Genomic DNA, 55243 nt, shown 5'->3' on the forward strand with positions numbered 1-55243 from the left:
AATGGGAGCTTACGATCCTAGTAAATATTCAATCGTCGATATAATGAAAGTCTGCTATATGATTACTGATCTCCTGCTCCTAAACGATGACACATCTATTATTGCGGGCCACATGGTGCTTGTTGATCTCCGAGGGTTGTCTTTATCAGCGCTATCCCAATTTAGTCCCACATTCATCAAGTAGGTTTTATTCAGCATTTGATCAGTTCAGTATCAACCATATGTGTCCCGTTCCTTTCAGAAAAATGACATCAGTAATAGAAGCGTTCCCAATCCGAACCAAAGGTATCCACTTTGTAAATCCATCGACTGGATTTGACACACTCTTCAAGATGTTCCACGGATTTTTAAGCAAAAAGATTCAAGAACGTATTGCGGTGCACGACACATTCGAGGCATTGCATAAGGTGATTCCGAAATCGTTCCTACCGGAAGAGTATGGAGGAAGTGGTGGAAAGATGGCGACAATTATCGCGGATTGCCGAGACAATTTGTTAAACAATCGTCAGATATTCCTTGAAGATGTCAAATACCGTAACGACGAACGCAAACGACCAGGCAAACCGAAAACCGCTAGCACGTTATTTGGCGTGGAAGGTTCTTTCAGAAGCTTGGAGTTTGATTGATGTTACTTTGGTTGTGATTGACAAAAGTTGTTGAAATACATGTTTTGGTTATGTTTTGCACTCTAATATTTTCATTGAATTACTTTTAACATTAAATACAAATAAAATTCACATAATAACAGACAGGCAGAGCCGTATAACTTTGAAGGACATTCGCCCTTCTTTTTGCCACAGTGAGCAAAGTAGAGTTCGAAATGCGTCTTTGTTCATATGTAGGCTGACTAACGGGTCCATTTAACGTTTTGCGAAACTCCAGATTGGAAAAAATCTGAAGATTCAATTTGAAGAAGTCCCATTGACCAGCCATTTTAGCCTAGCCAGTCATTGAAAGGGGACATAAAGACTTCATACAATGTCTTAAATAACTCCCTAAGATCGAACAGCATTTCTTACAAGCAATTACCAAATTTCTGCAGGCATCTCCCAAATATTCTCTTAAGAAATCTGACAGATATTTCTCCAGAAATTTGTCTAAGGATTTTTTAAGATTTTTTTCCAAGAACAGGTTTTAATTTCTCCTTCGGGTAAGTTGCATTCTATTTTTCTGTGGATTTCGTTACATATTTTTTTAAAGGTCAACTAACGATGCATCTGATTTCTCAACAGATGCCCTCTAATGTTTCCACTCATTTTTTTTTTTTTTTTTTCAGGAATAACACTCGGGTTTCCTTAAACGGTTGCTTATTAGAATCAACTCAAAGTTTTTTTACTCATGACATGAAAGAATTTCTTCTATGGCGACATCCACAAATTACATAACGCCCTTGGGGGAGGGGGGAGTAGGCTCAAGCGTTACGGCTCATACAAAAATTTGAAATGTTTAATACAAAAAGCGTAATGGAGGGGGGTGGGTGGTATGTGGTAAAAAATATTCCAATTTTAGCATTACGTATTAAATGGACGATGCTCATCATTTTTCTCCAGATTTCCTCAAGATATTTTTTTAAATTTTAATCCTGCTATTTTTGTTAGGACTCTGCCATAAATTTCAAGATTCTTCTTAATAAATCCATGCAAAGATTTTATCAAGAATCTTTAAAAAATCAATTTCCCACATAAATTCTTTAGACCTACTTTTCAGAATTTTATTATAATTACCACCAAAAACTAACTTCCTTAAAATAGTAACAATAAATTACTCAGGATCTCAGTGTTAATTGAAAGAATTCATGCAGAATTTCATCCAGACATTCTTCTCTGAATACTTCAGAAACTCCTTCAAGGAATTGTCTTTATTTTTATAAATACCTCTTACCAAAACTTGTAAAATCCAAGAAGTATTTCTTCAAATGGATTATTGATGTTTTTATAGCTATTCATAACTAAATGACAATAAAATCTGAAGGCAGCATAAGATCCTTAAGAAATGTCTGAAGGTCCTTAAGAAATGTCTGAAATATTTCCTAATGCATCTTTGAAAAAAGAGCATGTTCGAATATTTGGAAAAATTCTGACAAGGGAAGGTCACGATGGTGTTACACGGGGTTTTCAACCGGACAATTTTTGTTAGACTCTACTTGTCAAACTATGAAAAACCCCAAAGCCTTTCGGGTGATGGATCAGTGGTGTAGCCAGGAGGGGCTCTGAAAGGATCGATTTTGTACGAATATAATATTATTGAGTCAATTGAAAATTTGTCAAAAAGATTTCTCCCAGTATTTAGTAAGATAGTTATGAACAGAACGAACATTAATGTATGTTTATAATGTTTTTTTTATGCCATTGACGTTAATTACATGGAATATGAGCACCAAAACAAATTTGGTTTTATTAGAGTAGTATACCAATGAGAAACCCATTCCGATTGCGCCTATGGCATGGAAAAAAAATACATTTTAAACATACATTAATGTCAATTCTGTTCTCTACCATCACAAAAAATATTAAAAAATTTTTTTTGTCAAATTTCCAATTAGCTGAATAATGTAAGATACGTACAAAATTACCCCTTTAAGAGCCCCTCCTGGCTACACCACTGGTCCATCACCCGAAAGGCTTTGGGGTTTTTCATAATCCGACATGTAGAGTCTAACAAAAATAGTCCGGTTGAAAACCCCGTGTAACATCATCGTGACCTTCCCTTGTGAGAGAAAAATATTAAATTTTAACATAAAAAAAAATTATTCAAATTTTGATAATTTGAAACAAATTTCAAAAAAATCTATACATTTTTTTTAATATCATTGTAGAACTTCAAGTGAAAGTGCAATTAAGTTTCAGCGAAATCCAAGATATGTTTTCAGTATTTTTTTCATAGAGATCCTTAAGGTAAAAAAACAGAGTTTGTTACTAAAATATCCTTGAAATATGCTTGGAAATCGTGAGTTCAAGTCACGCCAACTACATAATCGTTTATCACAATGTTACCACAGGAACACTAAATATTGGCTAATATATCTCCGTCTGCTGATATTTAATACTTTCCTTAATTTTGGTTTCATATTGAATATTTTTTTATGGAGGGAGGCTGCAGGATTCTGGAGAAGGCTGCCACCTGCCGCCCCTTATTACTATGCCAATGGGTGCCCGACTAGACGGAAGAAACAAGATTGTAACAGAATGTGTTCCCTTGATATGATTTTTTTTATATCACCAGTTGTTATAAAACATGTACCGTTAGTAGTTAAAATAACAAAAATGCTAACAAAATTTGCATCAAATTAAACTAAAATATAACACACCATGTTTTAAATATAACAAAATTATTACACAATATGTTGCAAGTATGTTACAAAACAACAAAATTATTAACAACTACCGAAAAGCTAAACATTACATATAATTTGCAATTGGATTAGATGGACAAATTGATGTGAAGATTTGCGAAAAAGTTACACGTCTTCTCAGTGAGAATCGAACTCACGACTCCCCGATCTCTAGTTGGGGCGCGTTACCACTACGCCATGAGAGGACTCATGAACGCAGAAGTTAACCTGAATTTGATTTCAGCTCAATAATCACGTGGTCCTTTTTTCGCAAAGTGCACCTCTTTCGGAAGAATTAGATGCCCATCCAAACACAACGCTTTCTATATATATCCAATGCCTAGCCCGAGAGCGCATTGTTTTTTAGGTATAGGAATAGCACACTACACAAGCCAGCAACTGCGCTGGCTGAGGTATCTATTGTGTGGGCTTCCAATGGGTTGCGACGTTCTCAAACGACCGGTTACGGAACTTGAGTCCGTTGCTCGATAAATACTTGTTTTTAATTATGAATCGTGGTTTACGGCTAAGCATGAGTCCTCTCATGGCGTAGTGGTAACGCGCCCCAACTAGAGATCGGGGAGTCGTGAGTTCGATTCTCACTGAGAAGACGTGTAACTTTTTCGCAAATCTTCACATCAATTTGTCCATCTAATCCAATTGCAAATTATATGTAATGTTTAGCTTTTCGGTAGTTGTTAAACTTCTACTCGGCTGGTTAGCCGTAAACCACGATTCATAATTAAAAACAAGTAACAAAATTATTGCATAATGTGTTACTCTTTTTGACATCGGATGTTGTGTGCAACAAATTTATGAATGCGATGTCAAATTTATAACAAATGTTGTTATAAATGTGTTACTAATAATATAACAAGTTTAGAACAAAACCATATTGACAACAAAATTAAATCATCTTTTGTAATTTATAACTGCTCCTGATAGGTATGTGTTATAATCTTGTTATGTGGTTCTTTTTGGGTGACGGATCCGTAATATGGTATTATAGATGGATTGTGTTAAAGTGGTAGGAGCTAGAGACTTGTTCCCTAGCGCCAATGAAAAACCACCAGTTGGCTTGACCGGGCCCTAGATCCGGTTTTACCGGTTTCCAATCTGCCCAAGGGAAAGTTGTTTAGGACGTGGCGAGGGTTCAATGCATTGCAAAAACCCACAGGTCCGCAAGCACATCTCCGTACAAGCGACCCGTACTGCTTTCAATGTACTGTAGCCCATCACCAGGAGCGCCATCCGGCTCATTAGGATCCATGGACACGACTGCAGACCACGCATAGGAACCTCGCTACAGATCTGACAGCCGTGCTATTCTACACTCTAAGTAAGGATGGATGACACCTTCATGAAACGGCGAGTAGGTTAATGGTACGGTTGCTTCCGTCCCGTTAAAACCTTGGCAGGCCTCAGAGTACGTTCTAAAACCGCCACCTCAGCTGGTGGAAGTAGGCTCAGTGTAACCTTTCCTGACTTGCGCCGATCTGGCTCTGAACTTGGCATTCCATAAGGGGCCGAGTCATCCCTAGCATGGCGTCATTGCTTGCATCAATCATCATGGGACCACGAAGGCGATTACTACGACGAGGATAGCGGCTGAAAGGGGGGGGGGACTCACTAAAATGGTGAATTTCCATACAATGCCGATACAATGGAGCTCAATACAGCAGAAATCGAGGACGCGAACGTTCCAAAAAAAGCGGTAAGGCCGATCGCCGGTGCATACCATGGAGAATCTGCCGACGCATAGCAGTACCTCGAAGCAATGTCAAACACAAGAACAATAAGGAGGAAAGATGCACACACCAAAATCGAGCAACAACGCTGCTCAAGGTGGGCAACAACCTGTAAATTCGAGATTGACGGAGTTGAAGAATAAGGTTGATGAACTCATCCAGTTCGTCAAGGACCAGCATAATGTGTATACCGCGATCAAGAGCAAGCTGACGAGCATCAAATCCTATGTATACGCTGCCTTGAACGAGCAGAGAACGCTGAGGATGAGAGCAGAGCTTGCCGAAAAATCATTTAAAAGGTTACGGAGTAAACAGCGGCTGACAAGCCCGAAGGTACGAGTTGATAAACATACGAAGAAGCGAGAAAGATAGTCACCCGAAGAAGAGGAAGTCCCAAAAAAGCAACGCAACGAGCAAGAACAAGGTGTTCCGGAAAAAGACGGGAACGGTGACGGATGACAAACTGTCGTCAACGCCAAAGATGAAATAAAAGAAAGAGAAGGTGGGGAAGAAAAAGGACGGGACAAAGAAAGCGAAGAGACGCCCACAACGTGAGTGGTCGAAAGGGATATCTTTCGGAAAGATAAAGAACCGAACCTGAAGGACCTAGCAGAAAATGTGATTAGAACGCGGCGCACTTAGAAAAGGAAGAGGCTGTTTGAGCTGAAGAGCGACCCAGCGATCAAGAGCTCGGCCTATCAGGCCCAGTCACGAAATCCTTAGCAAACGAAGCGGACGTAAGAGCACTTACTCAGAAAGCAGATATCTGGACGAGATAAAAATCGTGGAAGAGGTGAGTGAGGAACTGCGTTACCAATGCAGCCTTGGAAAGGAAGCCATGGCAATCCGTCTGAGGAAGTCGTACGACGACACACTGCCAGCGACGATTCGGCTACCAGTTGACACGGCAAGATGAGAATTGGCGGGTCGATATGCTCGTCACACCAGCAGGTAGGCCACCGATGCGATGCTTCAAGTGCATGTACTTCAGACACCCGGCGGCGAACTGTAAATGTCCGGACAGAACCGAACTGTGCAGGAAATTTGGAGAAAGAGGCCACTTTGGAAAAGACTGCAAGAATCGACCAAGGTGCTCTGCTCACCTTAGGTTCATTCGACGGGCAGCAAATTAAGATTCAATTGACTGTAATTTCCTGAAAAATTCGCTATACAAAATTCGAATATTCGAAATTGAGACAAAACGGGATTGTTCCCGCAATGGGTACACACGTAGAATTCGAAAACAATTCGTGTCTCAGAACTGATATAAAGTTGCCTCAGATTTAAAAGCTCAGGTCGTTCAAGTGGGGGGGGGGGCGGTTCAGACAAGTGCGGTGGTTGGAAAGTTCAGCTCCCACCGAATGTCGAACGGAATCGGTAAACGATTCATCGATTGATTTTCTCGAATAAGAATAAGAATACCGTGATGCATCAATACCCGGACACTTAAGACGGAACAAATGTTTGCAGTCCATTTTGAATAAATTTCTCATGGAATTAAGCAAAATCTTTTTACATAACGAACAGTTTAATGTTTAATCTTAGTAAACATGATAAATTTTTCGAAGAAATTTGAGATTTTGCTGTAGAAATATTAAAAATATTGAAGCATATCTTGTCTTGACAACCAAAAGAAAATTGTGAACATTATCGAAACATGTTAAATAAAAGTGCAGAACAATGAGGTGCATCATTTTATGCAGAAAAAAATAAGCATCACGGTACTCCTTAACAGGGATTGAAGCCTGAGAAAATTGGAGAATCTCTCACGATCGCTCTCTGTAACTATCATAACATGCAGCACACTTTGAGAGTGTGTTTATCGTACACTGTCTCGGCATAAAAATTAACAAGGCAGGTTCTTTACTGAACATCGAATTTGGTTGTTAACATGTGACGTTACTCTATCGTATCATATACCATCCGGATCACTAGATCATTTTTTTTTTCACAAATTTGTTCGAGATGGATAGGAATGACGTCGTGAAGTAGCTGTCAGTTTTCGGAATATATCACCTTCTCAATATACACCGTTGTATACTGCTACAACTTTGATCCGATCTGGGGGATAGCAGTGCATGATAAAACCCCTCTAAACAACCCGGTCAACCAGTCAGTGATTTTCGTTAGCGATCGATATCGATTCGTTTTGAATCGTTGGCGATCGTCATCGCTGGACAAAGATCTATAAAGAAATTGTAACGCTGGTTGATCGGGAAGCTCCAAACCTGGGGACTCTATTGCTATCGGATGTTCGGGGATTTTTTTATCGTGCCAGTAAAGTAAAACACCTACCCTCAACGGCAAACAAGTGAGAAAAATGGATTTTATTCTTGGGGCTCTTGTTCGCTGCTCCTATTTATCAGACTTGTTACAACTTGCGATACATTGTCAATCATAGGCCGCCACAGATGGGATATTTTTCTTCGCTTGCTTTGATCGTGCTTCATAATCAAATGAGAGCTAATTCTGCAATGCCTTCTCCTCAACATCATGCCTCTTTGTGAGGAAATGATAAAATACCAAACAGAGAGGCAACGAAAAATGAGCGAGGAAGATGCGACACAAAACACAGGAAGGAAAATTCCATCAAAAAAGAGTGCCGCGAGTCCAGTTTTGTTCGGACGGGTCACTCAAGAGTTCTTTTGAAGTTTTAGAAAACCAAAAAAAACCTCGCATTTCGATGCCCTCTCACTCTAAGCATTTGAGGATTCGTGTTGTCAGTCATTTTTGCATCGTCGAGGAGTTTCTAACAAGTCTGCTTCCATCATAACATCTGGAGATCACTCAGGTAAACGGAATCACTAATCGACCACGTTTTAATCGAAGGTTGGCACTTCCCTGACATTATCGACGTCCGGATCTATTGTGGCGCTAACATTGAGCCGGTGCATATGCCAACGCTGCAGAAATCTCAAATTTTCATATGTCATGTTTGAGAGTTTTCACGCTTGAGTTGTAGCTCATGCAACTCAACAGCCTAACAATAATGCATGAGTTGGCTCATACAATTGACTTATTGGCATGTATTTACACATTTTCTTATGCAAAGCAAAAAAAATATAACATTTCACCACACGCGGCGCACTGTCATTTATTTTGACGTTTCATTCGATTTGCTTTGATTGCATCATAGTGTGCGTGAGCTTGTTAAAGTGATCAAGCGTAGCGATAGGTCGCAAGTGCGAAATATTGGTTTGTTCAAATCGCGAAGGAAAATATGTAGGGGAAGGGGTGGTAAAATGAACACCTTAAGGAAATCATCTTGTTTCTGATAGAAATACGAGGAATTTGTACAGTTCTTTCACACAATATCACAAATAGGGATGTAATCTATAGCAGCGACATGGATTCAAATTAAAATAGAAATATTTTCACATATTTTCATCGCTATCAAAAAGCGATGCAAATGTTCATTTTACCTGCACTATGTGGGTAAAATGAACAGCTGTGTGTGGTAAAATGAACACCATGCAAAAAACGTGAGCAAAATAAATATTTCAGAAAATTTTCATTGCCCCACCGAAAACGCATCCATTAAAGACCCATTTAATAAACCCATTCAAAAAGAATTCTAAAGGTATCAGATTTGACATCATATCATAACGATATTCACCTCACTGAAAAACCTCAAGTCTTTCGAGCTAAAAGTTACGTCAGTTCTAATTTTCAAAGGTGATTATCTAAAATCTTAGTTTTCGTTGATATTTTCACTTCAATTGACCTACGTATCAACTTGAACACTTATATTTATGCTCTAAATCGTCCGCGTGTGATAAAAAATCATCGAAATTTGTGTTTTCTCGGTAAAAGTCACGGTGTTCATTTTACCACCCCTGTTCATTTTACCACCACTTCCCCTATGAGAATCATTTTATCGCTTTTCCGTGATTACGAAAGGTAGTATTATTCAATTATCTGTAAAAAGTAACCGTTGTGTAATGGGTTCTATTATGCTGCTCTTCAGACTTGATGGAGAAGTTTGCCTTGGGAGGCTCTGCAGCTGTCGGGAAGTTGAAAATTTGCTCAGACTATTTCCATTCCTCTTCGTTTTGAGGCTATTTATTGCCGGACAAAGGATTTGTAGCTGAATCAATAAAGAAAGCAATTGGATTAAACCTAATTCTTCAAAACTGCAGGTTGAAAGATAATGCCATTCCATCAGTAGTTTACAGTCACGTAAATCCAACTAGTACACTAGATGAGCCGGTAAATATTCCGGACGATAAATAAAATATGAGAAGATAGAATAGTTTGATGAATCGATGGAATCCTTATATAACGACATAGAATATTTTGAGGATGTCGAAATGGAAGGTAATCGAACGGATGAATGACTCCTTTTATGGCTTCAATGAACTGGACCATTTATTATTTACATATTAAGGTTAAGATGAATCGAAGAAAAAGTTCAAATTTTCAAGAGCACGGAACTGGAGAAGCAAACATCCGTTTGAGCTGAAAATCTAATAGATTGGTCACCACCAGCTAGTGACCAATCGATTAGGTTTTCAGCTTAAACGGATGTTTGGTTCTCCAGATCCATGCTCTTGAAAATTTGAACTTTGGCTTCGATTCATCTTCACCTTAAGAAATGGAAATTTTGGATTACGAATCGTGTGAATATAAGTTTGAAGTCTCTGCGGAACAAAATTTGAGTGTCTCCGTATCAGATGGAGATACTGAGTGTTACAAAAACGACAATGATGCTTATCTTCTGTCGAATGATAACAGCGTAAAGACACTTGATCAGATCACCGATACAAAACTGACCATCATAATCACTGTATGAAAAGGAAAAGGAAACGAACATCCTGTTTCATAGCTCAACGGATAGCATGAAGCAAGCTCTCCGAAAAAGCAATCGTAAAAGCGCATGGAGGCTTAAATCGAATAAAGAGGAAGAAAAAGTGATTCGACGTAGGCAAACCTTGTGAGAGGGTGCTGGATTCCCTACATAACAGTCTACTTATCTTCATATGGAAACCTAAAGATCGCAGGTATTACGACGCAACTAAAAAAAATGCAATTGGGTCATACCTAGCAGGTCCGGCAACTTATCGCTTTATTCAACGATCAAGCATTTTACAACTTCCAAGAAAAATGACTCTAAATCAATAAAGTTCCGATATTTATATGAAAACCAGATTGAATACACCAATCTTGAATCAATTGTGCCTCAGTTTTAAGAATTGTTCAAAGGAAGAAAGGGTTGTTACCATTAGCATTGATGTAATGTCTGTGAAGTCAGCCAAGTGTGAAACTTTCGTTGGATTTCCTGATCACGGAAAGCATTCTAAATATGAGAACAACAATCCTTTGGTACTAGCTTCAGAATCGGTAGTTGTCATGGTTTCTGGAATCACACCTTAAAACAAGGAACATCCAAATACACGTGAAGATACTAAGCCGAAAAAAGAATAAGCGGTTCAAACGCGCAGCTCGAACGCGAGTACGACAGCTGCCCAAACCATGACGTCAAAATCATCATAGGAGATCTAAACGCTCAGGTTGGCCAGAAGGAGTAGTTCAAACCAACGATTGGAAAGTTCAGCGCCCACCGGCTGACGAACGAAAACGGTTTACGACTGTTGATTTCGCCGCCTCCATGAATATGGCCATTCGTAGCACCTATTTCCAGCACAGCCATCCATACCGATACACCTGGAGATAACAACAGCAGACAGAATCGCAAATCGACCACGTTCTGATTGATGGACAGCACTTCTCCGACATTATCGACGTCAGGACCTATCGTGGTGGTAACATCGGCTCTGACCACTATCTGGTGATAGTCAAACTGCGCCCAAAACTCTCCGTCGTAAACAACATATGGTACTGACGGCCACCCCGGTACGAACTAGAGCTGCTCAAGCAACCGGATGTTGCAGCGGCATACGCGCAGCACCTCGAGACTGCATTACCGGAAGAGGGTGAGCTTAATGAAGACTTTCTTGAGGAGTTGGAGAACAGTGAAGGCAGCCATCAACGATGCAGCTGAGAGCAACGTCGGGTACGTGGGACGGAGTCGACGAGGAATGTAGGCAGATTCTGGAGGAGAAAAACGCAGCACGGACGGTCATGCTGCAGAACGTGGAGCGTTATAGACGGAAACGGCAACAGCAGACCCTCCTCTTTCGGGAGAAAAAACACCACCTGGAGGAGACGGAGTGTGAGGAGATGGAACAGCTGTGCCGGTCTCAAGAAACACGTAAGTTCTTTCAGAAGCTCAACGCATCCCGCAACGGCTTCGTGCCGCGAGTCGAGATGTGCGGGAATAAGGATGGGAGCATTTTAACGGACGAGCGTGAGGGGATCGAAAGGTGGAAGCAGCACTTCGACGAACATCAGAATGGTGCTAAGAGCACAGGCAATGAAGGTCGGGACAACTAAGGAAATGCCTTTGTCAGTATTGCGGAGGATGGAAACCAACCAGCCCCCACTTTGAGGGAGGTTAAGGATGCCATTCACCAGCTCAAGAACAATAAAGCTGCTGGTAGGGATGGTATCGGAGCTGAACTCATAAAGATGGGCCCGGAGAGACTGGACATTTGTCTGCACCGGCTGATAGGCAGTGGTGGAAATCGCATCACGAAGCAGCTCACGAGTGTATACCATCGCATAACAAACATCACAGATTCGCGAACTGACAAGGTGTGAGTAAGTCCGCACCCGTCTGCTCAAGAGAACATGTCAAAAGAAGTAGCCACAAGCTCGGGAACTTTTACTCGCGAGTAACCGAGCAAGGTGTGATTTATTATGGTTTTGACAGACTAATTAATTGTATAACCATCAAATTGACAGTAAACTACTAGCTTGTAGTCAAAAACCTTTAGAAACCATAAATCTCGGAGGAGAAGCAGCTTTTTTCCCAAAAGTACAATATGACTCTGAACAGCTCCGAACACATTCACGAATCGCTTTTATCTTCGGTTACTCGGGATGGACCAGATCTTTACTGTACGGCAAATCCTCCAAAAATGTCGTGAAAACCAGGTCCAAACGCATCACCTTTTCATCGATTTCAAGGCGGCATACGATAGTATCGACGGCGTAGAGCTATGGAAAATCTTGGACGAGAACAGCTTTCCCGGGAAGCTCATGAGACTGATAAGAGCGACGATGGAATGTGTGCAAAATTGTGTGAAGGTTTCAGGCGAACATTCCAGTTCGTTTGGATCCCGCCGGGGACTACGACAAGGTAATGGACTCTCGTGCCTAATGTTCAATATTGCGCTAGAACAGTGGTTCTCAACCTTTTTGCAGCTGCGACCCCCTTTGAAGATCTACAAACATCGCGCGGACCCCTTAAATGGATGGTCTCGAAACGAAAGTTTATGAAAGCCTTCCAAAGATTTTTTATGAACCAGCAGCCTTGGCAGGCTCACCCAAAAGAAATTAATAAGAAATAGCTTTAAAACGAAGCAATTCACATAAATTCGTAAGTGGTACATTTTTAAACTGATGTATGAAAGTTGCCCCTTTCCATCCGTTACTTTGGGACTAACCCCTGACTCTCACACAAGATTGACACATCAATTGGCAACGTCATTACAAAAGCTGAGAAATATGCAAATGTGTTTAAGTGATCACCTGCTTAAGAGAGATTTAGAGAACTCTACAAATTTTCAGACATGTGTACAAACAGATAATGCAATACTTCTGCTAAAATCATCTGGAGTCCACTAATTTTACGAAGAATCTTGCCAAGAGTTTACTTAACATCTTTTTAAGAGTCCGATAATAAACTTCTGAGAAGGATATTTTTAAAATCAACAGAAAATCAGATAGTTGAGATTCTTGCAATAAAAGTTTGTGCTGGCTTGTTAAAAATGTTCACAAAAATATTCACGATGACGTTCTGTTCGAAATTCAAAAGATTACCACTAGATTTAAGTGATGTCTTCGGGTATTTCCAAGCTTTCCATCATAATCTTCGAAATCTTCACAAGGGAATATCCCAAAGGAAGGTTAGGTGTCCTCCATGCATGCTGCTTGGAATAATTTCATAAACTTGCAATAAGCTTTTAAGAAGCCTAACTAAAAACCGTTGCCAGGAGTTCGTTAAAATTACGCCAGAAATTCTTCAAAAGTCTTGTCAGACTAAGAATCTTTGCAGAAATCTTTATAAGATCACTACGGCAGATATTAGTCAAAAATCTCGCTAAAATTATAATAATAAATTCGAGAAGATTAGTTTAATTATTTAGAAACAGAGAATACTTTCAAATTTCTTCAATAGGGTAACGACTGTTTATTTCGTTCTTAAACGCTAACAGTTGGCGCCAGCGGCAAAATGTACGGGCAACAACCTTTCAAACATTCAGTTTCTCTTACCGGGCGCCGAGCGGCGACACTGATGTTTGTATTCTACTCACTGATCGCGCTACGCTGGATTCTCAAATTTCTCGAACTTTCAACACAAGCGCATGGAAGAATGGTAGTCGGCGAACTGTCAAAACGTATGGAAAACAATGAAAATCATAAATTGCTTGCAATTAGGAAACTGAATCAAAAAAGTAGTGATTAGAAATCAAGTGTAAAGTGAAGTTTTGAATATCGCCCTATTCCTTCAATAGTTCGCTAAGGAATTTTCCGGGTGTCTCACCAGGATGCTGGAAAAACCTGTAAATTACTAAGGCAAAATTATGCTACGAATTTCCTATGGAAACCTCTAGGAACGAGATAAGGTTCGTTGTCACACTTGATAAAAGTATATCATGCATAGGTTAAATTGGGATTGTAACCTCTAATTGGCAGAAAAACATTGCAAGTATTGTCCTGTCATTGTTTACATAAAAATTGAACATGTCCATTTTTCAATATTTGAAATATAAAAAATCTGAATCCCACTACCAATGCTCTATGCAAAACAAACGAAGTAGAGATTTCCTAAATTTATTTTTCAATAATGAAAAATTACACATTTACAATGGCTTCGCGGACCCCCTGAGAAGTCGTCACGGCCCCCTAGGGGTCAGCGGACCACCTGTTGAGAAACCCTGCGCTACAAGGTGTTATGCGGAGAGCCGGGCTCAACAGCCGAGGTACGATTTTTACGAGATTCAGACAATTTGATTGCTTCGCGGATGATATGGACATTGTCGGCCGAATATTTGAAAAGGTGGCAGACTTGTACACCCGTCTGAAACGCGAGGCAGCGAAAGTTGGACTGGTGGTGAATGCGACCAAGACAAAGTACATGCTAGCTGGTGAAGCCGAGCTCGGCAGGGCTCGCCTAGGTAGCAGTGTTACGATAGACGGGGATACCTTCGAGGTGGTTGACGAGTTCGTCTACCTTGGATCCTTGCTGATGACTGACAATAACGATAGCCGTAAAAAACGGATGCGCATCATCAGTGGAAGTCGGGCCTACTATGGCCTCAAAAAAGATTCACACCCGCACCAAATGTACCATGTACAAAACGCTCATAAGGCAGGTACCGTTTTGATTCATATTACGGACACTTAAGGCCTCAGTGAAGCATAACTCACAAAAAAGTATGTAAAATAAATCACTAAGTATGATTCCTCCGCGTTATCGAACCTTCAAGCCCCTTAACTTTCGAATGGTGAGTGAAGATTTTGATTCCGAAACATGAATAATTTTAAATAAATAGAAATGTGTGGAATTTTCATGATTCTTATTCCGGACGCTTCCCTACTTTTGCCTCATATTCCGGACACTGCGATTCGAATTCCGGAAAGGTAAAACAAATCATGGATAGAAAAGTCAAATCATCAAATGAAATCGTTAATCCACTAGAGAGACGCCTAAGGAAGTTAGGTATCATAAATTTTCATGGATATCTATGGAAAATGCTTGTGAAAATGAGCCTTGTAAGTGAGAACTTTTGAACAGCGAAAATTGAAACATTTCGTGTGAAATGTTTCCCATACAAAGTAGAGTGTCCGGAATTTGAAGCTGTCCGTAATATGAATCAAAACGGTAGTCCTCTACGGGCATGAAACGTGGACGATGCTCGAGGAGGACTTGCAAGCACTTGGTGTCTTCAAACGTCGGGTGCTTAGGACGATCTTTTGCGGTGTGCAGGAGAACGGTGTGTGACGGCGAAGGATGAACCACGAGCTCGCCCAACTCTTCGGCGAACCCTGTATCATGAAGATGGCCAAAGCTGGAAGGATACGATAGGCAGGGCATGTTGCAAGAATGCCGGACAGCAACCCTGCAAATATGGTGTTCGCTTCGGATCCGGTTGGTACAAGAAGGAGTGGAGCTCAGCAAGCTAGGTGGGCGAATCAAGTGCGTACCGATTTGGCGAGCGTGGGGCAGAATCGAGGATGGAGAGCACTATGGGCGATTAGGTGGCCAATAATCGAAAAATTGACTTGTTCTGATAGGTTTTTCTGATACATCATTCCATAGTAAACACTTCTATTGAGCTATTCCTGCATCTTATATTGCAAGATCTTTTAAAGTTTAATTGATACAGTATGTCGAAGTTAGAGTTTTTAAGAAAAATTCAGTGTAAGCACAAGGTACACATTGAATACAATATACTGCATAATCGTAATATTTTATGCAGATCTTTATACACTGTACGAAAGCTTATTCAAAAATCTATCTAAGAAAAAAAAATGAAATAAAAATTCGTACTTTTGGTCGGAAAAATGCGGGGAGTGCACTGAAAAAAATATATTTGATTTTTTATCGAAACTTTACACATCCCATACTTTTTTGTCCCAAGTTGTCCCAGGCTAAAATTTATTTCTAAGGGTACTTTGAAATGTAAACTAAAGGATTGTGAAGAATCTAACTTCAAAATTTACACTTTTCTTATTTAGGATTTTTTGAATTTTTCCAATATTTTTATCCATTTTCTATGAAAAAAAAACAGCTAAACATAATTCCGAGGCTGACTGAATGTAGCTAAATCATTCATATCATCATTTATTTGTAAGTTATAATATTTATAATGGTTTGCACAAAGTTAATCGCATAAATGGCTTATATACATCATTGATACAAAACTTATTATTTTGCTATAGGCCCTATTCAAAAGTTAGTCTCGAAAACTTGTTTTTGAATATAAAACATCAAATTTATATCATAAAACTCATGAATACGACATGAGATGGAAAAAATATTTTTGGCCGCCAGTCTGTATGGAAACCGCCCATAGTAGTGAGATGCGGCCACGAACTGAGTATCGTTGCGTGAAATTGTTGATTCAGTGTTATCTGTTTAAATGTTAACTAAATTAATTAAATGAATGGTTCAAACAGGTAACACAATAGTCAAAAACATAAGGGATTATACTCAAATTATATCACGCTAGTAATTTGGGATTGCTGAATCAATTACTGTTCTCATAAATGTCACAAATTTGTGCTAATGGTAGTCAAGGAAATGCACTGGAATACGGAAACAGCATTCATGTTTAACAATTGAGACGATAATAGAATACATGTTAACGAATGTGTACGCAGCTTTGATCAATATGCATGAACTTGCGTGGCAAACTCATGCAGGGACACTTTTTCTGAAAATAATAATTATTACAAAAATGATAATTATTATATTAGCTTCATTTATAACAATTTATTATATACATAATATTAGTTTATGTTATGCAAACAACACATTTGAGAAAGTTAATGTTATGATTTACGGGTAGATCACTTTTTCGAGGTGCGTTACGAGGCAAATTCTACCTTATTGTATTCTTGTTGTATCTATTTTTGATAATACTAATTAGTTATGGTCGGAAGAGTATAAGAGAGTAACAAGTCACTAAGACCCACCTATTCCTCCTAGATGATGATCGAAGTGAAAAAATGACTCAATCAGCATCTGAGGCTGATTTCAATTCATAACCCACACAACCAAAATGTACGCATAACGAAATCACCTGGAGGCTTTGTATGTGCAAAATTGTCACTTATAAGATGTCGCGAAAAGGCCTTCTACGTACAAAAGTGGAGGCGATTTGCTTGCATATATTATGTGATGATTGATAACATACAATGCGAGTATATAAATATTCTCCCGAACTAACCTGTTATCTTATGCGACTTAACTTATGATAACAAATGTTGATTTGACAGCTGTTACGAATTGATTCGACTTACATTGTACGAATGTACGGGACGAAACAAAATGTGCAAATGAACTCAGAAAAAAGCGTTTTATACGAGGAAACTCATCAATCGGGCGAGTTTATCCACGGTGTTTTGCGGGTTTGATGTAATTAGTATGAATAAACGAGCTTTAACATGTACTTTCATGCGATTTATGGTTGTCTGGAAAGACAAGTTCTTTCCGAATTCAAGTGCTTATCTTTGGATATCTAGGAGGTAAACGATTGCGAATCAGTGGAGTAGTAGACCTCCTACATTCCATTCTATAATAAGCTTTTTTTTTTCAAGGAATAAATGTCTTATGCGATGAAACCTGTTTACAGTTACAAAAAACGGCTTTGAACCTTTTTAGTAGACCCAACAATTTGATACGCTAGAGTACCGATGCATGGTCAAAATCAGTATCATTCACCCAGATTAGTGGCCGAACCTGATTAAGGGACACGCTTTTGAGCGTTAAATGGTGATAAACTTATTTCTCCGAAAGGTATAAATAGCGGTATCTTTTTCTAACGAGACTCAATGCAAAATGGCTACTAGTTATACAAATAACTGTACAAAAAACGACTACTTCATTATTTCTCAATAGTAATGAAGTAGAACGACATACACTAAACACAGGACACGAGTATACCACAAAAGATCAAAGAAAACTGGTCGTAGTGGTTCATCCTGAACAGAAACAGTGACTCAATCCATCGAGCACGCAAAATAGGACTCAAACATTTGTATGAGATATAGTTTTATTTAAATAATCTAATTTCAAACACATCCTTTGCAACTTCTTTTATTTGGTCCAGTACAATGATTTTCTGAAGCATCAATAATTACCTTTTTATAATAAAATGATAAACTTCGTTGTGTCGTATTCTTTAGCACATAAAACCTATTTTCTGAAGTAAATTAAGTACAAAATAAGCATACAAGCTGCTTAAATTGCATGTAAGTTAACTGTAATCGATAAATAATGCAATTTTAACAGTCAATATCTCAAAAACCAGACGTGCTTTGACATTTTAGAAAAAGGCAATAGATTTAGCTACCTAAAATCAAGTAAATAGCGATATTTTGGTGCTTGAGACAAAACCATATTCCGCTGTGTTATCGACTCACCCTACAAAGTTCGAGTATTATTTCAAACATCGAAGGGTGAATCGATATCACAGCGAAACAATTATTTGTCCCAAGCACCAAAATACCGCTATTTACTTGGTTTGAGGTCTCTAAATCTATTTACTTTTAATAAAGAGATTAGAATATTAGGTTTTCAAAGCAGACTAGCATGTAATCAATTTAGAAGTAGTAGATTGGTAGATTGTTTAATTTGTGTTAATTGAATATGCATTTTGAATTAATATTCAAATGCATTCAACAACTTATCTCAATTTTGTTATGAGTATTGTTTTACTGATTTTTTATAAATCTTTTTCGCATCGAAAAGTTTTTCATAATGTGCAATCCAAATAACTGTATGCCAGGAGAAGTGGATGAACTTGTCGAGTGCGTCAAGAAAGCCCGAGCAGTCGTCAGTTGTTTTCCCTCTCGGGTGGCGCGCCTATTTTCTCTGAGTGGTTTTATATAGCCGAGCAAACGAGTTAAGCTGAAGTGGATTGTTGCTGCTCAAGGATGACGGATCAATTGGTGAGCTCGTTTCATGCTAATATTTCTTATCTATAAAATATGTATGACTGCACCTTTAATCGTTACAACGGTGAGACGTAAATATGATTTTTCAAAAAACTATGAAAGGTTCGTCACTGTGAGTGTCGACATAAACTCTGATTCATAAATTATTCATGTCTAATTTTTTTTTTCAAAACACCTTTTTCTCTTTACCTATATTTTTGTAATTAAAAAACTTTGAATGGTTCTACACTACGAGTGTAGACTTGCAAAAGGTTCACTTAGCTTAGCTTAGCTTAGCTTAGACTGACTACACATATCAATGGTTGCTATTCCGTGATTGACCGAAGTCAGTGAAAATGCACAAAGAATCAACGAGAAGTTTGGCTGGGATTGGCCATAATCTTCTTCAATGTGCATAATTCAGTGCCTCTATTTATACAGGGTCAATAACGGCGCCGGCCACGTCCTTGCAGTCAGGTGGGATTGGGGGAAGGAATGTTAGTGTGTAACCTTTGCTATTTGGAGACCGTGTTTGCCTCTGCATCTCCACAAAGGTTACTGGGAGGGATGTTAGTTAATGGAAAGGATCGTTGGGTAACAGGATTCACTTTGATAAGCGATTAGACCATGATAAATAATGATTTGTGAGATATATACATGCTTATTTGTAAATATAATATTTTCATTTGATATGAACAATTTCTATGTAGTGGAAAATTATGGCGACACTTGAGGTGACGAACCATTCAAAATTTGTTGAACAAATACCTGAATGTAACATTCCTACAGCTGTCAGGACGAAAGCATGTGTTATTATATTTTACTTATTTGAAAAGAAACAAAAGACTTGATTGGTTGGAACATCATAGAACACTCTTATTCTTATGTCGACACTTACAGTGGCGAACCATCCAAAGTTTGTTGAATAAACTGAACTTTTCGCAAGTCTACACTTGTAGTGTCGAACCATTCAATTTTTTTTTTAATTACAAAAATAAAGGTAAAAAGGGGTGTTCTGAAAATAAAAAAATGTGAAACATAAATAATTCATGAATCAGAGTTTGTGTCGACACTCACAGTGACGAACAATTCATAGTTTGTTGAAAATTCATATTTACGTCCCACAATTGTAACGATTAAATGTGCAGTCATACATATTTTAAAGATTAGAAATAGTAGCATGAAACGAGCTCACCAATTGAACCTTCATCCTTCACTGTGCAGCCACAATCCACTCTCAGCCTCACTCGTTTGCTCGGCTGCCCAGCAGCAAGCGTCAAGGTCAAAGGATCAAAAAGAACTAACCGATCACGCCACTTTTTCACTCACTAGACCGACGCGCGACATGTTTGATCCTGCCCTTGTCGCTGACCCCCGTAGGAGCAAGCGTCAAGGTCGAAAGATCAAACAGAACTAACCGATCGCGGCACTTTTCACTTACTCTAAACGAACTAACCGATCACGCCACTTTTTCACTTACAAGACCGACGCGCGACATGTTTGATCCTGCCTCCTTCGCTCGCCCCCGTAGGAGCAAGCGTCAAGATCAATAGATCAAACAGAACTCTGTAGACTTGCAAAAGGTTCACTTTATACAACAAACTTTGAAAGGTTCGCCACGTCAAGTGTCGGCATAATTTTTCTCTACATAGGTATTGTTCATATCAAATGAAAATATTTTATTTACATATAAACATGTTTATATCTCACCAACAATTATTTATCATGGTCTAATCGCTTATCAAAGTGAATCCTGTGACCCAAAGATCCTTCCCATTAACAAACATCCCTCCCAGTAACCTTTGTGGAGATGCAGAGGCAAACACGGTCTCCAAATAGCAAAGATTACACACTAACAGTCCTTCCCCCAATCCCACCTGACTGATGGGACGTGGCCGGCGCCGTTATTGACCATGTATAAATAGAGGCACTGAATTATGCACACTGAAGAAGATTATGACCAATCCCAGCCGATCTTCTAGTTGATTCTTTGTGCATTTTCACTGACTTCGGTCAATCACGGAATAGCAACCATTGATATGTGTAGTCAGTCTAAGCTAAGCTAAGCCAGGAGAAGTGGATTAACTTGTCATTCATTTTTCTGTCAATTTTCATACAAAATCTACTTTTTCTCTGCTATAAATTCATTCAAGGTGAACCACTTCCCCTGGCCTATTCCAGATATCTGTTTAGGTATCAGTACGTGCTCCCGGCATCTTAAAAAAATCCTGCTGATCGTAGAGTACTGGCCAGGTGCTGAATAAAGTGTTTATTAAGTAATGATCGAAAAGTGTACCAAACTGCAGGCTGTTATTATGGAGGATCCAACATCACTATCATCAGTCAACCCACAGGAATCAAATATGTTATGATATGCTACGCTATGCTAACTATCAAACAATCATAATCGTGTTACTGTCTTCAACCACTTATGTCACTCAACTAGGTGGAAAACGGATTTTATGTAGAAATACAACCAGCTATATACAGGTATATTGGTGCTACTGTGTATAATAATTTTAAACGTATCTAGCCATTGTTGAACGCTGTTTCATCGATGAGATAAGCTTATCACTCGATTGAACCATTATAAGACTTTAAATGTCAATGCATGGATTTGTACAGAATCATCACACGTAAACTGACCAGGACAACGGAGGTAAGCCGTAATGTTGTCGCTACGACCAATTACTGCTGATTTGGCGGATGTAGCGAAGAACGAACTAAGCGAGGATCCAAGTCAGTTGGAAAGTCATTTGAGTGTGATTCGTAATTGGTTGAAAGAATGTAAACACTTGCATGGTTTTCTCGATGATCAGATTCTATTGTCATTTCTAAGAGGGTGTAAATTCAGTTTGGAAAAAGTGAAGGAAAAGTTGGCTTTGTTTTACTGGATCAGAACAACTCTGCCTGAAGTGGTTCAAAATCGGGATCCGAACGATGACCGTGTATTGGAGGTGATACGTTTAGGGTGAAAATTACAAATTTATAAAATCTCTTTCCACCCATTTACATCCATTTACCCATTTATTCTTACAGTGTGGGAATCCCACTTCCCAATACAGTGAACTCAACAGATCCGAAGATATTTGTGATTCGAGTGGCACAGTTTGATCTGACAAAGATCGTCTTTGCTGACGTGATAAAAGGAGGAACGCTTATCAACGATGTACTGATGAGGGATGACGACCAGATGGTCATTTGTGGAATGAATTTGGTCATCGATCTGGCCGGCGTGACTGCTAATCATCTGTTTCAGTTCGATTTTGAATTTTTGAAGCAAGTAGCTATTCTGTACCAGGATGCTAGTCCTCTACGTATGAAAGGAATTCACATCATGAACCCTCCACCTGGAATGCGAACTGTGGTAAACATGTTCAACAGTCTGCTCTCCGCAAAAAACAAAAGTAAAAGGGTAAACCCATTCATGAACCAGCTGGTATTGGCCATTCTGATTATTCCTTATTTCACTTACAGATATTTGTACATGGCAATAGCTTGGATTCTCTACATAACCACTTTCCTAAGGATGTTTTGCCAGAAGAATACGGTGGAACATTGGGTCCGATACAAACATTCGTGGACGAATGGGAGTTGAAACTCAAAGCTAATCGAGATTACCTACTCAAATTGTCTGACTTACGAGATATCAATGCGCATCAAGATCTAAAATCATCAGCTCCACAAGCACGCACCGTGCTATCACCAACAAACAATCTTACATTCTTCGGACTGGACGGCTCCTTTAGAAAGCTTGAGTTGGATTGAATAAAACATAGGAAATCATACTACAAAACTGTATGTTTTTCGATAGGCCATTTTTGCAAATTTGTTAAAAGCACATTTTACGAAACGTCTAAGAACAGTTAATCGCTCATTTTATAAATGAAATTTCGACAGCAGGCGGTTCTAACGTGTGAAAGTAACAGCCAAATCAACACTGCTGTCGTTTCGTGAAATTAACTACAATCAACTCTCTACATATGTCGAGATTGTTCGCTATGTCTATGATTTCTGCGATTATTTCATTTTCTCTTCTTATCTCGATGTATTTTAGTAGATTTTAATTCCAGATTTTTCTCCGTTATTCCAAACCTAAATTACGGTACTTGCGTCCATCAAGGGCCAGCCGTCAGGGGGCGCCAAAATAGTTGACGTCCTTGGCAAAAATTGAAAAAATATTTTTGAGTACCGTGATGAATCAAAATCCGGACGGTACCAATATCCGGACGCTTCAATTATAAAAACTAAGTAATTATATGTCTGGTTTTATTAATCCCCTTTTAATTGAAAATTCTGATCATTTTACATTCATTCTAATCTAGTAACCATTGCTAAATAATAATCAATATTAAAAACAAACAATTTGTCATGTTGGACGTCATTTCGCCGCAATTTAACTTCAACTAGAGTTGAACTATCGATGAACGCGCGAACAACGTTTGTTTGAAGTAAAAGTTAGTAAAATATATCTTTATAGAATTTTTATCCAAAACTGTTCCAAAGAAGATATTTTGGAAGTTCGGTGACTCCACTATCATTCAATAAATTGGAAACATACATTTATCGGTGTGCAAAAAGACAGTCCGGGATTATGAGCCAGTGTTTTCAGATCCAGACATCGCGTAATGGACTAGTGTAAGTGAGATTCCCGAAAGAAAAAATAAGTGAAAATTTGAAAAACAACTATGGATAGTGGAGTGAGTATTCAGAATGCCATTTATTATTGGATAAATTGTATTTATCTTATAATGGCTGTTCGAGCAGCATCGAATGCAGTTCAAGCTACGTGTGCTTCAGCTCAGGTAATCAAACCAGTATTATTACAAACGTGTTATACCGTCAAACGGGGTAACTTGCAACAATTTTCAACTTCAAAGCTATATGGATGAAAAATTTGAGGATTTAGATGAGACAAAAACCATCTAGTACCCTAATCGCAACTTGAAGAATACCACGCGGTATTAACTTTATCAGTATTTGGGTTTCTAGGATCAGGAGAGACGAAAAATATACATTTTTCATGCTACCCCTGATGTGGGGTAACATGCAACACACAGTGATATCTGAAGTACACTATTGAAAACTTAACCTATATCGTGTTATTATGATCATTTAATATTTATTGCAGTAAAAGTATTACAATAATTAGAAACAGCTACTGTACTTTTAAAAAACTAATTAGTATTGATTGAACTATGAGTATTAAACCAATTTGATTGGAAACTTCATTAATTTTGCAAAAGGTGTCCACACGGGGAAATTCTAGCATACCATAAGTCTTGACAGTTATTGGAAAGCCATTAAAGCGATTTAATGCAACTTTTCTACAAAAACAATTGTACTTTAGGTTATGCTCCACATAACTTATTGTTTATACAAATTCAAGTCAAAGCGACGTATCCCATATTGATATGTATGTTTAAAAACGGTCTCTGTTGGTGTTCTGAAACAACTTTTATCATACTTCATGCAGAATGTTCCCAATGCATTCCCAATTGCAATGGCAGATCTGCAAGTTAGTTTTTATACAGATTTTCATTTTTTTCCATTATTTTCATGAAGAAAACAAATCTTAATCTAATTATAATGCGATTCATGTAAATTTTTCAATATTTAGTGTCAAATGTGTATTGGATCAATTACGGTATAAACTTTTTGATGCTACCGAACAAATTTATGTTCAATTTTGCCTTTTCATGTGTTTTCGATGATAAACGGCAAGTAATATCAAACAATTGAGATCAATATAGCTGTTGCAAGCTACCCCACAAGGGTAGTCAAAATCGTTTTTGAATTTTTATAGTGTTTAAACATCAAATTATCAAAACTTTTATATTGTCAATTAGTACACTACTAAGTACTGTAACTTATAGCAAATGCCTCGTATGACATATTTCTACCGTTTGTGTGGTATGAGGAGCGTTTTTCAGCATAAATTTCATGCAATCCAACGTTTTATGATTTTCACCTCCAGCAAACCAAACAAAAAAGAAACAATACCCAAACTCTCGCCAAAATCTTCTGTTGTATACCTGAGGTCAATAAATGGCGGAAAAAATTATAAAAATTTAACTCAATGCTGAACGAAACGATAATTCAGTTACATGTCGAAGTGTTGCAAGTTTCACCCCTGTTGCAAGTTACCCCGTTTGACGGTACTTTTTGCCATTGTAGGGCAATTGTGGACATCAAGTTTATTAAAGATTGTTATTTAATTGCGTGTTTTATTTTCATTGAAATTCAACGGGTATTGCATGTTTTAACACCTTTGTCCGGATTTCGATTCAAAAGTGTCCGGAATTAAAGACATCATTTGTCTAAGGTGTCCGGATTTATAGACAAGACATGGTTCATTATTTGATAGATTTTTGTGTTAAAATCATGGTTTTTATCAAAAATTTCATCACTTTCGTGAACATCTGGCTTGAAACAATATATTAAGCAATATTACATCGAGGATTTTCTAAAGCAACACGCTCATATTGAAGTGAGAACATTTGTGGCCAATTAAGCGTCCGGGTACCGTGGTGCATCAATACCCGGACGCTTAAGTCGAGATAAATCTTCGAACTCTGATATGAGTGAGCTGTGTTAGAAAATCCTTAAAGCACTATTGTTTTAATTATTATTTCAAGCAAGATCTTCACGAAAGTGATGAAATTTTTGGTAAATACCAGGATTTTAACATGAAAATCATTCAAATATTAGAGCATGTCTTGTTTATAAATCCGGACACCTGATGCAAACGATGTCTTCAAATCCGGACATTTTTGAATCAAAATCTGTGTAATAGCATGCAATATTTGTTTAATTTTAATGAAAATCGTATCAACACGCAATAAAATATTAACATCTAATAAACTTAATGTCTGCGTTAGCCCTACAATGTTAAAAACATAGCACGCTCGTAATATTAGTGGTTACATTACCTGAGTCTGAGTGCTTGTGGCTTGAACTACATTCGATGTGGCTCGAACTGTTATTATGAAAGCAAAACACGATTTTTTTCACAATCAATAGAATTCCGATAACTCACTACGCTTTTCATTGTTATTTTTCAAGTTTTCTAGTATTTTTTCATTCCTGAAACTCACTTACACTAGTTAAACGTGTTTTTTTTTTCTTCTAAGCAATGGGGGGATAATCTGCTCAACAGACGCCGTGTGGGGTTAGGGACCATTTACTACATGCAAGCAGTAAACAGGACTACACCCCCGACCCACTAAACCATTTCCATTGCCGCCAAACCCTTCGTCTCTCCGGGACCACCAAGAAGGCATTGCTTCGGAGAGGGGCTATTGCACATCGCATCCTCCAGGTTAGCTGCGTAGCCATGCAGCAACGAACATCGATGACACGCTTAGGGGGGTCCACCAAGGTAGCATGCTGGCGCTTTGCCAGCTTCCCAGGTGGTCCTCACCTCCCGTTGTCCGCTGAAAGCGGGCAGGGTCGACCACTACGCCCGCGCCCAGCTGCACCGCAGGTATCAAGAACTGATACTGCGGGCTTCGCAATTTGACCTACTGAAGGCTCAGGCCCTATCAGCTGGGATTGCTGACGAAGGGGCCTCCACCTGCCCCGAACAACCAGAGGCTCGTACTAACCCAGTAGGCCGGCGCTACGACAGCAGCGCTACCAGGATGTTCTCCCCGCGGCCACTTAATCGCTGTAAGGGTCGATTTCAACCGTAGGGCACCGGTATGACCTACGTAGCCGACTGCGAACCCTTGGACCACCTGTTGTTTAGCGTCTGCACTAGCCACTCCTCGAGTCCACTAGCCATCTCCTTTGCAGTTCCGAGACGATGTGGGTGATAGCCGATGAAACGGCATTCCAGCCAAACTCGTCTTCACACATCCTCTGGACCAAATTGTCCGGAGTCGTGTCCCGACCGCATGTGGCTAACATGTGGTCACGCATTGTGCGGAAACGCGGGCACACGAACAAAACGTGTTCCGCCGTTTCCTCTAAACCTGCACAAACTGGACATTCGGGAGTACCCGCATGACCAAAACGGTGTAGATACTGTCTAAAGCAACCATGGCCCGAAAGGACCTGTGTCAGGTGGAATGTTAGTTCCCCATGGCGCCTATTGACCCAGATATCTAACCTCGGAATCAACCTGTGAGTCCACACTCCCTTGGTGGAACTGTCCCACGCACGCTGCCATTTGACCATGGAGGCCAGTCTGGCAGTCCTGTGTATGCCTCTTGTGCCGCGCATTTCGAAGCACTCTATGTCTTCCATGATAAGGATACCAATAGGCACCATACCGGTGATGACGCAGAGTGCATCGTGTGACACGGTACGGTACGCGCTCGCAACCCTCAGGCACATTAGCCTATAAGTACTCTCTAGCTTGCTACGGTAGCTCTTGGTACTTAAGGCCGTGCCCCAAGCCGGGCCACCATACCTCAGTATGGACGAGGCGACACTGGCCAGAAGCTTTCGCTTGCTGGCGTACACCGCAGAGCTATTGGACATCATCCGGGACAGTGCCACAATAGCTGTGGAGGCTCTCTTGCAGGCATAATCGACATGGCTACCGAAGGTAAGCTTATCGTCGATCATCACCCCCAAGTGTTTGACGGAGCGCTTCGAAGTGATCGTGCAGTCGCCTACACTGATCACCGCTTGCTGCACCGACTTTCGGTTGTTGACAACAACCGCCTCAGTTTTGTGGTGAGCCAATTCCAGTTTCCTGGAGCTCATCCACTCCTCCACAATTGCGATCGAGTGGGCTGCAGTCAATTTCACTTCTTCGATCGATTCACCGTAGACCTCCAGCGTAATATCGTCGGCAAAGCCAACGATGACCACACCCGCCGGGAATTTTAATCTCAACACCTCGTCGTACATGACATTCCATAACACCGGGTCCAGGATGGAACCTTGCGGGACTCCTGAGGTTATGTGAAAGCACTTCCGACCCACCTCTGTGTCATAGACTAATACCCGATTCTGGAAGTAACTTCCGAGAATCTTGTACAGGTACTCGGGTATCCCCAGACGCAGGAGCGCATCGGCAATAGCCGCCCAACTGGCACTATTAAATGCGTTCCTTACATCCAGAGTCACTACTGCGCAGTAGCGAATCCCCCTCCTCTTACGCTGGAGTGCTATCTCAGCGGTTTTCTTAACCGTCAGAATAGCGTCTACGGTGGACTTCCCTTTCCGGAAGCCGAACTGGTTGCTTGAGAGACCATTTACACTCTCAGTGTACCTCAACAGTCTGTTGAGGATGATCTTCTCGAGCACCTTCCCCGCCGTGTCAATCAAGCATATTGGTCTATACGCCGACGGGTCACCAGGTGGTTTCCCCGCCTTTGGCAATAGTACCAGGCTCTGCCTCTTCCACGCATCTGGAAATACTCCCTCGTCCAGGCATATCTGCATAGCAGATCTGAACATACCGGGAGTCTCCAAGATTGCGACTTTGAGGGCCAGGTTTGGAACTCCGTCCGGACCTGGTGCCTTCCCCATGCTTAGGGATTTTGCAATCCCTACAAGTTCCTCATCGGTTACTCTATCCTCATCGCCAGTCCCAATCCCCGGCTGTCCTACAAAAGGAGGCCATGGGCTAGGGTTGTGGCGCGGAAAGAGCCCCTCGATGATCCCCTCCAGCATCTGTGGAGATTGTTCCGTAGGAGCAATTGCACCTCTTGTCTTCGCCATAACGATCCTGTAGGCATCACCCCACGGGTTCCCGTTGGCACTCTGACAGAGTCTCTCAAAGCAGGCCTTTTTGCTTGCCCTTATCTCGGACTTCAGCGCGACTTTGGCAGCGGTGAACACCGCCCGTCGTTCTTCACGCTCCTGCTCGGTACGTGCTCGCTGCATCCGCCTCCTGGCCCGTAGGCAGGCACGGCGCAGGTTCGCAATTGCTTGAGTCCACCAGTACGTCGGTGGTCTCCCATTTCTAGGGTGGACTTTCCTAGGCATGGTCGCATCGCACGCACGCGAAAGCACCGCTACCAGTTCGTCCCCGCTTAGGCCGAGTATGTTTCGCTCACGACGAAGCGCCTCCCTAAGTACTGGACGGGGTATTTACCCGTCGTCAACGTAGTCCGGGTCTTTAAACATTGGCTCATATTCCCGGACAGTCTTTTTATGCACCGATAAATATGTATTTCCAACTAATTTAACAACAGGGGAGTTACCAAACTTTTAAAACATCTTTTCTTTAATACTTATGGTTGAAACTTTCTATAAAAATTATAGTCCACAAGCTTTTTATTCAATCAAACGATGTTCGCGCGTTTACCGATCGTTAAACCTGAGTTAAAGTTGAACCACGACGAAATGACGTCCGACACGAACGATTATTTGTTTTTATTTTTATTAATTATTTGACGATGATAACTAGATTGAAATGAATGTTAACTGATAAGCATTGTTACTAATAAAGGGAGTAAATGAAAATTTAACGTATTATCACTTAATTTTACTCCAATTTATTTATATAATCAAAGTGTCCGGATATTGGTACCGTCTGGATTTTGATTCACCACGGTATTGATGCACCACGGTAAGGGTACCTTTCACAGTTTAAAAATTTTTCTTTGACATTATAGTACCGTGCTGCATCAATACCCGGACGCCTAAGGTGATACGCATATTCAAATGCTTGTATATAATTGGGTAATCGTTGTTTTATTGTGTATTGCTTTTGGACGATAACTAAAAGGATAGAACTTGATAATTTTCACAATATTTACAATGAATTTATTTAAAATACCGTAAAAATTAAGATAATTCTGCACCATGTCTTGTCCACAAATCCGGACACATGAATCAAAATCCGGACATCGTTGCATCAAATTCCGGACATTCAAATAAGTAAGGCTCTTTTTGACATTAAACTTAAAAAAATATTAAATATACCTTCTAATCACGATACACAGGTTGATAGATTTGTGAACATAATATTTTTTCTCTGTTGGATGATCCTGAAACATCATAAAACGTTGTTTTTGAAGTCTTCAAAATATACTGTGATGTGTGCATTATTCCTCATAGTATTTACACATAATTTACACTCATTTTCCGTTTATATTGTTTAAAATCACAGTGGTATAGCTTTTGACCACTTTTTCCAGGTTTTCGAACAATTATAATGTAATATGTTCTTGTTGAACCTTGCAAAAATTGATGTTAAAGCACTGTGTCCGTATTCAAAACCACACGTATAAGTATCCGGACAGTCTTCTTCTAGCACTAAATTATGTGTATTTTCAGTAAATTTTTCAAAACTATTGAATTTATCAAAAAAAAACACAAACGAATCACTACAGAACATGTATCACAAATGATTAGCACGTAAAAAACGCGTGATTAATTGTCGAATTGCGATGGCGCATTGAGTAGAATTCCTTCGGGTTTTTTAATTTTGCAAATAAACGCATCCGAGTGAAACTGACTTTGTTTTTGTCATTACCGTTGTTTTACATGGCTAACTTGATGTCAATTCACGTTACAATAGCCAACAGTAGTTAAAATCAATCGTAGGAATAATATTCTCACATTTTTAAAGGATTTTTAACATTGAAATAATAGAAATCCACAAGGGTGTCCGGATATTGGTCCCGTCCGGATTTTGAATCATCACGGTATAAAATCGAAGTAATCTAGATTAGCTTTTAACAATGTGTACTGGAGGTGTTTCAGAAGCAGTGTTGTAAGCAATAACGGTAGTCGACACTTTTTCATTAACATTCGACAGCATTTGCCTTCAACATTCAATAAGCGAGCGATCAAACAAACGTACAAAAAACAATGTGATTGAATGCAGCTAAAAACGATGACGTCACCAGAAAACGGTTAGGTTTTACGCAACTAGGGTTGTCATGACTATTACGGCTTAAACCAGCCAACGGTGTTATCCGTTCTATGGCGTAGTTGGTTAACGAGACCAGTCTAGCGTATTGGGAGTCGTGGGATTTCGATCGCACCAGAACGATCCTTTTATTTTTCACAATATTTCATCTTAATTTCTCCAAATTGACTTTTGTGTCTACGACCTTCAGATTCGGTTCAGTATATTTTTTTTTTTTTTTTTGTAATACTGTCAAACGTCCATGAGCCAATATCTGAAGGGACCATCGACTCATGGAAATATCGAGTAATGAAACAGAAATGCTTTGGAAAGCCAGTCATCAAGAAATTTTGTTTTTAATATAGTTCGATGAATCGAGTCATGGTTCATCGACTCATGGAGGTTTCACTGTATGGTGTTTTTTAAGCTTGAAAGCCTCATATATAAGCTCTTATTTAAACTTCATAGAAATAATGGCAAATATACAAATCATTGTAACTTTTGATTATCTCGAAGAAATTATCTCAAATTTTCAGAGAAGATGCTTAGACATCATATGTTTTGAATGCTTAATGCAAAGCTGATGGTTAATTAGCTAGTTTACAAATTAATAATGATGCACTGGTGGGGAAAATTGTGAAGTATGTAAAAATCCCTTGCAAAACAGCTCAAAACCTTCAAATCACGATAACTTTCGATTCCCTCGTTAAAATATTTTCAAATTCACGGAGGTGCCTGAATACTATATGTTTTGAATTTTTTTGCGTTAATAACGGTTTCTGCCACACCGTGACAACAATTGTATGCATGCATTTTTAAGTTTTTGTTCTTCGTCCTACTTTATGCTTAAAATAAAATTTCTATTCAGTGATTTTTCACATTGTTTTAAACTCTTCTACTGTCGTTCTACGCATATTTATTCCTCGGTCCATTAGGTTTACATAGAACATGGACAAATAGGTGTAGAAGGGCCATCTAAGTTCTGCGATTTTGAATACAAAACGAGTTGAACTAGTTTGAGTCTACGCAAACTTTTTGAAATTTCGAAGTTCATTAGAACTGTTTTACACGTAAATCTAAAAGCTAAACTAAATAACAAAAATATTATTTTAAATTTATTTTTATGGGAATAACAAAACTTGCTTCCTCTGTCACGTCTTTTAGGCTAATTGACTGTCGAAAATGTATTTCAATTATACTTGTTGCCTAAAAGGCAAATTCTTAGAACAAATCTTCATTGAATCCAAGGCTGCATTCCAACAAAATCCCGATGAATATTTCCGCATAATTCAGCTTCTTAATCCAATACTTTCTGGAAACGATTCAAACAGAACTCTGGGCAGGAGTCTCATTTGAATTGGATACAGTAGTTACAAGATCTTGAGCAATACTTTAACATAATCCTAACAAGGAAAAGGATTCCCACAAAAGTTTGAGAAGAAACTGAATCAACAATTTCACGCCAAAATATTTGGTTGATGGCCGCATCTCTCCATCCTCGGTTCTGCCCCATGCTCGCTGAATCACAGCATTCTTGATCCGCCCACCTAGATCGCTGCGCTTTGGTAGACGAACTTGTCGACCTCCTCGAAAGTATCCCCGTCTATCGTAACACTGCTACCTAGGCGAGTCCTGTCGCGCTCGGCCCCACCAGCTAGCATGTACTTTGTCTTGGTCGCATTCACCACCAGTCCAACTTTTGCTGCCTCGCGTTTCAAGTGGGTGTATAGGTCTGTCACCTTTTGAAACATTCGGCCGACAATGTCCATATAATCCGCGAAGCAAACAAATTTGCTGAATCTCGTAAAAATCGTATCCCGGCTGTTTAGTTCGGCTCTCCGCATAACACCTTCTATCGCAACAGGCACGAGAGTCCATCAGCTTGTCGTAGTCCCCGGCGAGATCCAAACGAACTGGAGTGTTCGCCTGAAACCTTCACGCAATTTTGAACACCTTCCATCGTTGCTCTTATTAGTCTTGTGAGCTTCCCGGGACAGCTGTTCTCGTCCATTATTTTCCATAGCACTAAGCGGTCGATGGTATCGTACGCCACCTTGAAATCAATGAAAAGGTGATGCGTGGGGATTTGGTTTTCACGACATTTTTGGAGGATTTGCCGTACAGTAAAGATCTGGTCCATTTTCGATCGACCGTCAACGAAGCCGGTTTGATAGCTTCCCACGAACTCGTTTACTACAGGTGACAGATGACCAAAGATGATCTGGGATAATACTTTGTAGGCAGCATTTGGAATGGTGATCGCTTGGAAGTTTTCACAATCTAACTTGTCGCCTTTCTTGTAGATGGGCACATTACCCCTTCCTTCCACTCCTCCGGTAGCTGTTCTGTTTTCCAGATTGTGCCTATCAGCTGGTGCAGACAAATGGCCATCCTCGAACTTCGTTATCTGCCTTCTCAGAACCATGCAGGTGTTCATCGAAGTGCTGCTTCCACCTTTCGATCACCTCACGTTCATCCTTTAAGATGCTCCCATCCTGATCCCAGCACCTGTTGGCTCGCGGCACCAAGCCATTACGGCATGCGTTGAGCTTCTGATAGAACTTGAACGGTATTTCTTGAGACCAGCACAGCTGTTCCATCTCCTCGTACTCCGTCTCCTCTAGGCGGCGTTTTTTCTCCCGAAAGAGGCAGCTGTTGCTGTTGCCGTTTCCGTCTATAACGTTCCACGGTCTGCCGGGTCTCTTGCTGCAGCATGACCGCCCGCGTTGCTTTCTTTTTTTTTCTCCTACCTATGCTTCTTTGATATGGTGGCCCAAAACCAATGAGGAAACCACTCAAAAGAAATTAGGTAAATTACAAAGGCTTGCCTGTATTTCGATAACAGGGGCAATGAAAAGTGCACCATCAGCAACTTTAAATGCCGTTCTTAATATATTACCTTCACATCAATTTGTTAAACTGCAAGCAGCAAAAAGTGCCTTGCAGTTTATTCGTTATAATGAAATATTGGATGGAAATCTGGTAGGACATTTGAAAATCATCAGTGATTTCAATCTGAACTCAGAGATAAAGAGAGTAGAAGACTGGGTGACAAGGAAGGGAAACTATGATGCTCCTTTAAAAGTGGTTTAATTAAGCCGATATATATGGGAGTCGGGTGGGCCGAGTTTACGTCTAGGTTCTGTTGGTTTCTACACAGATGGGTCTAAGATTGGTGACAATACAGGAGCCGGAGTTTTTGGTCCTGGAATTAATAAAGTAATACCTATGGGGCACAGTCCCACTGTTTTTCAAGCAGAAATTCAAGCAATTATAGAATGTGCGAATATCTGTATTGAAAGGAAATACTGATTTGCTAAAATCTGTATTTTTTTCGGATAGCCAAGCAGCTCTAAACACGCTGAAGGCATTCACTTGTCAGTCGAAGCTAGTGAGGGAATGCATTCTTTATCTGAAACAATTGGCCAGTAGGAACGAAGTTACTTTATACGGTGGTAGGTCATTTGGCATAAAGTCGTTTGGCATAAAGCCGTTTGGCATAAAGTCGTTTGGCATAATAGTCATTTGGCATAAAGTCGTTTGGCATAACGGTCGTTTGGCATAATGGTCGTTTGGCATAATAGTCGTTTGGCATAATGAGTCTGAAACCAAGAATTTCTTAAAATGATATTCGTGTTTACGTTTCCATTGAATCTTTCTGATGACATCAAGCTTGTTTTGGAGTCAATTGATACAAAGGAGCACTTTATTCAACAATCATATGCTCTTGAATGAACTTAAACATATTAAGAAAGATATTGCCAATAGTATTTTATTACACAACGCAACAAAAATGACATTTTTGCGTGTCTCAAGGATCAAATTATGTGTCTCCAGTAGATTTGGGGTTGTTGAATCTGATGCCGTTCTCAGAAATTTCACAGCACGTCACAATTTTTAGCTACAGGTCGTCAAAGTTGTATAAAACATTGGTTTTGTTGATGATTACCTAAAATTTGAAGCATATTTTATCAAACTTTTTTGTGATCTTATCCGCCAAGCATACAAAAGAGGACTTAAACTTTCGTTATAGATATATTTTGGTTGAAATTTCACGATTAAATTTAGATTAAACCGGTCTTTTTCAACATGCTTGCAGTCTCCATACAAAATTCTTCGTTTCTCTTATATGGCAAAATACAATATATTTCTAAACCATCAACCATCAATAACTTTCCCGCTTCAAAAATATTTTAAACTTTGATTATAAGTATTGTTATACACATAAAGTTTGAATTCTGTGACAAATTAAGCAAATAAATTGCCTTACAAGCTGGCAAACTTGCATGCAAGTTGGCTGAAATAGTCAATTTTTGCATTTTGAACAACCAATATCACAAAAACTAGACGTGCTATGATATTTCTGTAAGCGGCAATGGATTCAGTAACCCTTAATTATGTAAATAGAGGTATTTTGATGCTGGAGACAAAAACGTGTTCCGCAGTGTTATTTATCCAAAAATTACCCTCCTTTCAAATATTAACTTTGCACTAAATATTTCAATATATTTAGCACAAATTTACCCTTATTCAAACGTTCTGTTTTCTTTCTAAATATGATGTAACCATAATTATAGGTATAAAAACTGTCGATTTAAAATTAAAATAGATTATACCTTCTTTTATACATAGGCTGTTCTTTGGAGCTATATTTTTAAATATTTATTTGTTTCCAAATGACAAAATGGGGGCAATCGATAACATTGATCTGCTCAAGTTATCAGCGGAAACAGAAATCGATTACTGTAGTGCTTCGATGGGTTGTGCTACTTTTCCCTGAATGTCGGTTCCCCGAATGTCGTATCCCCGAACGCCAATTCCTGGAATGTCAGTTCCCCGAATATCCCGTTTCCCCGATCAACGCATTTCCCCGAAAAGTTTTTAGCACTCATAATTGTTGTAACTTTCTACATTTCAGGGTGGTGAACGAACTGGCCATCTAATATGCACCCTTCTTTATGTAATTGGCGGTTCTTTCGAGTTCTACCATCCTCAGCCTTTTTTCCAACATGTGTATAGCCGAGAATGACAGAATTCCTCCTTCTTTTGATTGCTTATTGTTCTTTCTCGTTCACTATACAGCCACTGAAGACTATTATAGCACCTATTTAAACTGCACCACTTTTCGAGGAATCCGGTCATTTGGGGAATTGGCATTCGGGGAAACGGTCATTCGAGAAACTGGCATTCGGAGAAAGGTAGCACAATCACTTCGATGATTCTGAACGCAATTGTTGATGTCTTTTCGTTTTATTATGCTGCAATAATTTTTGGCGTCAAATCTTCTATTGTTTTAATAATAAATTTTGCCTTCTTTTAAAAATATGCTGTTCTTTTTATTTAAACTGTTTTAAATATTATTATTATGTAAAGCTAAATGTTAACCATTTTTATATTTTCTGTTTTACCGATTCATGCTGTTATAATGATAATTACTTTAGAACCTGCCAATATTCAACATATTTTGTTTTTTTTTTTGCAAACGCATGATCTCCTTTCGAAATATGCTGGAAAAAATATTATCGCAATAACAAATATTCCCTTTTTTCGATAATAAATTGTGGTTTTGTTGTACACTTCTTTGTGTAATTGGCGGTTCTTTCGAGTTCTACCATCCTCAGCCTTTTTGCCAACATGTGTATAGCCGAGAATGACAGAATTCCTCCTTCTTTTGATTGCTTATGGTTCTTTCTCGTTCACTATACAGCCACTGAAGACTATTATAGCACCTATTTAAACTGCACCACTTTTCGAGGAATCCGGTCATTTGGGGAATTGGCATTCGGGGAAAACGGTCATTCGATAAACTGGCATTCGGAGAAAGGTAGCACAATCACTTCGATGATTCTGAACGCAATTGTTGATGTCTTTTCGTTTTATTATGCTGCAACAATTTTTGACGTCCACTCATCTATTGTTTTAATAATAAATTTTGCCTTCTTTTAAAAATATACTGTTCTTTTTATTTATACTGTTTTAAAAATTATTATTATGTAAAGCTAAATGTTAACCATTTTTATGTTTTGCTGTTTTACCGATTCATGCTGTTATGATGATAATTACTTTAGAACTTGCCAATATTCAACATATTTTGTTTTTTTTTTTTTTTTGCAAACGCATGATCTTCTTTCGAAATATACTGGAAAAAATATTATCGCAATAACAAATATTCCCTTTTTCCGATAATAAATTGTGTTTTTGTTGTACACTTCAGAAAAAAAAATTATATTGAATTGGTAAAAAGTTTTGCCAAAAATATTTTCTTTCAAAAATGTGTTGTTCATTTGAGTTATGCTGTGAGAAGATACTTTTGGCGTTAAAGCCTTAAATATTTAAAACGAAAAATAATATGTTCTCGCATATAGGCTATTTTTGGATGATTCTGCATTAATAGATCTTTGGATTGGATCTTCAAATATTTTGCAAATAAATTTTCCCTTCTTTTATCAAGTAATGTTCATCAAGTGTTAAGTCCAAACTGGGACAGAGCTTGATCTGCAGCGAAATATTCTATGAGCGTTCCATTTATTAATAACTGCGAACTTTCTTCGCCAATTTACTATTTTCAAATATGTATATGACGACAAGCTAGAAAAGATACTCTATATTCTAGGATGTAAAAAATATTATTATTCCGAAAAGATCCGTCACGAGTTTAATTTAGTAATGCTCTCTAATGTCACAACAATTTTGGAAAATCTCTGAACGAACACCACGCTTCTTGAGAACCCACCAAAAAAATTTGCTATGGGCTCAATGGTGTTGATCTCGGTAAAAGCTTCAAAAATTCCGATATTATTTCTAATCATTATGTCAAACGGCCATTTTGCCAAATGGTCATTATGCCAAACGGCCATTATGCCAAACGACCATTATGCCAAACGACTTTATGCCAAACGGCTTTATGCCACACGACCTTATGCCAAACGACTTTATGCCAAACGACTTTATGCCAAACGACTTTATGCCAAACGGGGTACAATCACTTTATACTGGGTGCCCAGCCATTGTGGAATTGATGGAAACAAAATGGCCGACAGTTTAGCAAGTCGAGGTTCTTCAATGAATTTTATTGGTCCCGAGCCATTTTGTGGAGTTTCAGAGCGTGCTCTGAGAGCAAAACTTAAATCTTAGGAAATGTCTATGATAGCATCTAACTGGAATACCACGGATACATCAAGACAAGCAAAAAGGTTTATAAGGCACAATGGTCCAAAAGCCCAGGCCATACTAAATTTAAAAATGGATCTTAGGGTAATAACCGGTCTGTTGACTGGTCACTGCCCCAGTAGGTATCATCTGTATAAAATTGGGAAAATCCAATCTTCTGAATGTCGTTTTGATCAAATCAAAAACGAAACTGCTGAACATATACTCTGCAGATGTGGAGCTTTGTTCAATCAAAGAAGGTCAATTTTTGGAAAAGGGTCTAGAAATATGTCAAAGTAATCCCAACAGGGTTATAAACTTTATTAAACAAGTCGCACCCTGAGACGCGACTCGCGGAGACGGTCTTTTTTTTCTGCGATTGCTGAGTTTTTTTTTCAGTGTTTGCATCAATCTTGTGCAAGCCGTTCAAGCTCTCACATGGCCATCTCAGCAAAAAAAACTTTTGCGTTTGCATCACACCAAGGCATAAACGGCATTTTGAATGAAACTTCATGCCAGCAAACGTAGCAGACATTATAAATAACTAGATTTGTGTTTAGGTTTATCAGCATCTTTGGAAAAACTGCTCCGCTGACCGAGGTTTTTTTTTATAATAGGGAAAGTGTACCAGTTATGACCATAGTGGTTCCCTATTTGGCCATATGTGAAATTTCGACAACTTTCACATTTTAAATCTTATCGAATGTTTTAACATCAAGATATATCTTAAATCTTACTACTTCAACAAACAAAAATTTTTAAAATTTGAAGGCATTTAATTAATCACGTATGGCGAAATAGGGAACCACTATGTCCATAACTGGTACACCTACCCTAGTTTATTTTGAATACAATACTTTTTACTTTTTCAGCCATAAAGACGACGGGCTGCATTTGACGTTTCGTGACAGTAGAATCTGGGCTGCATATGACGTTGATATTTTTCCTCTTCGTGAATCTCTCTCAGGTCGCGCCTAACTGGGATCGTGCGCTATATCAACCAATATTTATGACACCTTAGTTGTGATAGGATATTTGATTAGCACCAAATCATATATGGATCATACCACAATATTCCTAAATAATGGACGCAGTGGTTCAATAGGCTCTACAGTAAAAAAAAATAATGGTACGACTCACAGACGGCGCGGAGCGTACAGACCCATTAAGTACTATGCACTCTCCAGCCTGCCTGGTTTACGTCTCAATTACGAAAAAAAAATCTTTTTCTTTTGATTTACAGATCCAGTTACATAGCTTTAAAAGCGGTGACGACTTTGAAATAGTCTACTTCTCACTTATTAGCCAAATAAAGAGTTTGAGGCATCAGTGTTGTTATCAATAACAAAGTGCCAACTTAACATAAAATCTTGAAAGAAAGCTAAAAGTTTGGAAACTCGATTGAGTGGTTAGGAGTAAAATCTACTGAGGAGTAAAATCTACTTTTTGAATCACCCTAACAGTTTCGCAGTTTTAATTAATTCTGAGTGCAAATGACTTTTATGCATTTGTATTTTGGATAACTAGTACGAAGATATCACATCCCCTGGGAAGTCGAGAAAAGTTAAGACTCAAAATGTTCTTCGACTGAAGCGGGATTCGAATCCGCCACCCTGAGCAAGGTTTTGCTGAATGATGGCTTTCCCAAATTAACGCTATTTTTCTCAGCAACAGTGAAAAAAATCTCTGCGATTTCGTTGTTGTGTCTCTGCAAGCACTCTTATATGGAACCGTCTAGACTAGATTGACGTGACAAAAATAGCTGCGAAATCGCGTCGCTGCGGCTTAGACACGTTCATCAGACTGTTCATGCACACTTAAATTGTTTGCACAAGCTCGGATGTGCGAAACTCAGTTTTCCAATTTTAACCGAGATTGAACAAACAAATTGCCAAGTTGCTTATTAACGTTCAACGCTCCGTCATCGCAATCATCGGTATCATCGAAACTTCAAAAGCAGTTTTTCTGTTCAAAACTAAAAAATAAAATTTAAAAAAAAAGTTCACTGTGTGTCGGTTGGAGAATATAATAGAGTGAACACATTTTTCTGTAAATTTTCTTTTCTTAGCTTTCTTCCGCTGCGATCTCATTAAATTTGTTTGCTGACTACTCGGCTGTGGAAATCTCGGTTAAAATAAACCGAGATTCGGCATTCCAAATTAAGTGTGTGCAGCAAAAAATCAGCAAAATCGCAGCGATTTGTCCCTGTCGCCGTGAAAATCGCTTTGATTTGGAGGAGCCTTAACCTTGCGGACTATTTTATATAGACGTGGCTCATCATACTGTAGATAACAGCTCAATATGCGGGCTACGTTGTCATGCCGTTAGCGGCGTCAATAGAAAAAAAATCTCCATTGGAACTCTGGATATTTCGTAGAATGAAACACTGACTACAAGATAAGGCATTGTTAAACACCCACAGCATCACAGTCGTATCTAATCTAATCACACGTGCGATTCTGTGGTTAGACACATTTATCACAATTACACCAATAAAGTGGTTTCGCACGATATAGAACAGGTGAGATAACATCCGTGACTATTGCAAAAAATATATAAAATGCTGATTCAGTCGAAGTTTGGCAGCAGACCTGTGAGGAAATATCTCTTGCAAAAATGGTATGGCAATAAAATAAGCAATGATGCAATACACGCTCAATCAATTCTATTGTATTACTTAGTCAGATCTTAAAATTCGGCCAATTTCGGATGCCCTTGCTAGGAAAGCCATGGATGAGTTGAATGAAAATGATAAATTCACAGTGGAGGAGTTGGAAGCAATTCGAATCTGGTTGCAACAATCGAAACACATCCGAGGCAGGAATGATGATCAATTTTTGGTGAATTTTCTGCGAGCTTGTAAGCACAGCATTCAGCGGGTCAAGGAAAAGATGGACATTTATTATTCAATTCGAACGGTGCTGCCAGAAGTCATGGCCAATAGAGACCCACTAGATCCGTTCATTCGGAAAGTAATTCAAATGGGGTATGAATAACATCTGTCTAATACAGAATAGCATAATCATAACTACTTTCATATCCAAATTTTAGCGTATCAGTACCATTGCCGAAAACAGTTAACCCAGATGACCCTAAAATCATGCTCATACGAGGAAATGCGTTCGATGGAGATGTTTGTGATTTCCCAGATATCCTCAAAATATTCACTATGATTGGCGATATACAGTTTCGAGATGACGATCAGCTGGTGATATGTGGTGAAACAGCGATTATTGATCTGGGCAGCTCTCCAAGCTCTCATTTCTTTAATTTCAATATTTCGTTTTTGAAAAAGGCAGCAATTCTCAATCAACAAGGATGTCCGCTAAGGCAAAAAGGTTTCCACTTTATTAATACACCCAAAGGATTCGACATTGTAATCAATGTTTTCAAAAGCCTTATGACAGAGAAAAATCGTGGTAAAACGGTAAGATATAAAAGCCTTGCGCTCCCATAGGTTGTGTTTCCAATAACATATTGTTCAATAATAACCAGCTGTGACCAAGATAAACACTCGTTCAATTTGGTCGTCATACTGTCACATGTGTTATCAGCTCTTATCGGTCACGAAGTTCCAGCCAATATACGCTTATCGATTTTCTGCTATTTATTTTCAGATAATTTCGCATGGATCTAGCTTGGCATCATTACATAAATACTTTCCGAAATCGATTCTTCCGGAAGAATATGGAGGAGAGCTGGGTCCAGTGCAGCAGTTTGTAGATGAATGGGAGCAAAGACTGATCGATAATAGAGAGTATTTGATCCATGACCAGAGTTTAGGTGTAGATGAAAGTAAACGAATATCAACAAATCCAATTGCAGAAGAGAAGGATTTATTCGGTACAGTTGGATCTTTCCGAAAGTTAGAGTTAGATTGATAAGTGTAAAAAACATAAGAAATGTACCAAATAAATATGAAGGATTAATATTCATGCGAAAAGATTTATTTTAGAGAGTGATGAGGGTCAATATGGCAAGTAGATTTTACACATAAAACAGCAAAAATGAAATGTAATATCACAAAATTTTAGATGCACCAGTATATGTATACGTATGAGAGTGGTTCAAAAAATCGTTTTTGCTCCACACCGCTTATTTAATTCTAGATCAATTTCTGAGTGTCCTCCCAAAATTTGAGCTCATTTGAATGAAAACTAAGACTTCACAAGCCCTTTAAAGTTTATATGGGAATTACTATGAGAAAAGCAACCAATTCATTCAATCGGTCATAGTATTTGCCCATGTGCTCTTGGAGATTAAAGCTACGTTGATACTGTGAGATACATTTATCAGCTACAACTTTGCCGAAGACCGTTTTCAAATCAGACGCCTCAGTAATTAGTTATTGATTTATATCCAGTCACAAATTCTTCAGCAGTGCTTATTTAACTTCTGAACAGGCAACATTGCTGCACCTGGCGCGAAAGATAGCACGCACAAATCATGGCTACTATGTTTTACTGCATATATCCAGTGATGCCTGCAGAGCAGCCCAATAATTATAGCCAAAGTTTTACAACTCATTCAAAAATCAATAACTAATTACTGGGGCGTCCGATGTGAAAACGGTCTTCGGCAAAGTTGTAGTTGATGAATGTATCTCACAGTATCAACGTAGTTCTAATCTCCAAGAGGACATGGGCAAACACTATGACCGATTGAATGAATTGGTTGCTTTTCCCATAGTAATTCCCATATAAACTTAAAAGGGTTTGTGCAGTCTCAGTTTTCATCCAAATGAGCTCAAATTTTGGGAGGACACTCAGAATTTGATCTAGAATCGAATGAGCGGTGTGGAGCAAAAACGATTTTTTGAACCACTCTAATACGTATACGTTTACCAGTAAGCAACTGCTGACAGCAATCAATAGTACATGCTAAAGAAGTTGGTAATAGTCTAACCAGGATTCGGACTTTATGCTATCGAGTGAGAGTCACGTCCGATATCTTTTGGTCATCTCACCACACTGAGTCCAGTGAGTTTAATTTTCTATAGCTTTATTAGTATCATTTCAAACATTACATTCATTTATTCTTGTTTGATTATTATTCGTGGTTTACGGCTAACCAGCCGAGTGGAAGTTTAACAACTACCGAAAAACTAAACATTACAAATACTTTGCAATTGGATTAAATGTCAGAAATCGAACTGCTCATGTGCAAAAATTGAATTTTCGTTTATGTGGACCATCATTCTGTTCCAAATGACCTTTTCGAAAAGCTTACTGATAAAGCAAAGCAAACTGATTGGACGATAGCTGGAAGCTTCAACAGGATTTTTGTCTGGTTTTAAAATTAGTGGAACCTCAGACAGTAGTTTGTCAGGAAAATATGCCAACTGCAAACATTTGTTAAATAAATCAACTAAGAATGATATGTATCTTCCTGGAAGTTCCTTGATGAGGATGTAGAAAATTCCGTCGTCGCCAGGGGCTTTCATATTTTTGACTTTTTTTAATGATAGTTCTCACTTTTTGCAAATCAGTCGCTCAGGAATATTCGAAAAAGTTCTCTTGATTGGCAATGCTTTCTAAGTCCTGAGTAACTAGATTTTCAATTGGACCAGTGAGTCCTATATGAAAATTATGCGTGTTTACAAACTTCATAGCGAGTTTTTGAGCTTTTTCTCAATTAATTAGTAATAATTTGTTTTCCTCTTTCACGGCCGGAATTGGATTCTGATTTTCAAAATTTAAGATAATTTCCAAAAGAGCTTAGAGTCCTAAAGGGTGCAATTGAGAAATTTTATTTTCAAAATTGTTGTTTCTTAATTGAGGAAACCGTTACTTACAACCATAAGAAGGTCTAAGGTTCCGCGAGTTTTTGACGGGTTTTGCGACTGAATCATGTTTTTACGTTGAGTGATGTTGCATCAAAATCTCAAGCGTGAGATTTGCGAAGCAGATCTCTACACGCTAAGCCTGCTCAACGCAGCGCATGTGTAAAAACTACACAGAATGAGGCAACCAATGCAGGACGCTCTGGCTGAGTGAAAATTCTGTGTATGTCGCACTCATGCTGTGTGTAGCCGATGTGTTGGCCTTCGGCTGTGCGGGGATCGATGGAAATGGAACTGTCAATCTCTCCCGCGCGGCAGCAAACAGTTGGCCGTTGGTAAGATGGGGAGTTTTCTGTGATTTTTTCAGGCGAAAAGCCGGAAGATGGTCGCAAATGTGGAAGTTTTTTTTCCCATATGCTTCCGCTTCGGCTATTCGAATGAAAAAAATCTTTGAAAACTTAAAAATTTGAATGTTTTTTTTAATGTTTTCAGAAACAAAACAAAAATGGAAGCGAATTCCGCATACCAAGCGTTCCTCCTCTGTGCGCATTTCACTCATTCGGTTTGTTTACCACCGTTTGCACAAAACTGTGTACAGCCCCCTTTGCACAGAATCTGTGCTGCATGAAGAGAGGCTGATTTTGTGTAAACATTAAAAAAAACATTCAAATTTTTAAGTTTTCAGAGATTTTTTCATTCGAATAGCCGAAGCGGAAGCAAATGGGAAAAAACTTCCACATTTGCGACCATCTTCCGGCTTTTCGCCTGAAAAAATCACAGAAAACTCCCCATCTTGACAGTTCCATTTCCATCGATCCCCGCACACCCGAAGGCCAACACATCGGCTACACACAGCATGAGTGCGACATACACAGAATTTTCACTCAGCCAGAGCGTCCTGCATTGGTTGCCTCATTCTGTGTAGTTTTTACACATGCGCTGCGTTGAGCAGGTTTAGCGTGTAGGCATTGGATATATATATAAAGCGCAGAGTCTATGAATGGAGAGTTGCGCGAAGAGTGAAACCAAATCTACCTATCGAACTGTCAAACCGTCTACCTATCGAGCAGACCAGCAAAACAGATAGGGGCTTTTTTCGAAGACGAAGAAGAACAACCATTCAAAGAAGTCTCATCGCGCAACTCTCCATTCATAGACTCTGATAAAGCGTTGTGTTTGGATGGGCATCTAATTCTTCCGAAAGCGGTGCACTTTGCGAAAGAGGACCACGTGATTATTGAGCTGAAATCGAATTCAGGTTAACTTCTGCGTTCATGGGTCCTCTCATGGCGTAGTGGTAACGCGCCCTAACTAGAGATCAGGGAGTCGTGAGTTCGATTCTCACTGAGAAGACGTGTAACTTGTTCGCAAAACTTCACATCAATTTGTCCATTTAATCTAATTGCAAAATATAGGTAATGTTTAGCTTTCGGTAGTTGTATCTGCTTCAATTCGGCATAGGAGTTTCCTTGGGTAAATTCATTCGAAATTAAAAAGATTCGAGCGGAACGAAAAACGTTACCGTTCACCTGCCTGGTACGCGAAAGGTAATCTCAATAGTTAGTATCTTCATTCACAGGAGTCGCAAATCATGCATTTCACATCCATGTGGTAATGTTTTGCGCCATGACCCCACTTTTGGCACCGACGGCGATTGGACTGGAAATGTTCCCATGTCACACGGACATCAAACATAAGTTAAACTTTTTTTAAAGCTTTTAGATCACTTTTGTTAAAGTAACCAAGATAATGTTCTTGAGAAAGTCGTTTCCGAAAAATGTCAGATTGGGTTCTCTTTTTCATAATGATTACTTGGACTGGACAAAATCCAAGTAAATCATTCATTCAATGTTTGATCTCTTCAGGTAACTAATAGTCACTTGAGAAACCTTTCAAGAAGATTTCAAGAAACGTTCAGTATTGTCATCAAAAGTAAAAAAAATGTGCTTCTTCTCCTCAAGATGTTTGAGACGAAATTCGCGATCTTTCACAGTTTCCGGCCTTTCTTTGCAATTTGGAAGAAAACCTTGATTCCCCTAATGGAGTTCAAGATGTCCTTTCCGTATAATTCTCCGAACACTTTGATTCAAATTACGAACAGTACGGAAAAAACGTGTACAAATGAAAAATTTCGCAAATAAATTGATCTAAGCTAGAGAATCCTCACTATTATAGAGGTATGAAATATTGGAAGACGTTAAAATTGAGACTGCCATTTCCTTGTAATTTGATGATATATTTCAGCGCAAAAGCCGAGTGTGCGGAATATGAGTCTGTTCGGAATTTGAGACAAAACTCTTTTAAAAAAAGAATTTTACAACAATTTGTGGAAAACATTTTGCCAAAACAATATTACGGAAGTTGAATCAGAGTCGATCATTAAAAAATCCATTATTTTGGGTGCAATTAGGTAAGTACTCATCATGCCTTTGTCTTGCTGTATCGTAAAATGTAACGAAAAACGATTGAATTTCTTGCACTAAAGCAAAGAGGAAATCGACGAAAAGAAATCGATCACTGCAGATACGCCTGTATGATACAAAACGTGAGAATTTTATCTTTTAAATGAGAAATCGGATGATTCTATATTGGGGTGAAATTGATTATTCGTTGATCATTCGTTTTAAAACAACCCTAGAAACAGAATTAGGGGTCTCTGATTACGAATATGCTTGATTTATTTTTACCAATTCAAGCTTCTTGTAAATAATGATTAATTAAATTTCAAGAATACAACGTAAGCAACTTTAATGTAGGCTATTTCCAAATAAATTCCTCATTATCTAAAAATTCCATTATTTTTACAAAATGAGCAAATGGGTACAAGTTTTGATAAGGTATTCACTTTTGTGAATATGTTTTAAGCATCCTCCATTATTTTTTTTTGTATTCAATTCAAATTCTAATTGTTCAATTGATTCACCGATTCTATCTTTTATATTTTATATTTGTATCGATACGTTTCCTAGTTAAGCTTAAATTTTAAGAAAGCAAGCGCTTGAAATGCGACAAAGTTCATTTAAATTATGTATTTGAATTTCATCAATTTAATAACCCTTTAAATTTAGAAAAAGAAAATGAGATACTTCAAATTTATCTAATCCTTTTTTTTTATTAAACTCATTTAAATTTTCCTTGATATTAATTGTTTTGAATTGAAACAAAACATCGAATTGAAAAAAAAATCTATTCAAATCAATTTTGTTCAGAGGATGATACACATTCGGCTTATCTTCGCACATTGATATTGGTGATTATCTTCTTCATCGTCGTCCTCTTATTCTTGTTCTTAATATTCTTCTTCTCCTTCTTCTTCTTATTCTTGTTCTTCTTCTTATTCTTCTTCTTCTTATTCTTCTTCTTCTTCTTCTTCTTCTTCTTCTTCTTCTTCTTCTTCTTCTTCTTCTTCTTCTTCTTCTTCTTCTTCTTCTTCTTCTTCTTCTTCTTCTTATTCTTCTTCTTCTTGACATTACGTCCTCAATGAGGCAAAGCCTGCTTCTCAGATTAGTGTTCAATGAGCCCTTCCACAATTATGACCTGAGAGCTTACTTTGCCAAAGTTGTCATTTCGCATTCGTATATCGTTTGGCACCAGGGAAGGGAAATGTACTATAGCAAACATTTACCATCTCGACCTTCACATTTTTCTACACGTCCATCATAATCCAAAGCAAACCATGACCTTTCAAAACAAAAAAATGTCACGGCTCATAAAAACTGTAATCTTCTTCTTCCCAACGTTTTTTCAAACCCGAATGCGAAATGACTCGAGTGGTGTGGTGACACGATTTTCCCGGTTTTCGGGGTTTCGCATTTTTGCTCGATAAAGGCAACATGAAGTTGAACTTATTTATGTGTATCGCAACGGAATGATTGTGCTCTTGCTATTAGCGCTAATAGATTGCAATTAGTTGAAAACACAAGCGAAATATTAACGATTGAATTATTTAACATTTTTTTCAATCATTCACCTCGAGATGGCTGCCCGAAAACGATCCTAGTGGAGAGACAAAAACATTCAAGCAGTGTGTGAACCGTTGGCAGCGCAACGCCTGATGGTATTGATGCTGCTGCTGCTTTGTGTTTTGGTTGACTGGCAGAATCAATGAACTGTGGCAAATAGTGGTCACAGTTCCCAAGCCTGTTTGGCACGATGATATTCTATGACCAAGAGAATCAAGGAAATTTCCTTTATGAAAAGATCCTAGACCAACCGGGAATCGAACCCTAACACCTTCAGCATGACTTTGCTTTGTAGTCGCTGACTCTAACCACTCGTCTGGGGAAGGCCCCTAGTGCTCTATTTGTAAGAAATTTAACCGTGTTCCAGCAACCGTATTATAAATTTCATCCTACCGCCTTATTTCACCCGAGTTCACGGTATCTTGATATATTGCAATGCCTCTGATCAAGCTGGCTTTTTACGGTTCACCCTATAGGTTCTACAGAAACGTATTTTAGCTTAAAAATGCTTGCAAATGCCATCTGTGTATCAAATTTCAAATTGCTCAAAACCCTTCAACTTCAGCTTACACGTATTATCTAATCAAATTTTTCGCATAAAATGCTATCGGGTATTGATTAAGATAGTGAACAGCCAGATCAACTCAGTACAAATTCAATCGTTGTTTTGAGCTGAGCTAACACACATCAGCGCCGGCCAACCTTGTTGCGCAAGTGAGTATAAATCAATGTGATCAGTCCAATTTTTTATCTTTTGCCATAGGCGATAAATGACTTGAAATTGTTCAATAAGAATAAAGGGTATTGAATACTCCAATATACGTATGCCAAATAAACATATTTTCCTATCATTATAGAGATTTGGTTTTGGTCATTCGCCTCTGCCAATAGATATTAAAACATTGCACTTTACTGAATGTATTCTAAATACCCAAAATATGCAGTTCAACAATGAGATTAAATTGCAAATCATGGGTTTTCAAACGAGTGGCTTCAAAAAACATTATCATCGAGCAAAGGTGCCGTCTTATCGCCGTCAATAAACATCAAACCTTCCAAACTGATTGCAAAAATTAGCCTCATTCGATTTACGTCTAATTTCAGATTACTTATCCTCACCTATCGCCATGCTTGATATTCGTCCACTGTCTCCTGAGCTTGCTCAAAAGGCTAGAGAAGAGCTGAATGAAGTTCCGGAACGTTTAGAGGAGGATATAGCGGCGCTTCGCACATGGTTGGCCAAGTGTCCCCATATCAAGGCCCGCACTGATGATCAATTTCTGCTCATGTTTTTGCGAGGTGCCAAACACAGTCTCGAGAAGGCCAAGCAGAAGCTCGACTTGTATTACACTATTCGAAGCGCGTTGCCTGAATTGATCAGGAATCGCGACCCTTACGATGAGAAAATGGCTGCCCTAATGAGAATGGGCTCAGCTGTTCCCCTACCGTACACGGAAACTCCGTCGAGCCCAAGAATTTTCCTTATTCGACCAGGTGCTTATGATCCCGCCAAATATTCGATTCAAGATGTGTTCAAATTTAATGCAATGATGGGTGATATTATGATGAAAGAAGATGATAACCTAGGCGTTGCTGGTCAGATGGGAATTCTGGACTTATCGAACACCACAATGGCCCACTTCCTACAGTTTAATCCTACTTTTGTGAAGAAGGCTACTATGTGGTCACAAGAGGGGTCGCCATTGCGTCTGAAAGGATTCCATTATATCAATACTCCTACTGGATTTGAAACCGTATATAATTTGTTCAAATCCTTCTTGAACGAGAAGAATCGATCACGGGTAAGAATCTCGTAACAATATATTCGAACTATGTTCTTATTTTTTATAATTATAGCTCATAGTGCATGGAAGCAATATGGAATCGTTGTACAACTACATCCCAAAGCGATTGCTTCCAACCGAGTATGGCGGTGAAGCTGGTCCACTGCAAGATATTATCGACAAGTGGGTTGAAAAGATAGAAAGTTACAGGGATTTCTTCAAGGAGGAAGATCAATATGGAACTGACGAAAAGAAGCGCCCGGGCCGGCCCAAAAATGCAGAGTCACTTTTCGGCATTGAAGGATCCTTCCGTAAATTGGAAGTCGATTAATTCATTATTGATTCATCAGACGGGTATAAAATGGTTTTAGAAATTGATTACTTTTGTTGATCCGATGATGCTCCTAAACAAACTGTACAACATATCTTCATTTCGTCCTTCTTTTTCAGTTATGTCCCAAGTCCCAACGTCTTAATGTTCTTATGAGCACTTACTTATGAAAACACTCTATGACTTCGAAAATCGAGAAAATTCATATCATAAAAAGATCTCCAATCGGCGGGGTTCTCTACGATCTCAGTATGTTTTTTTAAGCTGCACGTGTACCACTTAAATAGTTCCAAATTCTAGAGAGAATTTTGGAGATTCCTAGTTATTTCCTGATCAAAGAAAATCCTGCTAAAATTAGGAATTCCTAGCGTTCTCGTAGGTCAGCTACTGGGATCCCGTGGATTCCAAGAAAAAAGTTGAAAGTACAAGTTGAACTCTGCGGGGACTGACTTGGATCCCGAGGATTAGTTCTGGAGAATTACTAGCAAATCTGGGGATTACAAGCGGACTTCTGAGATACTTAGTGGAGTTGTAAGGGTGTTTAGCGGAATTCCAGTTTTGTCTTGAACTCCTATCGGGGTCCTAAGTATTTTCAATAGATCCCTTGTGAATACTTTCTAACAAAATCCTTGGATATTTTCTTCGGATTCTGACAATTATCATTAGAATTTTGGAAATTTCCAGTGGTGTGTTATTGATTTTAAGCGGAAACTAGAAATTTTATAGATATTGGGATACATCAATTTCATGACTCCATGGATTTAAAACGTAAACGTGAGAATGGAGAATAGAATATTCAAAATTCTAAGAGGCGGAGTCTGTGAATTTTTAATGAGTTTCATGAATGTAAGAAGCTTAAGCATATAGAACGGAGTCTCATGAACTCTTTGGTATCGTGGATTCTCATCCCAATGGGTGGTGAGATTGGGTCAAAACAGAAAAATATGATTTATGATATATTTCACTTGGGGAAATCAAATAGGCTATATGGTAATAAGGATAAGACTTTGAAGAAAATTTTAAGGAAAAAAAAAAGGAAACTGATGAAAACCTTACAATAAATACTGGTTTGTTCATAGGTCTTCAATTTTCTGGTACAATCGTACTTTTAAGTGGGTTTATTGTATCTGTGAAACGATACAAACAAGGCAAGATGTCTTTTTGCCTTGTTTGTATCGTATTTCATCAATATTTGTCAGCTGAGAATGGGTTTGAAATCATATTCTCAAATACAAGTGATTTCAATTACAGTGACACAATATCACCCTTTCTATGGTGTGAGATTGAGTCATTTTTTATTCACTTTTAGTGTCGTTATGAATGAATATTTATGACCAATGTTTTGCACAGTTGTTAGTGCACTATCAAAGAACATTTATACAGTAGTTCAAAATTATGAATCTCATCAAGTAGCCGATGTTGGGTACATGAATTTTCTAAATCAGTACCGTGTGGGACCGAAATCCATACACCTAAGCACTAAGCCAAATAAAAAATATTTGGATTTTGCAACTGATCACTCTTTTACTATGACTTTCACATCTTTTAAGACATAATTGATTCCAAAATGAGCCTGAAATTGAGTAGAAACCTTAAAAAGACAGGAATTAAAATCACTGGTCTTGGATCGAAATCCGTGCACTCTAATAAGATTGAATCAAAATCCGTAAACCCGTGATTCGAAATCCGTACAGCTGCCAAAAATTCCAAACTTAAATGCTAAAGAGGTCAATTTTACATTAGTCTTTTTATTCCAAGTGAGCATCAAATTTCAAAATGATGCTTCCAGTATATTCAGAACCGTTACGGACTGATCACTCTATAGTAGGTTTCAGGTTCCCTGTGGGAAGTGGCCAATTAGGAACATATTTGGAACCATATCAATATGGGCATTTAACTTCACGATTTTTGATAGTGATAATTCCGAAAGCACTTCCAGAACCACCGGCTGCCAGGACCACTGTATAGTAGGATCGAGGTACCCCGATGGAAGCGGCCAATTTCACACATGTACGAAATCATATCACACAGTTAAAAATATTGAAATTCCAATGTAGTGTAAACTGAGACATAGAGTAAAAATAAACCAAATGCATCTATTTTTACGGCATTTCGTTTAGTTTTCAACCAAAGATGCTTTAATGTTACATGATCGTGTAAATTTAAAGTGCATTTGATTGAAAAATAAGCGATTTTACGTTGACATTTCAGTTTATTTTGATGCTCCAAATATGTGCATGAAAATAAACTTAAATTTACAACATATTTTAGCTGTGTAATGTGGGTAACAAAGTTAAATATCTATAAAATTCATGCTACAAGAAGCAGTTTTAGAATCGACTGTAGGTTCCATGTGCCTTGGAGGATTTTCAGAACCACAAGACGTAAAAACCACTTTGTAGTAGATTCCAGGGGCCCCTAAAGAAGTGGCCAATTCGGAACATGACCACAACTCCCGGGGCACTTGTAACCTGCTATACAGTGATCTAACAGCCACTTGTTCTGAAAATGCTCCTGTGATCTTAACCTTAAAAAATCTTGAAGTTTGACACCCATATTGATATGAATCCAGACCTGCTCCTAATTGGCCACTTCCCCAAGGGCACCTGGAACCTACTATACAGTGATCCATGCATCCAATGGTGCTGCGGAAAGCATAATTTTGAAATTTGATGCTCACCTGGATATAGCTCCAGATAATGTTTACATAATTGAAAATACAAACATGACTGACCATATTTTCCGGATCCAATTTTACGGAAATGGACATATATCTAATGATTTATCACGAATCTTAATGCGTTCACCAGCATTCAACTTCCTATTGGTTCTAGTTTGTAGGAAAATTATAATTGTCTATACAACTTCACACCGCACAAAAATACAAGCGACAGAAAAAATGCCGTTTTTACATGATCTCGGAATATTCGGAACATCTCCGGTGTCCAAAGGCCAATTTGCATGTTCCTGAAACTAGACCAAATTTGACGTCGACTGCTTCTAGATGCATCAAATTTCATAAATTTTTCGTAAAGTTATGAGTTTAGGCAAAATTTTGCCTACCTTAATCATCTTGCCTATCCCCTGTATTACCGCATCTCTGACGGTGATTTTGAAAATACCTAACGCATTCGCAGCTTTCGGGAATTATTGGCCATTGTTCACTGCTTCAACGCTTTTTCTTAAATCTACAGCGTTATATTTCAGCTTCAGACTGTCATGTTTTTAACTAAAACGTGATGAAATATGTTAATGTTTTGCACTGTACGGATTAAGATTCAATTTGAAATTATGAACCAAAATCCGTACAGCACAATAATCCTCCCAATAATAGTCGTTTGGCATAATGAGTCTGAAACCAAAGATTTCTTAAGATGACATTCGTGTTTACGTTTATATTTAATCCAACTGACGACATCAGGCATATTTTGGAGTCAATTGATACAAAATGACACGGCACCGCTCAAACATCAACTAGCTAAAGCGTGCATTGATCCATTAGCTTTAAAGTCAGTTTGGAGTGCGAGATGGACACTTAAAATGTATGCTTCTATTTTTCCAACTTTAACATAACTCAATGTCTATTCTCGTCATTTTTCCTCTGATTTGGAAAATTTTGCTTCCGCGCGCTAATAAACATACAACACTTGACCTATTTCACGCTTTCCCCGTGGGAGGAATTCATCTTGTCATAATTCAAGGCTTGTGCACAGACAAGGAAGAATACAGCTGAGGTGAGGCCAATGAATCTGTAAGGTTGGATCAGAGTTGGAAAAAGTCTTGAAATTCACTTTGCAATAGCCAAGCACAGCAAACAACAGTCAGCGAAGCCAATGAAACTCACGCCCATCGCTGCTGTAGGAAAGAAGCCTTGGAAATATCAAAACACCCATTGCTAAAGGTAACCCAAAGTTACTATAGAAAAATGTACTATTTCCCGCATTTAGAGCCTTCATTGACACTAAAGATTTAAAAAATTCATGCACCAAACATAGGCTATTTGATGAGATTCACGTATTTGAACTGCTATGGACCGATGCACGAGTTCACTAATTTGACGTTCAAGCGGTGCCGTATTCACTCGTTTGCCTTGGTCACGTAAATAACACGGAATCGCTCGAACGTCAAATAATGAACTCGTGCATCGGTTCATACTGGGAAGAACCATGTGAGTTTCTTGAAATTCAAGCCTACTACTATTACAATTCCCAGCACTGGTTTGGATTACCACTGACGAGATTTTTGTCATATCCCTGATATTGTTTCTTCATTTCTAATCGGTCTTACGGTCTTATTTTCCACGAAAAGCTGTAGTGTTTCGCATTCAAGTTGAACACGTCGCCGTCGGTAACCGGTATTCAAATAATTCCAAAATAATATAAATATCCTACATCTCTCTCCAGGATCTGGTTTCACAGTTTTGGATAAGGTTGCGACTCTCCTCAAGATGGTGACAGGACGAGTTTGACACTAAGCCAACAACACCAGACTAAAGTTGGAGCAAGCCATGATTTGCAAATTTTCAGAAATTATACATTTAAATGCCTTGATAGCATCGAAAGTTAAATTGATTAACTCATTGCGTGTGGTAAAGATGGATAAATTATGGGTGAAATAATGAAAAAAAATCCACGCGCTCGGAATTTGAGCCCAGGACTGTATGCTAGACGAGCGCTTTACTAACTAAGCTACCGAGCCACTTGGTGACCTAAAAATCTAGAAGGTTACAAGTTTTGAATTCAAATCCCCACAGATGACGCAGACAAATTTTAACACCTAATAAACATGAAATTTTTGAAAATATTAAATTTTTATTTTTTTTCGGGAGCATATTTTATTATACGTGTAACTTACGTAAACAAACAGGGTTTGATAGGTTGATTGTATAAAAATATTAAAGTTACGATTTTTTATATTACACGTTAATTGACCCCAGGTATTTGTAGGTTATATAAAAATACATACAATTTGTCAAACATTTTTCAATAACGTAAAAAAGTTTCAAAAAACTTATCTTTTATGCATTTTATGAGGCAAGGTTTGAGCCAAAAATGAAATCATTTTGATTTCCGAGCAACACAAAATTGCAAAGTGTACCCCGTCAAAAGGCAGGGTTGGGTATTAGAGGGTTAATAACAAACCAATCATCTTTAACGATTTTTTCATAATAGCTCGTCAGCACACCTCGATAGGATGTTGCCAAAAATATGGATGGTGAAGGCTTACGACTTGGGACTTTCAAGACGACCTTGGACAAACGTTATGTTCCGGCGTCTTAAGTAAAGAAATTTAACGATCTTCTGCTTAAATCCTCCAAATTCTGACCAACTGACCACGATTAGCAGCATTCTTTGTTTCTTCACTTGAATCAAATAGCCTAGGCTGCTTTGATTTGATGTTCAGAAAATTCATCTAAAGCATTGCTCATTTCGAAGGCACAGGTTCAATTTTTTTTATTAAAAAAGAATCAAAAAGGGAACAATAGGAAGCAAAAAAAGCACTGAGAAGTACTGCTTCAGAATCACTGAAAAATACTGTTTTACTCGTTAGAATTACTATTTTGAATATATTTAGGCAAAAACGTGGGAAGTTGGAAACTAGTTGTTCTGT

General features: G+C 38.6%; 4 protein-coding genes across 5 annotated transcripts in view; all 4 read left to right on the forward strand.

Annotated features, from left to right (window-relative positions):
- The window catches only part of LOC5570363 (alpha-tocopherol transfer protein-like), a 1216-nt gene extending 524 nt beyond the window's left edge, over positions 1 to 692 (forward strand). Inside the window, exons 2-3 of the mRNA XM_001659027.2 lie at positions 1 to 180; positions 242 to 692. The exon at positions 1 to 180 is cut by the window's left edge and continues 60 nt beyond it. Coding sequence (XP_001659077.2) covers positions 1 to 180; positions 242 to 626 — 565 coding nt within the window. The 3' untranslated portion in view covers positions 627 to 692. The remainder of the gene's footprint in view (positions 181 to 241) is intronic.
- A 20628-nt stretch (positions 693 to 21320) lies between these two features.
- Positions 21321 to 22598, forward strand: LOC5570365 (alpha-tocopherol transfer protein). The gene is made up of 3 exons (XM_001659028.2): positions 21321 to 21778; positions 21847 to 22222; positions 22285 to 22598. Exons 1-3 carry the CDS (start codon positions 21477 to 21479, stop codon positions 22573 to 22575), a joined length of 969 nt encoding a protein of 322 aa, XP_001659078.2. The 5' UTR covers positions 21321 to 21476; the 3' UTR covers positions 22576 to 22598.
- Positions 22599 to 40126: 17528 nt separating this feature from the next.
- LOC5570359 (alpha-tocopherol transfer protein) lies at positions 40127 to 41717 on the forward strand. Of its 2 annotated transcripts, none has more exons than XM_021851604.1 (4): positions 40127 to 40393; positions 40460 to 40760; positions 40826 to 41201; positions 41392 to 41717. In XM_021851604.1, the coding sequence occupies exons 2-4, from the start codon at positions 40504 to 40506 to the stop codon at positions 41653 to 41655; spliced, it is 897 nt and encodes a 298-aa protein (XP_021707296.1). In that variant the 5' UTR covers positions 40127 to 40393; positions 40460 to 40503; the 3' UTR covers positions 41656 to 41717. The 2 variants fall into 2 exon arrangements, with proteins under 2 accessions (XP_021707296.1, XP_021707295.1); XM_021851603.1 differs by having other exon boundaries at positions 40128 to 40393; positions 40456 to 40760.
- A 6394-nt stretch (positions 41718 to 48111) lies between these two features.
- Positions 48112 to 49733, forward strand: LOC5570364 (retinol-binding protein pinta). Its single transcript, XM_001659030.2, has 3 exons — positions 48112 to 48232; positions 48623 to 49320; positions 49376 to 49733. The coding sequence occupies exons 2-3, from the start codon at positions 48646 to 48648 to the stop codon at positions 49631 to 49633; spliced, it is 933 nt and encodes a 310-aa protein (XP_001659080.1). The 5' UTR covers positions 48112 to 48232; positions 48623 to 48645; the 3' UTR covers positions 49634 to 49733.
- The last annotated feature ends 5510 nt before the right edge of the window (positions 49734 to 55243 follow it).

The sequence above is a fragment of the Aedes aegypti genome, chromosome 3 (genome assembly GCF_002204515.2).
Source record: "Aedes aegypti strain LVP_AGWG chromosome 3, AaegL5.0 Primary Assembly, whole genome shotgun sequence".
NCBI lineage: Eukaryota > Metazoa > Arthropoda > Insecta > Diptera > Culicidae > Aedes > Aedes aegypti.

Bases quoted from the DNA above. Each gene is read 5' to 3' on its own strand.
- LOC5570364 (XM_001659030.2), top strand. From the start codon at position 48,646: ATGCTTGATATTCGTCCACTGTCTCCTGAGCTTGCTCAAAAGGCTAGA. The intron at 49,321-49,375 runs GTAAGAATCTCG...TTATAATTATAG, and splicing joins ACGAGAAGAATCGATCACGG to CTCATAGTGCATGGAAGCAA.
- LOC5570359 (XM_021851603.1), top strand. The intron at 40,761-40,825 runs GTATGAATAACA...TCCAAATTTTAG, and splicing joins CGGAAAGTAATTCAAATGGG to CGTATCAGTACCATTGCCGA. The intron at 41,202-41,391 runs GTAAGATATAAA...ATTTATTTTCAG, and splicing joins AGAAAAATCGTGGTAAAACG to ATAATTTCGCATGGATCTAG.
- LOC5570365 (XM_001659028.2), top strand. From the start codon at position 21,477: ATGTTGTCGCTACGACCAATTACTGCTGATTTGGCGGATGTAGCGAAG. The intron at 21,779-21,846 runs GTGAAAATTACA...TTATTCTTACAG, and splicing joins TTGGAGGTGATACGTTTAGG to TGTGGGAATCCCACTTCCCA. The intron at 22,223-22,284 runs GTAAACCCATTC...TTTCACTTACAG, and splicing joins CAAAAAACAAAAGTAAAAGG to ATATTTGTACATGGCAATAG.